Genomic DNA, 60,948 nt, shown 5'->3' on the forward strand with positions numbered 1-60,948 from the left:
TTGATTGATTGATTGATTGATTGATTGATTGATTGATTGATTGATTGATTGATTGATTGATTGATTGATTGATTGATTGATGTTTAAGAACATAAACGTAGCTGAAAACTCAAAGGTCTACATCAATATAATGAAAAACATTTCGGTAGTAATTTCGTTGTGGGTGGAAGATTGTGAAGTAAGAAATTGGACGCAACTCGCCAATGTCGCCACCAGGAGTTCAGGCGGCTGACATTTCCAATTTCAAAGGGCTAAGAAATTCATCACCCCCAAAACAGCAAACAAGAAGGCATGCCTTGTGCATTGGATGATAACGATACAGACAATGTTGCTTGAGGCTACTTCTTTTTGTAAACACGTTCATTATTTTTCAAAGATTGATTCTCAGACATCAATATTCGTGGATGTTTTTTCGACGTTTAATTGAGATATTTTTTCCTTCGAACGATGTTCATTACTGTTTTTTTTTTTTTTGGCCGAATTATAGTGCAATCGTACACATAGTACAGTTTTGAATGTGAAGAGCCCAAAACTCTTATCAAAAGAAGCAAACGCTTCCAAACGATGTCATTCCTTATTTGATTCCGAAGGGAGTCAAACTCTCCTTTTTAATGTTTACATAGAACAGGCAGTAAAGGAAATCAAAGAGAAATTTGGAAAGGGAATCACAGTCCAAGGAGAAAAAAATCAAAACCTTGAGATTTGCCGATGATATTGTTATTTTATCTGAGACTGCAGAAGATCTCGAGAAGTTGCTGAATGGTATGGATGAAGTCTTGGGTAAGGAGTACAAGATGAAAATAAATAAGTCCAAAACAAAAGTAATGGAGTGCAGTCGAACGAAGGCAGGTGATGTAGGAAATATTAGATTGGGAAATGAAGTCGTAAAGCAAGTAGATGAATATTGTTACTTGGGTAGTAAAATAACTAACGATGGCAGAAGTAAGGAGGACATAAAATGCAGACTAGCACAGGCCAGGAAGAGCTTTCTTAAGAAAAGAAATTTGCTCACTTCAAACATTGATATCGGAATTAGAAAGATGTTTTTGAAGACTTTCGTGTGGAGCGTGGCATTGTATGGAAGTGAAACATGGACGATAACTAGCTCAGAAAGAAAGAGAATAGAAGCTTTTGAAATGTGGTGTTACAGAAGAATGCTGAAGGTGAGATGGATAGATCGAATCACGAATGAAGATATACTGAATCGAATTGGTGAGAGGAGATCGATTTGGCTAAATTTGACGAGAAGAAGAGATAGAATGATAGGACACATCTTAAGACACCCAGGACTTGTTCAGTTGGTTTTTGAAGGAAGTGTAGGTGGTAAGAACGGTAGGGGTAGACCAAGGTATGATTATGTCAAGCAGATTAGAGCAGATGTAGGATGCAATAGTTACGTAGAAATGAAAAGGTTAGCACAGGATAGGGTGGCATGGAGGGCTGCATCAAACCAGTCTATGGACTGATGAATCAAACAACAACAACAACAACAACAACAGCAGCAGGCGTTTGTTAAACGGACTAACTCCATTCTTTGGCTGCAATACGAGCTTAATGCAAATTTCAAGTACAAATATTCAGCTAAAGTTGGACCACAGATTTCATTAATGAACCCGCTTATTTGCTAGCCATTCTTCAAAAGAAAATTTCAATTTTAGTTTAGATGTGCTAGTGGAAATAAGTTTTTCCTATTTTACCAACATTCTGTTGGCCCACTTTCCAAATGGGCAACTCATTTGAAACAAAAATACATTAGAGGACCGTTTCATTGGGAACTTTATTACCTGGTGAGTCCAAAGCAGGGTCTCAGTTATCATTCATAACAATTCCTAAGCAAGTCATCGAAGTTACGATTCTTTTTCTCAATTTGCTTTACGTCGCACCGACACAGATAGGTCTTATGGCGACGATGGGATAGGAAAGAGCAAGGAGTGGGAAGGAAGTGGCTGTGTATGAAAATGGGAAACCATGGAAAACCATCTTCAGAGCTGCCGACAGTGGGGTTCGAGCCCACTATCATCCGAATGCAACTCACAGCTGCACGCTCCTAACCGCACGGCCAACTATCTCGGTGAAGTTACGAAGTGTTTTATTGTTTAAAATAATGGCAGTATGTCACTTTGTTTGAGACAGGTTTTTGGTGATACCAATACTAGGCTGAGGTTGTTTTGGGGTTATTAGGAAAATGTTTTTCTCACACAGTCATCAAGACTTAGTAGGCCTGATTTCTTCCAATAATTGATGATGATAATTGTTACGGAGTTATCCGTGGAAGTCAGAGGTGAAAGAAGGTGCGGGCTGGAATGGGTCTAACTACAAGTCCGAAAGATGAATTGAAATTTCAGTGAAGGTTATATTTTCAAAGCTTAACAATGGTGACATAGAATTTTGAGCGTGCAACAAATAACAACAAGTTAAATCAGGTACACAATCAAGAAGTCCAAACTTAAACCAGTTTCCACTAGGGGAAATAACAAAATCAGGTACCAGAGTAGATTTACAAGTAAAGCCCCAGATTCGGGTTCTTACAAGTTCTGGGCTTCGTGCCCCAAGTTACAATTCCTGAGCCCTCAACTCATAACCACAAATTACCAAAGGGCAGAAAACCCCTAATTGCATGGAGCACTTGCTCCCAACTTTTAACCTCAAGCCTCCCAGAGGCACCTTTCACACACAAGAAAGAGCTGACCCGCTCTCAATTTTTCAGGCCTATTTAAGAGGCCATAAACTGACTTTACACTAACTGCCCTCAAGGCACACAAGGAAACAGGGGCATTTAATACCCAACCTACAGGGCCTTCGCATGAAGAAAACAAAATATCAGGTTAAGTTAATGGCCCAAAGTACAGAAAGGACTGGAGGCGTGAACTTGCACTCCTAAGTACACAATATTAAAACCTAAGTGGCTCTAGGCCGATACACAGGGGCTAATCCCAAGCTAGGGAGGTGACTCGTATGAAAAAACTTTAATACATTAAGGAAGAGAAGAAACGGTTACGAAAACGTAGTCACCTCAATTTCAAATGAAGGGGAGCTCGAGAGGGTAAAGCACTCTCTATCCCCGAATTAAAGTTCAAGAAAACTGAAGTTTACCAGGAAAAGGGTTTACATGTTTAATAGGTTTCGAACCCTCCCCGAGAGTTAGACTGCTGAGCTAGCAAGAAATAAAGATGTTAAAAGGCCATTACCTTGTTGAAGATCTGCTGTCTGAAGAACGAGGCGCTTCCCGCCCCCTGCTACATATTCACACACTGAGTTAGATGTTATACTAGTGGCCCCGAGACAAGAAAATCAGCAGTTTATATACCCTCGTGGAAAATTCGAGACCTTTCAAGAATGAGTAGACACACCCCCTCAATTTTTATTGGTAGACAAAGAATTACACATGGAAATTTGAAGAAGAAAGCTATGATTCAAGGAAAATTAATTACAGAAATTACTGATTGGATAAATTCAAAACAGGCGGAAAGAAAGGATTAATATGCCAACCCACAAACCACAGAACAAAATTTAGTAAAGACAGAACTTATGAATACAAAATTTCTTCAAGAGAGTTCATTCCATTGCGCCAGAGTGTATTACCATAGTTTTTGGTAGAGATATCTGTTAGAGAATGTCCACACTTCTTGATCAATGAAAAACAAAAGCAAATCAAAAACACTCAGTGACATCTTCTGATAACCAGAAGAGTTAGTTCGGTGGTTAAAGTTTCGGGTTTCTCCAGTAGAGAAGTTTCAATTGGCGCAAGATATGAACCTGCGTCGCGTAGAGGTGTACCGCCCGGTACAATAATAATACTAATAATGATTATGATGATGTCCGCCTCTGTAGTGTAGTGGTTTGCGTGATTAGCTGCCACCCCGGGAGAAGTGGGTTAGATTTCCGGCTCAGCCACGAGATTTAAAAAATGGTATGATGAACGGAACGGGGTTCGCTCAGACTCCGGAGGAGAGCTGAGTAGAGGTAGTTCGATTCCCACCTTAGCCATCCTCGAAGTGGTTTTCCATTTCTTCTCGAGGCAAATGCCGGGATGGTGCCTAATTTAAGGCCACGGCCGCTTATTTTTCTCTTCCTTATCTATCCCTTCCAATCCTCCCATACCCCCACAAGGCCCCTGTTCAGCACAACAGGTGAGGCCGCCTGGGAGTGGTACTGGTCCTCCTCGCCAGTTGTATCCCCGACTAAATCTCTCACGCTTCAGGACACTGCACTTGAGGCAACAGAGGTGGGATCCCTCGCTGAATCCGGGGAGAAACCCAACCTGGACGGTAATCAGACTAAATATATCAAAACAAATATCATTCTTCTTCTTCTTCTTCTTCTTCTTCTTCTTATTATTATTATTATTATTATTATTATTATTTCTTAATCTGTTTACCCTCCAGGCGTGGTTTCCCTCGGACTAAGCGAGGGATTCCACCTCTACCGCCTCAAGGGCAGTGTCCTGGAGCGTGAGACTTTGCATCAATGATAAAACTGGAGAGGAGAACCAGTACCTCGCCCAGGCGGCCTCACCTGCTACGCTGAACAGGGGCCTTGTGGGGGATACGAAGAATGGAAGGGATAGACAAGGATGAGGGAAGGAAGCGGCCGTGGACTTAAGTTAGGTACCAACCCAGCTTTGCCTGGTGGAGAAGTGGGAGACCATAGAAAACCACTTCGAGGATGGCTGAGGAGGGAATCGATCTCCCCTCTACTCAGTTGACTTTCCGAGGCTGAGTGGATCCCCTTCCAGCCCTCGTACCACCTTTCAAATTTCGTGGCAGAGCTGGGAATCGAACCCAGGCATCCGAGGGTGGCAGCTAATCACACTAACCACTACACCACAGAGGCGGACTATTATTATTATTATTATTATTATTATTATTATTATTATTATTATTATTATTATTATTATTATTATTATTATTATTATTATTATTATTATTATTATTTGTCATTTAGGCCTACTGAGGACCACGGGCCTCGTATCTACTCTTCGGTAAAGTTGTTCCTTTCTTCTTCTTCCAATACTCCTTCATTTGCTGACTATTATTATTATTATTATTATTATTATTATTATTATTATTATTATTATTATTATTATTATTATTATTATTATTACTATTATTATATTAGAGCTTATGGTTTCCACCCGTACGGCTGAGATTTGAATGCTGGTTGGAATGTTCACATGTAAAATCACGTAGCATTATGAAGGACAACCAATCTTAAAACTCAGGACGGAACTCCAAGAGGAGCAGTGACCGAAAAATACGTGGGATAAACGAAAGAAAGTTTGATAGTTACATGTTCAGTATGTAGCAACATTATCAGTTTCCATCAATCAAGATAATTCGGGCAGGAAAGGGCCCAGTACTGATCTCATTTTACAACAATGAAGCTGCAGTAAGAAACAGTAGATAATTTTAGAATGTTTGTTATGAGGGTTCAGTGTTCTTATGAACTTTTCCCGGAACTTTCTTTCAAGTACTGTGGCCTCCTTCAGTCGAGAGTAGGTCAATGGACGGAGAGTGGGAGGAAGTTCGCTGCCTGTTTTAATGGCTGCAAAATCCTTCGAGCAATTCAGTTTACGGAGCGCCATGGGTCTGATAACAACGTCCATCACCCGCGCCCTCACCGTCAGTCTCGGCGTCTTCTGGGCCTCCATCGTCTGCATCCGCTTCTTTTTCTACACCCTCTTCAACCCCTACGCGCAGAAGTTCTGGCACGTGAAACAACGGGATACTCCACCCTCTGCTCTGAATGACCCGACACTCGGCACACACAAATATATCCAGCTGAAGGTAAGCTCGTTGGAGACACACATTTTCGAGTGAATAAAGGAAAAGTTTAATAATGATAATAATAATAATAATAATAATAATAATAATAATAATAATAATAATAATAATAATAATAATAATAAATTGCAAAGCATCTACGTACAGGCCTTGAAGGCCCTTGGAGGTGTGGGAGCTAAATGTTTCCACTATCCGTAACCTCGACACTTCGTGGAACAGGAAATCTCGTTTCTTAAATCTTTCGACTATCCACTGGGAATCGAACTCATGTTTTTACGGGTGAACCAGCCAGTCCTTATTATTATTATTATTATTATTATTATTATTATTATTATTATTATTATTATTATTATTATTATTATTATTATTATTATTATTATTATTATTATTATACTCGATTACGACAATTTGAGACCACGTTAAGCAACAATCACACATTACCAGAAGCCGTCTTTGCAGCCCAAAATATTTGTATTCTTCCTCTGGCAGCCTGTCTCCTTTCCTCTGTCCATCCCCTACTCATTTTCTGTTCGTTATTGAAGCCTCCGAAGCTGTCGATCTCTCATCTACACTTTGTTCAGTCTAGGTTGTCTTCCCGATTTAATACAGACTGCTCAAAATCCTGGAACATTTGTCGGAAGTTTTAGGTCTACGGTCAAGTGTTTTAAAAATCTGTTTTGTTGGCCTCTTCCGTCAATTCTAAATGGATTTCCATAAAATGTGAGTTTTCTTTTCTCCATTGACTCAATCTTTCACTTTCCTGGTATATTTCTCCCCTTCCTCGCAACCTACACTCACCATACACGATTTTTGGACCCATTATTTTGCAGAGGATCTTCCTTTCAAATTTCTCGGCTTGTCTTAGTCCTGGCATTTCTGTGATTCGCAGGCATTCACTAGCATTCACTCTGTTTTGATTACTGTATTGCAATGTCTTATAGTTTCCCTAATAATAATAATAATAATAATAATAATAATAATAATAATAATATACTATTTATTATCCATCGAAAATAGCCTTATTTTTTGTAATAGTATGTTAGTGCTATCGTTTATAACAATATCACACTAAAGGTTATTAATAATTTAGCTGAACAAAATACCGCATAAGAATATTACAAAAGTTGAAAGCTGAAGTGATGGGCCTTACCACAAATATATCAGAAGCTGGCGGGAAAAGAATTGCATTGTACTAACTGACGAGTCCTAACAAACGTTTTTGATGGCGTGTAGTGGACAATAGAAAATTAAATGACCTACTGTTTGTTCTGACTGGCACTTACAAAGGTATCCTTCTGGTAATGGTATCTTAAACGGTTGAAAATAACTTTTAAATTGACCATGTCCAGTCAAAAACTGTGTAAGTATAAACGTTAGAATACTACTACTACTATACTACTACTACTACTACTACTACTAATAATAATAATAATAATAATAATAATAATCCGGGCGAGTTGACCGTTCCGTTAGGGGCGCGCAGTTGTGAGCTTGCATCCGGAAAATAGTAGGTTCGAAGCCTACTGTCGGCAGCCCTGAAGATGGTCTTCCGTGGTTTCCGATTTTCTCAGCAGGCAAATGTATCTTAATTAAGGCCATGGACGTTTCCTTCACATTCCTAGGCCTTTCCCATCCCATCGTCACCATAAGACCTCTCTGTGTCAATGCGACGTAAATCAAATTAATTGTAAAATAAAATAAAAAAGAACTTGGGAAAGCGATCGTAGCCTTAATTAAGACGCAGCGCCAGCACTTGCCTGGTATGAAAACCACGGGAAACCCTTTTCACGGTCATCGACAGTGGTGTTCGAACCTGCTCACAGCTATGTATCCCAAGCCGTGTAGCCAACTCTTTTGGTGACATTTTTTGTGAAACATATTTTGTGAGCTGTTTAGATATCAGGAGAGGTAAGCGGGTTTCTATTTTAGATTTTTTATTATGGTGAATTTAAAACATGCTTGGCTTTCTTTTTATTTCCAAGGAAGTGTCTGAAAAAAGTCTCAAAATTATGAAGTAATCTGATTTATATTTCGAAAACTCTAACACGAAATCATATGGAAACGCTGAAACGCTGAGCAGAAACAAGTTCACTCTCCAGTTAATCAGTGTATAGCCTATTTTTTTATAACAGCCCTAGATATATGATTCCATTACGAGATAGGAACACGTAATCGTCATACACTAAGGGCTGCAACCATTCTCCTCTCAATCATGTTGTTCTCTTCACTTACTTTACATTCCATCACGTTTCTCACATCCTCGAAGTATGTCTTCCTTGGTCATCATCTTCCTTTCTTCCCTAGTATTTTTCCTTCAAAGGCGTTTACTAGGAAGTCATTATGTCTCAGGACATTACTTACACGTTTATCTTCCTTCTTTCCATATCCTTTATCAGACTCCGTTCATCACTGATTTCCTTTAGAACATCTCGATTCATCTTTTCTTCATTCCAGCATGTCCTCGTCATTTTCCTCCATATGCACATTTCAGTTGCTTCGAATGAATACAATTTACTTTCTTTCTTTTCTTTTTTTTCGAATAGACTAGCTCTTACTGCAGACAAAGAATTTTTACGAAAGCCTTTCTTGTTTCTAAACTTATGTGAGTATTTATTCAAAGACTTATTTTGTTATGAAAAGCCTGTTTAGCAAGAGCTTTTCTTCTTTTGGGAGGACAGAAATTAAAATTAGAAACAGGCCCATTAATTATCTTACATGAAACAAAACTAAGTTTAGACGGACAATTTAATACAAATATATAAGATAAAGATTTTATGTCCGAAGAAAGAGTAATGTTACGAAAATGTTGCTAACGCTGGGTTGGGAAGATCTGGGAGTAAGCAGACGAGAAGCTCGACTACGCGTGATGTTACGACTTGTCAGTGGGGAAATAAACGGCTTGAAATGACATTAGTTAACGAATAAGCTTCAATGGAGTTTTTAGTAGGAAGAGCATAATAATGAAGATAAGAGAACGAATTGGGGCAAATACTCATGTAAAAGAAGAGGAATTACGGACTCAAATAATTTACCAAGGGAGATGGTTAATACATTTCCAACTTCTTTGAAATCATTTAAAAGAATAGATAAACGGCTAATAGGGAATCTGCAACTTGGGCGACGGCTCTAAATGCATTTCAGTGGTGATTGATTATCTGTCCCTTTATAAACCGTTTACCCCCCAGGGATGGTTTTTCCCTCGGACTAAGTGAGGGATTGCACCTCTACCGCTTCAAGGGCAGTGTTCTGGAGCGCGAGACTTTTCGTCGGGGATGAAACTGGAGAGGAGAACCAGTACCTCGCCCAGGCGGCCTCACCTGCTATGCTAAGTATGGACCTTGTGGGGGATGGGACGATTGGAAGGGATAGACAAGGAAGAGGGAAGGAAGCCCCCGTGGCCTTACTCCTCATCCTATATATGAATATTTGGCCCAATTTTTCCTCATGAATTCGAACTTTATCTTCATACTTCTTTCCTACTTTTAAAAGCTCTACTCAAGCGTATTCTTCTACTAATGTCAACTCACCACTGACAGCTCAAAACATACCACATAGCCAAGCATATCGTCTCCTTACTCCCAAGTCTTCCCAGCCCAAAGTTTGCAACATTTTAGTAACACTACTCCTTTGTCGTAAATCACCCAGATCAAATCGTGCTTCTTTTCTAGTTCTCGTATCAAGTAGTCCTGGTGAGAGTCCCATCCACTGGAGCCATCCTCTAACTGCGGTCTTGCCAGAGACTTATATGCCCTCTCCTTTACATCCATACTACAAACCCTAAATACTCTCATAACTATGTGAAGAGATCTGTAACCTTTCTTAACAGCCTCGTTAATATGATTACCCCAGTGAAGATCATTCCTTATATTAACACCTCGGTACTTACATTGTTAACCGTGAGGTACTATTAGCCCATCAATACAAAAATTAAAACTGAGAGAACTTTTCCTCTTGGTGAAACAACTTGACTTTTCATCACATTTACATTCATACTATTGTCTGCAGTCCATGGTCCCCTGCAGTCGCTCACAATCCCGCAACTCATTTACTACTCTATACAGTATAAGCAAGCAAAAAGCAAAGTCACCTCCGTACAGGCCATGAAGGCCCTCGGAGGAGTGGAAGGTAAAGGCTTCCACCATTGTTAACCTCGGCACGTAATGGGGTAGAGTGGTTAGCTCTACGCCTGGCCGCCTTTGCCCCCAGGAATTAACCTGGTACTCATTTTTGGTGTAGGCTGAGTGAACCTCAGGGCCATATGCACCTCCGGAAGTGGAAATCTCGTTTCGTAAATTTTACGTCTTCCTGACGGAGATTCGAACCCACGTCCTTCCGGGCAAACCGAGCACGCCTTTACCACCTCGGCCAGGCAGCCCCTCTATACAGTATAACATCATCCATAAATAGGTATCCTTATTTGTCATTCCAGATCTGTACCCACTGGAAGTTTGTGGAGAATGTAATAATCGCGATTATCTCCGTATTATTGCTCATATTATGGTCAAATCACATGGAAGCTTATAAAAGGTCAGAAATTATACTTCGCACAACATTTTGTTATGTGCAGTTCTTCGAGGCAGCTAATATTAACGATGAAATTTGCTGAACATGCACCTTCGGCATAGCTAAATTGGATAACATTCATCCAGACTGCATATGAACGAAAGTCGTAGTAAGCGTTTTCAATCCAACTTCCGGATAAATGTACAATTTGCCGCCTAAATTTAAACCGCGCATTTATTTGGTTGCGGTAGAACAGGCCCTTGATATTGCTACGACACTATACGGGGTATTGATGAAATAATATACAGCCTAATGCATGACCCAACTATCCGTGTACTTGGATACTGAGTTTCAAACAAAGAATGTTATGTCGTTTTCCCGTGATATCGTTACTACGGACAGGATTTTAAGGTGCAAATTATGGTCACAAATGGGGAAAAGAAGGTTCTGAAAAAACACACAAAAAGGTGCAAAAAATGTCTTGATGAAAGCACTTTATTGAGGTTTAAACCAATTAAATAAACTTTCTTCTTCCCGTTTATTGATTTCTAATAATTAATAGATTTGTTATACTGTATTACACACCACATTTCAATGTTTTTGACAGTAAGTCGCTGGCGCTTTGAACAAAGTAGATCCTTTAAACGATCCATACTGGAAGAACACCAGAGGATGCATAATATTTCACTGAGACTGGATATTAATACGTCGATGACTATGTTATTAATAATAATAATAATAATAATAATAATAATAATAATAATAATAATAATAATAATAATAATATAGGGAGCCTTTACGAGAATCTTGCCTTGCCTCCGCAAGATCCTCACTGAACTCGTGCAATGAACGCTGCTTTTTAGATCCTGAAGCGAAGGCGTGTGCTTAGGTTTCGACTTCGAATATTAATGTTCTCTGCTGTGTTTAATGTGCTGATTTATTGTTTATTTGATGCTTGTCATCGACTGCAATATTTATTTCGCAAATGGCACATCGATGAATGATGCCATCAGTTTCGATAAACTGCTTCTTGAATTCTTCTGAAAGTGCATACAACTTCTCCTCGTTAACCATCTGCATGATTTTGTGTTGTGAAGAATTCGTTCTTGTCCGGACTGGTAAAACACTAACACGGCCAACAACAGAGTACACAGTCGATAAGTGGAACCGTTTAATTCATGCCATACTAACTGAACTTAGTTTAAACTGTCGCACCATCATTGTTTAAGGTTGGCCATTGTTGCTGGAATATTAATTATTGGTGGGTTTTATAAATTACATTTGAATACGTATTTATTGACTACTGTTAACTTCTGATCAAACAAAATTTTAAAAATCTGTTCAATAAGAGAAAAAAAATCTAATTTTTAATAACACAGACAAAAATGAAGGAAAAGGTGCAGAAACATGAAATAAAAGGGAATAGGAGGCAAAATGTGGTAATTTCATTAAAAGGTGCAACAAATTGTGTTTATTTCGCTTCATTTCATGTCGCCAAATACAAATATTCACCTCTCTGTATGAAAATAGCTATAATTCTTTCACTACTTTTCATTACTAACAGGCAAAAATTTGCACATTCCTTCTTGCACAATAACAAATGCAGGGTCTAAAAAAATACAGGGGAACATTTTAAGAATGGATAGCAGAGAATAAATAGTTTCTGGAGAAATTGCTGAATGGTATGAACACGGTTTTGTAGAAGGATGAAAGTAAATCAATCCAAAACAAAAGTAATGGAGTGCAGTTCGGTGATGCAGGAAATATTAAATTAGGAAATGTAGTCTTAAAGGAAGTAGATGAATATCGTTACTTGGACAGTAAAATAACTAATCATGGCAGAAGTAAGGAAGACATAAAATGCAAACTAGCACAAGCGAGGAAGGCCTTTCTTACGAAAAGAAATTTGCTCACTTCGAGCGTTGATATAGAAATTCAAAAGATGTTTTTGAAAACTTTCGTCTGGATCGTGGCATTGCATGGAAGTGAAACATGGGAAGAAATAGAATAGAAGCTTTTGAAATATGAAGTTACAGAAGAATACTCATGGGTAGATCAAATCACGGGCGAAGACTGAATGGACTTGGCGAGAGGAGAAGGACTTGGCAAAATTTGACGAGAAAAAGAGATAGAATGATAGGACACATCTTAAAACACCAGGAACTTGTTCAGTTGGTTTTTCAGGGAAATGTATGCGCTAAGAACGATAGGGGTAGATCAAGACATGAATATGAGAAAGAGATTAGAGTCGATTTAGGACGTAGTAGTTACGCAGAATTGAAAAGGATACCACAGGATAGGGTGGCATGGCGTCTGCATCAAACCAGTCTATGGACTGATAACCCAAACAACGTAAACACGGTTTCTGAAATAATTCCCGAGATATCTTACTTTGTCCACCTCTGTGGTAGTGCTTGATTAGCTACCATCCCCGCAGGCCCGAGTTCGATTCCCGGCTCTGCCACGAAATTTGATAAGTGGTACGAGGGCTGAAACGGGGTCCACTCAGCCTCGGGAGGTCAACTGAGTGGAGAGGGCGGGGTTCAATTCCCACCTCAGCCATCCTCGAAGTGGTTTTCCGTGTTTTCCCACTTCTCCTCCAGGCGAATGCCGGGATGGTACCTAACTTAAGGCCACGGCCGCTTCCTTCCCTCTTCTTGGTGTATCCCTTCCAATCTTCCAATGCCCCCACAAGGCCCCTGTTCAGCATAGCAAGTGAGGCCGCTCGGGCGAGGTACTGGTCCTCCTTTCAAGTTTTATCCACTGACCCAAAGTCTCACGCTCCAGGACACTGCCCTCGAGGCAGTAGAGGTGGGATCCCTCGCTGAAGTCCGAGGGAAAAACCAACCCTGGAGGGTAATCAGATTAAGAAATAAAAGGTATCTTACTTTAAAAGCATATGGCCTTAATTCAGTTCAACACGGTAATTTTCTGCAATGAAGACATATTCCGTTGACATTCCTTAAATGTTTAAAATATCCACCCCTGGCTGAACATAGGTCCCAGTTTGTCGCTTCATAGAGTTCTGAACACGTTCCGACATTCCTAGCATAGTAGCCATAAGGTTCTGTGAATTCATTAAAGGAACATTGTTCAGATCAGAGAAGCATTATAGCATGATATCGTCTTTTATTTTGTCAACGCATTGGTGGACACAAAGATCGTACTTCACTGTTGGAGAGCTCAAAAATTAAGCGTTTCAGGACCAAGGTTTTTCTTTCACATTGCACTAGCACATCAAAGGTCATCCGTGACAGAAGGATGGGAAAGGGCTGGGATTGGGAAGATAACGGCCGTGGCCTTAATTGAAGGTAAAGCCCCAGCATTTGCCTCGTGTGAAAATGGGAAATCACGGCAAACCACATTCAGCGCTGCCGACGTTGGGATTCGAACCCACCATCTCCCGAACGCAAGCTCATAGCAGCGCGACCCTAATCGCACAGCCAACTCGCTCGGTTAATGTTAGTATAACCTGATTTTAATTTTTAAGAGAAGACTAGGTAAACAAACATATGATAGGGAATCTGACTTGTTTGCGACAGGCCTAAATACAGATCAGTGGCGATTGATTGATTGATTGATTGATTGATTGATTGATTGATTGATTGATTGATTGATTGATTGATTGATTGATTGATTGATTGATTGATTGATTGATTGATTGATTGATTGATTCTTCTCTACCTATGAGGAATACATTCTTAAAATGTCGCCCTATGTTTTAATGTTGAAAACATTTTTTAGCAGACAAAGTCGGGGTCCCCATTCTACGAAAAACGTAAAATCACTGCCTTCGTGATGTACAGGCTGTATTGTACCTCCGATGACGTCACACGAAGAGGCGAAATGTTACCTCCGTCCGACCCGTGTAATGCAAGGACATGATGCGTCTGTACCTTTTGTAATTAACTTATGAAATTTTTACAAATGTTGTATTAATATTACAGTGAGATCACTAAAACCTGTAATCGCATCATAAATTGTAAGTCAGGTCTATGTAATTTTAGGAGAAGTAGGCTTGAAGAGCGATCTACGCGGTCAAAGCTTCAGTGTTTTACTCATCAATGTACCCAACAAATAATTATTATGCATTAATACGAATATGGAGAAAAACGTGTAATAATAAACTTCACCTCCATACCTCTAGATGGCCATAAATACAGTAGCTTTCTGAGTTTTTTGGTTGTTGACACTTCTGGCACTATCCTTCGAAGACTTTCTTGAGACCCTTTCTTCTATACAAACATTTGTATCATTTTTTTGTTTAGGAGTAGCCGATGTTTTCCCAAATATCAATGCACTGATCAGCCAAATCTATTAGTTACTTCCCACATTGACGGAAACTGCCGAGGAATGGTTTTTACTCGCATTAATTTTGGGGAGAAAAGGCAGCGCGTACTCAACATTACGAACCCAAGAAATAGCCATATGTACGTGGTTACTGTCCAATTTTATACTTGTTTTGTATCAAGAATAAAACGCTCTGCTGTAAATCTGTGTAACAAGAAAGTCTAAAGCAGAACTCATCATCAGCTCTGGAAAATGAGTGAAACATACAACTTTATTCTTCGTAACAGGTAATTTTTCGTTTTGGATTTTCGTTTTTCATAAAGGTAACCTGTCCCCATACGAAGAAAATGGAAATATTAATGTCTATTTACTTGTATAGTTGTATTTTCGCCGTGGTATGCACAAGTTCTTAGCATTGTGGCAAATGCAAAATTTCACACACTGTATTTAAATTTGTAGCACATTATATTTCCACAAAAACGTGTTATACGATAACAATTAAATTAATAATTTACACGAGAAGTATTATGTCCCATGAATTTTCATTACTCACCACGTGAAGATACCATGCCTAACCTAAACTATGAGGTCTCATTATCTTAACAACAGCTCCTTACGTAAATCCTGATGTGATAAATTTGAAGAAAAAAACATGCAATATACTTAAATATAAATTTTTGTCCCTCAACGGTCACAATTATCCTAGCAATGCTCCCAATCCTTATGGATTACATTCACAAGTACAATCGATCAGCTGATTGGCTTGGTGCGCTTTCTACAATACGGCCTGTATATTACGAAGGCAGTGGTAAAATTAAACAATTTCCTCAATAGTTGAAGAGCTAAAGGGCCCGGAAAGATTTCAAATTGTGAATCTTGGACAGTTCTATCAAACTAAAGAACAAATTTCATAATCACTTCCGGCCTAAATGCAGTTCCAGAAAGCAACCTAACATCGCTTATTTCGTTAGACCCTACTCCTTTTCTTTTTTATTCATATCCTAGCATAATTCTTTCTGTTCCTTGATTGGATACCCTCAGACGCTTTTGATTGTTTGAAAAGTGTCCACCCCGAATGTATGTAGTTATAAGGGCTTAAGTGAAACTTTGCATTCTCTGCATTGTCTCTCATTAGTGCTCGTAGTGGTAGAAAAAGGCAAAGCGCTAATCTAATCGACAGGATAACGATGTTTAAGAAAAGGATTGAAAATTTTAGGAATAAATAAAGAATATCTTCTCATACTTCATTATATTTTATTGATCTAAATTCGTACCTCATAACCCTAGGATATTTTCAACGCTGAGTTGCTTCCCTGAAGGGATAGAACCTTTATACCTGTATGATGACCGAAAACCTATAACAAAATATTTAACTGCTCTGTTTGATATAGGAATAGTAAAATACAGTGTTCGTTCCCTTTAAAACGGGATGAAATGCATATTTCATTGGAAAAAAGACAGTTTCTGAGTTTTTCTTACGTTTAGTACTATCGAAAGGAATATTCTTAATGTTAACATGATTCTCTTCGGGGGATCTGAAATATTTTCTAACTTTTACATTGAGTCCTCATAAGTTGTCGGATTTCCTGTCATGAAATTTCCTGTGGATCTCTTTACAATGACCCACATTATAGCAGGAATGCTGTGCCTACTATCGAGGTCAGCCGTTCTTAATACCCGTACAGTTTTAGCTTCGCTGAGCTCGGTAATAAGTACTCCAGATATAGCGATACGATTGAGGAAATACTCTATTACAGAGGCTTTCAGCTGTTTTCTATAAGACTTGTTTCAGTCACTGTGCCATTAATTTCTATCTATTAGTCATATGAAATCACGTCATCATTTCAAATGTAACTGGCACAGAATGCACATTGTAAATCTCCGGCATATTAAAAGGTGTTTGGCCACTTCCCCATACCTGAATTCCCAAGAATATCACGCCAGTCCTTTGTAGATAAGTGGCAGTAGTAGTGTCGGCCTCCGGATCAAGCGATTGTAGATTCGAGCCTGGCAGAGGTAGTCGGGTTTAGGAGGGCGGGAAAAAACGTACATTCGAAACTACGTCGCTCGATGCCGGCAAGTAAAAGATCTCTGATCACATATTCCACATAAGAGAATCATATGAATCTATGGAGTGATACTGTATACAGTGTTATTTGAATATGTACATACAAACTAGAAATATTTAATCACATTTTATGATTTTAATTGCAACACTTATAGTAGCAATTCACTGATGACAGTGGATGAACATGAATCAAAAACCAAAGCAAACCCAATGGTGCAACAGCTCCGATGGGCCTTGGCCTTCTAAGCTGCCGCTGTTCAGCCCGAAGGCCTGCAGATGATGAAGTTTCGTAGTGTCGTGTGGTCAGCACGACGAATCCTCTCGGCCGTTATTCTTGGCATTGTAGACCGGTGCCGCCATCTCGCCGTCAGACAGCTCCTCACCTGTTATCACGGAGGCTGAGTGGATCTCGAACCAGCCCTCAGATCCAGGTAAAAAGTTCCCTGACTTAGCCGGGAACTGAACCCGGAACCTACGGCTGGCATACCTCCATTAACTTTCTTTCTTTCTTTCTTTCTTTCTTTCTTTCTTTCTTTCTCTGTTTACCATCCAGGGTTGGCTTTTCCCTTGGACTCAGCGAGGGATTCCACCTCTACCGCCTCAAGGCCAGTGTCCTGGAGCGTGAGACTTTGTGTCGGAGGATAAAACTGGGAAGGAGGACCAGTACCTTGCCAGGCGGCCTCACCTGCTGTTCTGAACAGGGGCCTTGTAGGGGGACGGGAAGTTTGGAAGCAATAGACAAGATAGAGGGAAGGAAGCAGCTGTGGCCTTAAGTTAGGTACCAACCCGGCATTTGCCTGGAGGAGAAGTGGGAAACCACGGAAAACCACTTTGAGGATGGAATCGATCCATGTTATTAGAGGTGGGATCCCTCGCTGAATCCGAGGGAAAAACCAACCGTGGACGATAAACTGATTTAATAATAATAATAATAACACCAAATGTGTCACAGGGAGCTTTCACACGCCGACGTTGTAGAACATGAAGTGTCGAATGGAATTTTCTGAACCCTTCAAAAATTCTGCTACCTCTATCGGGTTTGAACTCGCAATTTTCGGATCTGGTGACCGACTATACAGAGGGACTGAGAAGTGTGTCGCGGGAGGAGAAGAGTTTAGTGCTCCGTTCCCGCTATGTTGATTCTCAACGGGACGCCTGAGTGGCTCATACACCAGAACACCGATTTTCTGAGCGCTGGTTGGAAGGTTACATTTTGTTTGAATCTGATGGTGTTTGGAGGTGCTCAAATACGCCAACCTCGACTCAGTAGATTTACTGGCACAGTGACTCTACAGAGGAAACATTCCAGTCTTTAGGCGTCTCCGAAAACCGTACAAATAGTTAACGGGATGCTAAAACCGATATAATTACTGCATTATTATTTTTTGATTCGTTATGCCCAACTAAGAAGTGCATGTGAACTTATTTAGCACAACGTTTCTTCTTGTCTTCTCAAAATCCCTTCATCCTTTCGCTGTGCTCCTTTTTGCGTTCTTGCGTTCTTCCGTCCACCCTGTAGCTTGTCGTTTAGGTTGATCAGCAAATTTGTGTTTGTTTATGAGATTTCTGAATTTTTCCTGTCTTGCAAGATTTGTTCATTTATACCAATTTCCTGAAGATCTTTGTTTATTTCTGTAAGCCAGTTGTGATTTTTTTAGAGATACTGCGAGATTTAGTATTTTCTTTGTTAGCCTATTGTTATCCATCCTGATCAGGTAACCGTGGAATTTTAATCTCCTTTTTCTAATGGCGTCTGTGATTTCTTCTGTTACTTGATAGATTTTTTGTGATTTCCTTTTCATCCAAATACCATTTTCGCATTTAGGTCCTAGAATTTTCCTATCTTGTTTTTCGATGTTTTTTATTTGTGATCTGCCACCAATTATCAGAGTTTCTGATGCATAAAGTGCTTTTGGTTTGACAACTGTATTATAGTGTCGTAATTTTGCGTTTTGGGATATAGATTTTTTTGTATCTGCTCAGACAATTGTGTATGCTTTTTATAATTTTGTAATTCTTTCTTTGTTTGCTTGCTGATTTATCCCGTTTGGTTGTATAATTTCACCTAGGTATTTGAATTTATCTAGTTGAGAGATTTTCCCATATCTAGTGATTAGAGGATGGTTGTTAAATCATGATTTTGTATCTTCCATACACTTCGTCTTTCAATATGAAATTTGCAGACCTGTTATTGCCACTATTTCATGAAGTTTTTCTATGGATTGGAGTGCTTCTTGTTTGTTTTTGAAGAAGATCGCCAAGCCATCTCAAAGGCGAGACAATCAAGGTGTTTTTTTGAGAAGTCTACCATTATTGGTCCATTTAGTCTCATTTTTCCATTTTCGAACCACTTTTTCAGAAGTAGATTGAATAGTAGTGGTGATAATCCACCGCCTTGTCTGACAGCTGTTTTAACTTCAAATGGCTCTGAAATTTCTCCTAAAAATTTAACTTTTGCTGTTGTGCCTGTTAGCGTTTCATCATCATCATCATCACTGGCGCGACAGCCCTTTGCGGGCCTTGGCCTTCTGAAGAAGTTTTCCCCATTCCTCCAGTTCTTGACTCATCCCTTCTTCCCACCTTAACTTTGGTCTGCCAACTTTCCTGATTCCTTCTGGTACTGCATTAAATACCTTCTTTATCATTCTGTCATTAGCACGCAGCACTTGTCCTGCCCACTCCAACCTTCTGATCTTTATACAGTTAACAATGTTTTGTTCGTTATATAAATTATACAATTCATGATTATATCTTCTTCTCCAGACACCATTTTCTTCCACTGGCCCAAAAATTCGCCTCAAAATCCTTCTTTAAAATATACCGAGCTGTCTTTCATCAGATTTTGAGAGTGTCCAGGTCTCAGCACCATATGTTAATACAGGCTTTACTAAAACTTTATACATCAGGACTTTAGTTTTCCTGAACAGCAGCTTAGACTTCAGATGTTTTCTGAGGCCACGATAGTACTGGTTAGCAGACAGTATACGTTTTTGGATTTCAGAAGTAACATTGTTGTTGGAATTAACTTCTGATCCAAGGTAGGTAAATCTACGCACAACATCACACTTATACGAGCCAATTTCTATGAATGTAGACTCACTAGGGTAGTCTTTCTTGGTTACGGGCATGTACTTAGTTTTTCCTTCATTAATCCGTAAATTCATCTTTCGTCTGTTAGAGTTTGCTTGATCAATTCCCTTGTTTTTCTGTCGACTTGAAATTCCTCAAGTATGTTGAATAGAGTCTGTCGGTCTATTGAATTATTATTATTATTATTATTATTATTATTATTATTATTATTATTATTATTATTATTATTATTATTATTACAGAGCCTCCGTGGCTCAGTCGGCAGCGCGCCGGCCTCTCACCGCTGGGTTCCGTGGTTCAAATCCCGGTCACTCCATGTGAGATTTGTGCTGGACAAAGCGGAGGCGGGACAGGTTTTTCTCCGGGTACTCCGGTTTACCCCTGTCATATTTCATTCCAGCAACACTCTCCAACATCATTTCATTTCATCTGTCATTCATTAATTATTGCCCAAGACGAGTAGGAGAGGCTTCGGCAACCGGCACAATTCCTATCCTCACCGCCAGATGGGGGCTTCATTCATTCCATTTCTGACCCGGTCGAATGACTGGAAACAAGCTGTGGATTTTCATTTTCATTATTATTACAGTTTGCTCTACGTCGCACCGACACAGATAGGTCTTACGGCGACGATGGGATAGGAAAGGCCTAGGAGTTGAAAGGAAGCGGCCGAGGCCTTAATTAAGGTCGGTGCGACGTAAAGCAAATAGCAAACCCAAAATGTTAAGGTACAGCCTCAGCATTTGCCTGGTTTGAAAATGGGAAGCCACGGAAAACCATCTTCAGTGCTGCCGACAGTGGGGTTCGAACCCACTACCTCCCAGATACAAGCTCACAGCTGCGCGACCCTAACCGCACGGCTAACTCGCTCGGTAAAATGCATTTTTATTATTATTATCATTATAATTATTATCATTCATATTTCCCCCAAGGAAAAGTCGTATCTACGCCACTGGAGGGGAATCAAGATTGAGATTCAAGTTCTCAAATATTTTCTCCCAACACTGATTGACCAATGTTATTAGCAGAACTTTCTAATGTGACCGCCAATAAAACGCATAACCCTACTTTCATCATGATTACTGTGCGTCATCTGTCTCTAGGCTAACACGAATGTGTACCTTCTCCAGCTACTTAACTAAGATTTAGGTTACGTGCTGTGCAAATGTCAATGAACTATAAAAATAAGCTAGTCATTCAGTAAATAGAGTCTTGGTTGTTTTCTTTTCCTTGTTACACTTTCGGTGTTTGGAGACGTTGGTAGAAACGGGGATAAAAATAATATAACAGTCGTACGTAAGCGTTTTAATTTGACGCCATCTGGCTGCTTGCTCGTCTGTTTTACTCCAGGCCTACTCGATGGCAGAATAAATCGAATCACATGCTGACAACAACGTACAACATCGTTCAGCTTCATGTTGGTCTTTGGTTCAAGTGGTACCGAGTTCGATTCCCGGTCGGATCGGGAATTTAACTTTCATTATTCAATTCCTATGGCTCGGGGGCTGCGTGTTTGTGACGTTTTCAGCATTAGATTTTATCTTAGATAGGGCCTCATCCTCAAAGACGTGCATGGCCCCAGGGATTCTGATCTTTGGAGCGTAGGTTGGCGACCACGGGTCCCCCAGCTGAGTCCTGGCATTGCTTCCACTTACTTGTGCCAGGCTCCTCACGTTCATCTATCCTATCAGACCTCCCTTGGTAAACTCTTGTTCTTTTCCGACCCCGACGCTATTAGGTTTGCGAGGGCTAGGGAGTCTTTCATTTTCACGCCTTTCGTGGCCCTTGTCTTCCTATGGCCGATATCTTCATTTTTCGAAATGTCGGTCCCTTCCATTTTTTCCCTCTGATTAGTGTGAGAAAGAGGATGGTTGACTAGTTGTAATTCCTCTTAAAACAATAATCACCACCACTCACAGACGTGCATTTCGCCTATACGAATCGAGAGACCTGCATCATGCCTCTCCGGAGTGTCGAATGGATTTGTTTCTGCCGGACTTGAACCCTCCAGAGGCCGACACTCTACCACTGACTCACTGAGGGAACTAGAAAACGGGGTTAAGATAATTCCGTCGGCGGATTCAGGGCGGGTCTGGGGCCACAAGTGGCCATGGCTGGTCCGTGGTCTGACAATTCTGCAGTACGACCCACCAACCGAGCAGAGGAGTTGCCACGGCTCTACCGTGGCTCTACGCCTCTGCATTCGGGAAACGGAGAGGGGCTGGTCCCCACCGTCGACTGTCCTGACAATGGTTTTCTGTGCTTTTCCATTCTCCTGCACTAAGGCGTATGCCGGGACAGTTCCTAGTACAGGCCACGGCCGCCAACACTCTCACCTTCTCCGCACACCCCCTCCGATACAAATCTCCTGGCCTGAGGGACGACGTCACCGTCTAGGAGGCCCGCCTCCCCCTTCAGGGGAGAAACGAAAACATTTAGTTCTAGTATAGATAATTCTCTTGGTTGGGATGGGGGTGATCACTCCTTTCAACGTATCAGTTGTTTTTAACTGAATGAAATGCCAATAATTCTTTTTTCAAACTGTAGCCATTATAATTAACATTAAATACTAAACCTTAACTTTCTTACTTTCTTTCTTTCTCAAACCGTTTAATGTCCAGGGTTGGTTTTTCCTTCGGACTCAGTGAGGGATCCCACGTCTACCGCCTCAAGGTCAGTGTCCTGGAGCGTGAGACATTTGGTCCGCGGGATAGAGCTGGGAAAGGACCAGTACCTCGCTCAGACGGCCTCACCTGCTATGCTAAACAGGGGCCTTGTGGGGGAATAAGAAGATTGGAAGGGACAGGCAAAGAAGAGGGGAGGAAGCGGCCGTGGTCTTAAGTTAGGTACCATCCTGGCATTTGCCTGGAGAAGAAGTTGGAAAGCACGGAAAACCACTTCGAGGATGGCTGAGGTTGGAATCGAACCCCCTCTACTCAGTTGATCTCCCGAAGCTGAGTGAACCTCGTTCCAGTCCTCGTACCACTTTTCAAATTTCGTGGCATAGCATGGAATCGATCTCGGGCCTCCGGGGGTGGCAGCTAATCACACTTACCACTACATACATCACAGAGGCGGACATGGACTCACTTGCGACCATAAAACTGGGCCAAGTCCACACGAAGTGCCGACCTTATTATTATTATTATTATTATTATTTTCGAATGGGTTTACTATGGACCACGTTAAGCATCATTCATTTACGGTTCTTCCTCTTTCGATCGGCCCAGTACTTCTTCATCCATTCGGAGTGGGCTTCTTTACGTTCTCGTGACCAGTTGTTGCCGGTCCGTTTTTTGCTACTTTGATCTTGGAATCCCTTAATTTTGTTGATGTTTTTTCTGTATTCCTGTCTGTTGTATACTGCCTGCTGTGATATATTATTTTCCTCCATATCCTCCTTGACCCCTTTAAGCCAGCTAGTTTGTGTCTTCCTGTTCTCCATGTATTCCAGAATTCGCTTGGCTGTTCTCTCTGGTGGCATTCTTTTAATGTGTCCGTAGAAGCAGAGTCTTCCCTTCTTGAAGGATGTTGTGATTTTTTCGGTCCTTTTGTATAGTTCCTCATTTGGTCGCAGTCTAAATTCTTGACCCACTTTCCTGGGCCCTAGTATCTTCCTCAAGATCTTCCTTTCTGTCTTTTCAATGTTTTCTAGTAAGCCCTTCCTATTCAGTGGAATACATTCGATCGCATATAGACTTTCTGGTTTGATGACAGTGTTGTAATGTCTGATTTTTGCAGTGAATGAAACTGATTTTTTATTGTAGACATTTTGACATAACTGGTATGCTGCTTCCATCTTTTTTCTTCTTCTTCTTCTTCTTATTATTATTATAAGGGACTCATATTTCTCTTCTCGGCAGGGACCCAAGAAAGTGCTGGGTCGGCAACTGGCCTTAAGTTTTCCTCTATGCTGTTTTCGTTTCAGTCTTCAAGTCATCCAGGAGATAGTGGGTTCGAACCCCACTGTCGGCAGCCCTAAAGATGGTTTTCTGTGGTTTCCCATTTTCACACCAGGCAAATGCTGGACTGTACCTTAATTTAGGCCACGGCCGCTTCCTTCCCATTCCTAAGCCTTTCCTCTCCCATCGTCGTCGTAAGACCTATCTGTGTCAGTGCGACGTAAAGCAAATAGCAAAAGTCTTCAAGTCCGTTCAGAGAAGTGGACCTCTGGAACATGCACCTTTCTCTCTGTAAGAGGTCGCCGAGCTGTGTCATTACAACTGAATGCTTCACTGCCTGTACCTAGAGTAGGTGTATTTACAGAGGCGGTCAGTGAACCGCACAATATCTAGGTCAAGGGGACGACAACCATGAGTTGAGGATTATTCTTTTGTTGGTGAATTGTAGAGGAAGAAGTAATTGCTGACAGCGGGTACGTTGAAGTCCATTCTATATAGTCATATGCATTAATGTATGTCATCATGAATGGCTCTTGCGTGCCAGCGACACAGTTCACGGCATAAATCGAGAAAGTGAAGGAATAGGAGATCGAGGTTAAAAGAAATCGAGAAATTGGTGCTTCCTTGTGGCAGAGAACATATTTTGTAAATAATACACGCAGGAGAGTCGAGTCCATGGCGGAAAGGATCTCACCTCCACCGCCTCAAAGAGAGAGTAAGACTTTGGGTCGGTGATACAACTGGGGATCAGGACCAGTACTTCGCCCAGGCGGCCTCACGTGCTATTCTGAAAAGGGGCCTTATGGGGAGATGAGAAGACCGAAAGGGATAGACAAGGAAGAGGGAAGAAAGCGGCCGTGTTCTTAAGTTAGCTACCATCCCGGCATTTTCCTGTAGGAGAAGTGGGAAACCACGTAAAACCACTTCGAGGATGGGTGAGGTGGGAATCGGACCCCCATCTACTCGGTTTAACTCCCGAAGCTGAGTGGATCTCGTCCTAGTCCTCGTACCACTTTTCATATTTCCTGGCAGAGCCGGGAATCGAACTCGGGCCTCCAGGGGTGGCGGCTAATTACACTAACTTCTACACCAACCTTTCGTCAATGAGTGCTGGAGGTGCAGCCGCGCGTAGGGAAAATGCTAAAAGAAGAAAATACGCTATTTGTTGGACAAATTGTTCTTCGTGTCAGTAGCCAGTGGCCTGAAGGCAATGATGGCCTCAATTTTGTGAAAGAGGTTGGCCAAAGGAATGATTGCTCGGATCTCCGGCGATACCCGATCAACTACTTTTCTTATTCAGCGCATCACCGTAGCTCTAGGGCCGAAGACCTTCGATGTTAGGCTCCTTAAAACAACAAGCAAGCCGTAGCTCTAAAGCGTGAGAATGTCACATCCATTCTCGGGACACTGCCAACGGGTAAAGATCTAGTTGAAATTTTTCTCCTTTAAGACATGACTTTGGTCCGCCTCCGTGGGGTAGTGGTTAGTGTGATCAGTTGCCACCCCCGGTAGCCCGGGTTCGATTCCCAGCTCTGTCACGAAATATGAAAAGTGGTAGAGGACTGGGTCCAGATCGACCGAGCCTTGGGAGGTCAACTGAGCAAAGGTTTGATAACCCCCTCAGCCATCCTCGACCGTGGTTTCCCGCTTCCCCTCCAGGCAAATGCCGGGATGGTGTCTAACTTAAGGCCACGGTCGCTTCCTCCCCTCTTCCTTGTCTGTCCCTTTCGGTCTTTCCATCCCCTTCAAGGCCCCTGTTCAGCATAGCAGGTGAGGCCACCTGCGCGAGGTACTGGTCATCCACCTCAGTTGTATCCTCCCGACCCAGAGTTTCACGCTCCAAGATTCTCTGCCCTTGAGGCCGTAGAGGTGGGATCCCTCGCTGAGTCCGAGGGGAAAACCAACCCTGGACGGCAAAACAGATTAAGGAAGGAAGAAAGAAAGAAAGAAAGAAAGAAAGAAAGAAGAAAGAAGAATAAATAATAAATACATACGTTAACCGTAATGCTGACCTGTGATTGTCAGTTCTATTGATGAATTCGGGAAAGGCGAGAGTTCACAAAACGTACAATATAAAACAGTCTTGTTGAAACCATATAGGCCTACGTAATTTAATTTACAAGTTTTTAAGATGATTTCTTAAGAATTTATGTAGGCCTACATGAAAACATACCGCGCTCCGGCTATGGACCTAAGCTCTGCAGTCGGGAGACGAGTGTGTTCGGACCCCACCGTCCGCTGTCATGAAAATGGATTTTTGTAGTTTCTCATTTCCACTGCAGGGTCAGTTCCTATCCATAAGCTAGAGCCGATTCTTTCCACCTCATTACCCAATTTCATTGACCATCATTCACTTCATTAGCTCCTCATTTGTCCGCCTCGGTAGCTTAACGGTTAGCACTATTAGCTGCCGTCCTCGGTGGCCCGGGTTCGATTCACTGTACTGTCTGAAATTTAAGACTAGCAAGAGGGCTGGTATGTTGTTTAAACTGTGCATGCAGCTCACCTCCAGGTGTTCCTGAAAAGAGCTGCACCACCTCAAGATGAGGACACAAGTTTATTTTAGCTCTTCAGTTCAAGTTGGCGTCAGTAAGGGAAACCGGCCGTAAAACCACGAGGTATAATTTCATCTCACCTCATGCCCAATCCCATATCAGGAAACGGGTAAACATACAGACATACAAGGTACATGAAAATATGTCAATGACATACACAACACAACGGTCAATATTGATATTAAAAAAGAAAAAAGAAGCTGCCTCTGTTGTGTAGTGGTTAACCACCTGCCACCCCCGCAGGCCCGGGTTCGATTCCCGGCTCTGCCACGAAATTTGAAAAGTGGTACGAGGGCTGAAACGGGGTCCACTCAGCCTCGGGAGGTCAACTGAGTAGAGGGGGGTTCAATTCCCTCCTCAGCCATCCTCAAAGTGGTTTTCCGTGGTTTCCCACTTCTCCTCCAAACAAATGCCGGGATGGTACCTAACTTAAGGCCACGGCCGCTTCCTTCCCTCTTCCTTGTCTATCTCTTCCATTCTTCCATCGCCCTCAAGGCCCCTGTTCAGCATAGCAGGTGAGGCCGCCTGGGCAATGTACTGGTCCTCCTCCCCAGTTGTATCCCATGACCCAGAGTCTGAAGCTCCAGGACACTGCCCTTCAGGCGGTAGAGGTGGGATCCCTCGCTGAGTCCGAGGGAAAAACCTACCCTGGAGAGCAAACAGATGAAGAAGAAAAAGAAGAAGAAAAATTAGCAAAAATGAATGTTTATGATGTTGAGTCCTACAGTGTCAGGCTCCATGGCTAAATGGTTAGCAAGGGGTCCTGGGTTTGATTCCCGGCCGGGTCAGGGATTTTTCTTACAATGTGCTTTACGTCGCACCGACACAGATAGATCTTGTGGCGACGATGGAATAGTAAAGGGGGAAGGAAGCGTCCATAGTCTCAATTAAGGTATAGCCCCAGCAATTTTCCCGGTGTGAAAATAGGAAACCAGGGAAAACAGTCTTCAGGGATTCGAATCCACTATCTCCCGAATTCGGAGATTTTAACCTTCAATGGTTAATTCCGATGACTCGGAAGCTGGGTATGTGTGTGTGTCTTCACCATTAGAATTCATCAGAAATAGGGTCTCATCCTCAAAGAAGCGTAGTTCGGCTTTACGGTATCAACTTTCACCACGCGTCTCCGGAGGCTACGCACCATTTAAAACATGTTCTGCATCGTGATTAAGTGAATGATGAGAATTTAGGACGCAGAGAAGAGCAAGAAACCGAGTGAGTGATGGAGCGGTTTTGGTCACGTAGCTGTTAGCTTGCATTCGGGAGATAATGGGGTCAAACCCAACTGACCGCAGCCCTTAAGGTGCTTTTCCGTGGTCCCCCATTTTCACAATGCCTGAATGAAGGCCACGGTCGCTTTCGTCGCAGTCCTAGCCCTTTCCTATCCTATCGTAGTCATAAGACGTGACGTTAAACAAATTGTAAAAGAATAAAAAATAAAGAAATCTGATGAAGAAATGACCGGTCGTAACCATGGGGACATCAGCTCAAGTCTTCTAGAAAACAGGCCTGGTGTTCGAAATAGACACGTGCGAGGCCAAGCAGAGATTCTGTCTAAACATTTCATCTCATAGCTAGGGGCATGATTTTAATTTATGTTCGATTTCGCGAAAAGGAAGCATTTCCTAAAACTATTCATAAAAAGTTTAATTCGTGAGATTTTTAAATTATTTATGAGACAGTTAGATAAATAAAGAGAAACAATATTGATAATAATTCATTATTCCTTATGTAATCTTGATTAGAACTATAATTTATCCCTAATCAAGATTACATAACAAATTACCCTTGCATCGTACATGGCCATACCTTTCATCCGGTATGGCCGTACTATAAAGGGAATTTATACAATATAAATACGAAGAATACACATGATATTGGAATACAATTTCAAGATCGTTATTTTCCCTTAATTTCGTTGCATTTTCGAACTTATCCCAAAATAAGTTAATTTCTGGTCTTGTCACTTTAATTCGCTGTAATTCGTGAAAACAAAATCACTAATTTCATAACCGGAATCATATGATTGGTTAAGATATCTCAAAATCGCCGCAAAATATTCTTGTATCGTTAATGTGAAAAAAAAAAAATCATGCCTCTGCTGACAGCTAACGTTAATCAGCGAGATAGTTATGGTTACTGGATCCATATTTTCATAGTTTTATCAACATAATCGTAGTGATTTTTAAATTTTAAAGCTCACAGACGGCGTTAATCTGGATCTACATTTTCTTGCTCTTATTCAGCTATACGTATAAATAAGAGTTTTTTTTTTTTTTCTGTGCATTATTCAGAATTTAAAAAGAATGGTATTTCCGTATCGGTCGTGTTCACAGTAACAAGGAAATCACGAGAAAACGGCTGAAGATAATTTAATGAAAATCGCTATGTAAAGTTAGGGAATAAGTCGCTACAATCTAGGCCATAAATCATTTTATTCACGCCGAGTGAAATGGTAGTTTAGGGGAAGGCCTAACATTTAATTCTCAAATATTTATGTTATTAGTGCTCCTGTCTATAAATACTACATAACTAAATTAATGAACCATTTCAACGTCTTTGCACCAATATTCTTGATTTGTTCACTGTAGGAATGTTAAGAATGTACGGTAATAATAAAGCAGGGCAAATTTTCAGGACGCATTCCTCACACATAGAAGAAGAAAATATGTTAAATGAACATGAGTCCGGAAACGCTTTATTTCCATGTTAGAACTCAATTACTACAGCTCTACATAGTACATTAATCATGGGACACACAGAGGAACAGAATGTACCAGCATAACACATGAAAGGTTCAACACGCCCTCCGTTAGCACTGACACATGCATCAACCCGCCGTCACACTGCATTCCGGAGGTGTTGATGTATCCCTGCTTATTTATACTTACAGCTTCATCCATTGAGATTATTTCCTAACTTAGGCTTTGTCCTCATTCCGATTACCATCCAGTCAAATAGGACATGGAGCATGTGCATACAACCAACATAAATGGGGGTAAGCAGTGAAGCCCAACCTGTGATTGTGGAGTACCCTGCCAGACCAGCTGGCACATCATTGACAAGTGCAGTTTGAGAGCCTACATGGGTGATCCGAGAGACTCTTTCAGTGCTTCTCCATCGAGCCTTGAGTGAAGAGCTAGACTGGACATTAGGCTCTAACATTCTTTTATTCTGTCATTCCGTTTATATGTATTTCATTTCTTGTACATGTAGTTGTTCTATAGTTATAAGCACTTTCTCTTCCTTGTACTATGTCATAAATAAATAAATAAATAAATAAATAAATAAATAAATAAATAAATAAATAAATAAATAAATAAATAAATAAATAAATAAATAAATAAATCCTGCTGCCATTGTTCCCAACTGTCTGTACCATCAATCATTCTCACTGCCCTCATATCCATTTCTTCAAACTTATGATTAAGATGCCTTATGTGACTTTGTTCCATAAAGTCACTACAGTATGTGATGATGAACCACACTGCCTTAAATTATGAGAGAGTCAAATGAAAACCGAACATCTGCTACAATGTGACCATGGAATGGTTTTATTCAAAAGTAATTACCAAAAGCGTTAATATATTTATCCCACTGGGAGATGAGACAAGATCAATTCCAGTTTTCTAGAAAGAGGTAGGTCGCTGACAGATCCACAACTGCATCCAGTCTTGCACACTCTTGTCCGAATGAAACCGACCTCCATGAATGTCTTTCTCTACGGTGCCATGGAGCCATGGCAAATGTCGACCTGAATACAAATTTCTTCCTTCGTGATTCGTCGGTTTTCCCTGATAAGGCCATCATTCCACCCTATCACATCAGGAGCAATGGCTCGACGGGTCTGTCCTGAATGCGCATCATCTTGCAGTGATGTGCACCCTTCTTGGAATCTCCTATGCTATTCATGCACACCCATCATGGACATACAGAGTTCGCCATACACAGCGAGACATACGACAATGAGTTTCGTGTACTACAGTACCCTCAGCCATTTCTACAGCTGAACGAACTCGCTAGACCAGTCCGCGCAGCAACAAAGACATAACCCTGGAACTGCATGCACCTGTGAGTTGTCACTATGCAGTTCTCCTACCACAGCGATGGCAGTATCGGTACGTAACAACGGTGTTGCCACCTTTCGTGCGGAATGCGAGTTATGGCGGGTGTTCAGATTTTATTTGACTGCCCCTAATATATTATGACGTTTTCTAACCACTTGGCTGAGCCTCCCCACCCCCTTCCCCCATAATTAATAATATAACTGTACAATTGTTTTTATCAGTAATTTCAATCATATGTATGTTCCTCACTTGCCATGTTTCTGTTGTACAGGAAGTCAAGATCCATTATGTTGAGAAAGGCGACAACACGAAACCGCTCATGCTTTTCGTACATGGATTTCCAGAGATCTGGTATTCATGGCGCCATCAAATGGAAGAGTTCTCCAAAGATTATTGGTGAGTACTGATCTTGACTTTCTTCTCCATACCGCATGTAGTTTGTTTAACTCTCCTGAAACTAGCCCATATTTAGTAGACATAGCTCTCGAGACAGGACCAGATTTAAGGGTAGGCTGCAGCCTAGGGTCCCAACCATAAACCAATTTCAAACATTAATTTTCTTAAAAAAGCAAAGTCACCTCAGTACTGGCCATGAAGGCCCTTGGAGGAGTGGAAGGTAAAGGCTTCCACCATTGTTAACCTCGGCACGTGAAGGGGTAGAGTGGTTAGCTCTACGCCCGGCCGCCTTTGCCCCCAGGAATTAACCTGGTACTCATTTTTGGTGTAGGCTGAGTGAACCTCAGGGCCATATGCACCTCCGGAAGTGGAAATCTCATTTCTTAAATTTTACGACTTCCTGACGGGGATTCGAACCCACGTCCTTCCGGGCGAACCGAGCACGCCTTTACCGCCTCGGCCAGGCAGCCACTAATTTTCTTAAAGAATTGCAGTTATTGTATTCATTAATCTTGAAACCTACATTTCAGTAATGTTTATGTTTGTATTTAGTTCATTTTCATTTTCCAAACCTAATACATAGTTCAAAATATACAAAATGCATTTCATGTACACTAGCATCCTTAAGAAAATCCCAGTTCTTATTCCTTAGGAAACAGATTACTGATATTTCCAATGCTATGTATTTTAATATTTTTAATATCTACTCAAAGGCTGTGTTCAGAAAATCTGTTGAGGATGTTAACCTAGGCATCAGGATAAATGGCAATGCCATTAATAACATCTGTTTTGCTGATGATATCATTGTGTTAACAAAGCAAAGCCATCTCCATACAGGCCATGAAGGCCCTTAGAGGGGTGGAAGATAAAGGCCATAACCTCGGCACTTGGTGGGGTAGAGCACTTAGCTCTATGCCGGGCGGCCTCCCCCCCCCACCCCCAACCTACGGGGAATTAACCTGGTATTCGCTTCTGGTATAGGCTGAGTGAACCTCAGGACAATGTGCATCTCCAGAAGTGGAAATCTTATTTCTTAAATTTTTCGGCTTCCTGACTGGAAATCAAACCCACGTCCTTCCGGATGAATTGAGCACCCCTTTACTGCCTCACCCAGGCAGCCCCTGTTTGTCTGTTGAAGCTGAATAATTGTGTTGATATGCAGGAAGGTCTGATAGATGTTCTTGAAAATATGTGTTGTATAGTTAGTTTTTTAAATATCTATATGTAAAGTTGGTACTTCTGACATGAATAAAGAAAGACCTCTTATCAAGTGCCCAATGTATCTAAGCTTTCTTTCCCTGATGGCTGTTAGAAGCTCTTTTTTCCTATTTAACAACTTCCTCATTGGTCTTCTTTTCTGCCCAGGGAATTCGAAGCATTCTTCTGTACATTTTGAAAGATTCTAAGCTTCTCCAAACTCGGAGCTGTTGAACAAATTTCTGGATTACCCAATCCTGGATAAGATTTCATTCTTGGGATGTCAATGCTCAGTCACTATAGTCTCAAAATATTTGAAGGATGACACCTGCTGGGTCCATTCTCCAGTAGAGTTCTCAACCTTCAGCTCCAAGTTCGGATGTTGTGATGCTGTTTTCCCTGTCCTGGATGGTTTTGAAAGCTGGACACTCAGCCACTTGCTGGAGCAGCCTCCTTTCTGAGTCTGAAAATTTTACGCCGCACATTATTTTATTATAATATTATTTCATTGTGGTTTATATGTCACATACAATAAACAAATACAAACCATACGATATGTCCTTGTTTGAGTAAACCTGTGACATTACATTCTGTTTAACATGATATCACATACAAAATGTTATTGTATCTTATCAACACTTTGTCGCTAATTTCAGCACTATATTGTAACTAACTCTTAATGCCAGTGTGTTGAGATCATTTTCCTGAAAGTAGGAGAGGACACTATTGAACATACTGCAGTTGTGAGCCATAGAAGATAGGATCTTAAAACTTTTCAAATGTTTTAACTTACGTTGGAATCTGCCTGCTGACTGTGATAACGTGTTTTCAGATCCCTAAGCCTTGCTTCACGTTTTTTGCCTACTATTGTGTCATATTCTTCTTTGTGGACAGCATTATAGTGACGCTCGACAGTAAATTTCCAGTGTCTGCCGATAGTCTGATGGCATAATAAGCATTTAGAATTATTTCTGTTGATTGTGAAAAAAGAACAGCAATTCCTAGTCCGCTTTAAAGGATTTCGGCATTACTTCTTATTTTTTATGTGCTTTCCATAACGCAATGCGTTTGCAACAGTATCTCCAACAAACTGTTGTCCTCAACCATGTATGCTATGTTCCCTAGCAGTCAAACTCATATCATACAACACACCTGGCCAACTCTACGGCCAGTCTCTCTCTCCCCGAGAGTGGGCACGCCTAGCAAGCTATTCACGCGTGTGAAGTCAGTGCGCGGTAACTGTGCACAATGTGACTGTACAGTGTTTGGGCACCGCTGAGTTACCACAATCAATTGAATGTACCTTAATTAAGGCCATAGTCGTTTCCTTCCCACTCTTAGCTCTTGAAAGACCTATTTGTGTTGGTGAGACGTAAAGCAACTTGTAAAAAAAAAAAAAAAATAAGCCACCCTATCACACCTCCAGCTAGAGCAATTTCTATCAATGGCATTTTTTATGAATATTTTTGTTCATCTATCATTTGCAGCCCCGTAAAAATGATAATGCAGCTGAAACTTTGGATGTTTTTTTCAATTTTGGACTAAAAATAAAATTAATATTTTAATGATTATCACAATAATATAGAGAATTACCCACATAATATACACTCTATTAAAATATCTGTCATATATAAGTGAATATAAGAAAATAAAACCTCCATCTCTCGGAATAAATTAAATATGGGCCTCAGAAGTTACAGAAAGTAATAATATAAAATGATTTAAATGACTTTTTCACTGAATGCTATTACAGTTGGGGAATTAATGTTTACATAACCTTAATTTTGACGTTTTTCTACATTTTTAAAGTTTTAAAATTTTTAAAGGCTTGGGCTCATATTTTTGCAGTTTCTTTTCCATCTTGACATGGAGTGTTCCATATGCCATTCACTTTGATAGTGCCCACCTAATGGCTATGGTCATTGAGGAGTCAAGTCTATATGATCTGACACCTTGGTTAGCCAGATCGAGTCCCTTTGCTGGAAGAAATGTTTACTATAAAAATGTTGGCTACCGAGCTCGATAGCTGCAGTTGCTTAAGTGCGGCCAGTATCCAGTATTTGAAAGATAGAGGGTTCGAGCCCCACTGTCGGCAGCCCTGAAGATGGTTTTCCGTGGTTTCCCGTTTTCACACCAGGCAAATGCTGGGGCTGTACCTTAAATACGGCCACGGTCGCTTCCTTCCCACTTCTATCCCTTTCCTTTCCCATCGTCGCCATGAGACCTATCTGTATCAGCGCGACGTAAAGTAACTTGCAGTAGTAAAATGTTGGCTGGCAGGGTAGGACGTGTAGTGCTGTACAGTTCTTAATCACTAGATTGCATGCTGAAAACCTGGATTCAATTCCAAACCTCTTCACTGTGTTACTTGGAGAGAGGGTTTATGGTATTATACCATTGATGGTGATTTGTACATTGGACAGAGACTTTAAACCTTGTGCAGACCACTTGGTGTTATCAACATGAGTAGGCTGTGTGCCAACACTAGGTTTCACCCTCTCGCTCTCACACCCAGATGCAGGTCACCTGTGGGCATTGAACACAAACACCTGCGCTAGGCGAGCTGAAGACATCCTCAGACACTCCCAGTACTAAAAGTCATATGCTAAATAAAATAATAATACTCTGGTGCTACCACTAGATAGTAGTCTAAATCTGTTCTTATATCATTCGTTATTATAATCACGCAGTGCTTTTATGATTCATCTGACTGGTCTTTCATATGGCTCTCTTCCTTTCTTCTGTCCACTTGGTTCCTGGTCTCCTTGGAACTTCATTGTCTAGCTGTACAACTCATCTGTTTACATTTCTATGGCACAGATTTCTGTCTAATATTTCTGATATATCTATCTGGGCTTTCCCCAGGTCCTTTTGACGTTTTCTTCTTTGCGGTACGTCAGATCAATCACTTCTTAGATCCTTGTGCTCTTTTCTTCTCCCAATAGCTCTTCATTCTTACTGATCTCCTCCTTCTTTCCTCCTCTGATATCTGAATTGGTTTTCTGGTGTTGTTCTTAACTTGAAACCTGTTAGTTTTGTCGTTGATCACGGTTTTGGCTGTACCATTCTTTAACATGAGTTCGGTAATCTTAAGATCTCTCAGATCCTTTTCAACTTCCTTAAACCAATTGGGTTTAGCCTTTTTTTTTTTGTAAAAGAAGTCAAAAATCTGTTTAGTCAATCTGTCAGGATTCATTCGGAATATGTGTCCATAGAAATCAATCCTCCTTTTCCTCATGGTATCCAAGAGTCTCTCTGATTTTACTTAGAGGGATTCGTTTCTATAAAATACATGTTTGTTATTTTGGAATTTGGGACCCATGATCTTCCTCAATATTTTCCTCTCCTTATTTCCAATTTCTCCATTTGCCCTTTCCTCCCCATGACTAGTGTCTCTGCTGCATAGAGTGCATATTATTATTATAAATAAAATTCATTTTGGAATGTGAATTACCAATCTATGTAACTGTGATATAATCTCTCATTTGATATATTTTTATAGGACAGTGGCATTGGACATGAGGGGTTACGGAGACTCAGACAAGCCATCTGGAGTCACCAGCTACCGAATGGAAAACCTGGTGAATGATATAAAGGAATTTATTGAAGCTATGGGTAGGTTTAAGATTCCGTCTGAGTTTCAGATCAGTAATAACTGAACAGGGAGGGAATCTGAGTAAAGTGTAATCAAATTATACAATGTGTGAATATGGTATCCAAAATGCATGGCTTAAACGTTCACTGGAGTATACAGATTTCAACATTGTACTGCAATTTTAAGAAGCCTCAGTAGTGTAGAGCCTAGATTTCCATGCACTATGCATGCATTCATGCATTATCATATGGAAAACAAGCACAATAAACTGGAAAATATGCACAATCAAAATTCAGTTCCCTTTGAAACATTGTACAACTAATTTCTCCACATTGTCTTGATTTAAACTCATCCCTTTATCTGTCACCACATTCTTAAGTACAGAAAATGATCTTTCTATGTCACAAAAAGTGACAAGTGCATACTTAAATGAAGATATTTGGGACAAAGTGAGGTCAAATTGTATGTCTTTGCATTTTCACCACAATACGTCTTTTATATGGTACGAATTCAAAATCAAGATTTAAATGGATCACTTTGTTCAACCTATCTCTAGCGTGTAGACATATTTGAATGTCCTCAATAACTGGTAACATTTGCCTGCTGCGATAAAAAAGACGTGTGATGAGTGAGAGTTCTAGGTAGGAAATTCAGTGCAAAACCAAGGTTTGTAAGCTGCTACCTCAGTAATGCAGTGTCACAGAAGTGCGATACAACTTTTGTTTTGTTCATTTAACATAGACGAAAAAATAAGCCATCAATGCGTAATGCACAATTTTCAGTTCAATTTATAGCAATGTATAACTGGGACACCTTTTCCTAATAATTACAGGGGTAGACGTGGGGCCCTCCAGCTTGCATCAATATTTATTCAAGCAATGGATAAGAAACTGCTTGGTTAATTGGATATAGAACCTCTACCACATGTACTAACTTTAGTTGTCACACAGGATGCCAGGAATACATTCTCCCTGTCTCTAAGTAATACATACTGTATAACGTGAAAAAATGGTCCCAAATTATGCAAGCCAACATTCATAAAAGGTACTATCATGCATGTTAATATTACTTATGTGCCAAAGTCAGAAGAAAAGTCATATTATGCAAAATTAAACATCCAAATATTCACTATCAAATCCAAAATCTTCATAATATGCATTTTCTCCTAAAACGACCAATACAAGCAAACATGCAGGGATAAAGAACAGTTATTTGGAATTGTTAAGCCATAAAACGAATATCTACAAAGTTTGAGAATTGTAACTAGCCTATTTAAAAGCATGCATTTGCGTGGAAGTCTGGGCTCTAGTCATAAGTTTAGTGATATTATGAATAATTTAGTCAGGAGTTCCAGTATTCATGTCATCTCTTCAGACACATTGTTGAAAACAAGTGTTAACTAATAGTTCTGATGCTGTATTCACTTGCCCTATTCTTTGGGTCATCAGTCCATAGACTGGTTTGATGCAGCTCTCCATGCCACCCTATCCTGCACTAACATTTTAATTTCTATGTAACTATTACATCCTACTTCTACTCTAATCTGTTTGTGATAGTCATACCTTGGTATAACCCTGCTGTTTTTAATGCCTTCACTTCTGTCAAAAAAAAAAATAAAAAAATAAAAAATGACCAAACAAGTCCTGTGTGTTTTAAGATGTATCCTATCTTTCTATCTCTTCTTCTGGTCAAATTTCACCAAAGCATTCTCCTCTCACCAATTTGATTCAGCATCTCTTTGTGATTCGATCTACCCAACTCACCTTCAGCATTCTTCTGTAACACCACATTTTGAAACCTTCTCTTTCTTTTTGAGCTGGTTTATATTTCCCTTCCATGATTTTGCCCATCAACAAATTATATTGTTACCACTGATGCTTTCATGGCCTGTACTTATAGACATGATGTAGGCTTTTTGCGCTTATACCGTGTCAAGGAAATAAGGTGAAATCCTTTACGTTTCACAGAGAACTTTGCTCTGCGTCTACATAAAAAAATCTCGACTGTTCATGAGGAATACTTCTCCAAGAATGAAAGTTAGAATTAAGACGTTAGTCATAGAAGTGTAAGTGGCACATTCATTCATCACTGTATGCAGTACGACGCTAGCGGAACCTGACGGCACCATCAGAATCAGTCTGGTGTACACACATTATGAAAGTACGACACTGATGCAAGCGTTTGCTGTGCTTTTACCATATTAGAATAGTTATTACATATTTTCAGGAAATCACCTGCTAACCCTATGACTGTGAGTTGTTCAATAACCCATCAGTGACAGGTAGTAGAGGTAGTTATTAATAAATAAACTAACTAATAATGGACCTACAGTAACACTGTGCCTTGAGGGACACCCTTATTATCTATTTAAAATGGTACACGGTTGTCAGGTAACCTCCCAAGTAACTAAGTGACCACTGGAAAATGTTGCAGCAGGTCTAAAAGGTGAAAGAATTACAGAGGAGTCTCCTCATTTAAATAAGGGTATTGAAAAAAAATACAAATAATAATACAAATAGAACATAAATATGTGAACATACAAAATAACTGTTCTTCAAATCTGGATAAAGGCAAAAACACAAAACAAAAACATCAAATAATGTAAAAATAGGTGTATTTGTACTTTGGTTCTCTCTGTTGGATCTCCTCAATCCTTCAAAATCCAGAGAGTTTCAGATGTTCAGGTTTCTGGCTGCCTTCCAACACCTCATAATACAGATGTGGATTCAGCTTCCACTATTCTGCCCGAGAATAGTCTTCAAAGGTCAATGAGACCAAGACATCTTCCAGTTAGATTTTCTGATTTCATTGAGTACCAGTGGTAATTACTGAAGTGTGAATTTGCAAACAGTTTTGTGTGTGTTATCAGGGCAATGGTACCCTCCAACACCATATAGCCTACTGTAATCTATTAATAAGTTCAGATAGTCCAGGGTTGAATTTTTAAATCAATAGCATCATATCCATGATTATTCCGATGATGGAAGTTCTGGAAGTAATGATTAACTTAAGATGCTGCTTTAAATGCAGGTATTTCCCTGAATTTTTGAAATGCAAGCCTACAGCTACACTACATTCACCCAATTCACTTGCTCCACACATTTAACGGTGTAACATACCCAACATAAACTAAAAAAATATCTCTTTGCAGCACTAAACTCTGTGACTCAGAAGTCTTATATATCTATATGCATTCATTCTCAAATAACAATCCTGACAAAGTTGAGTGTGCATATTTCTTGCAGTATAAGTGCTTCAAATTTTTAGGGTCACATCAGAACTTATCAGCGTGAAACATCCACAACTGGATCTGCTCAGCTCATTTCTTTGTGCTGGTGCAAAAGAGTTGTGTAATTATTCATTCAGTGTTTTAAATGTTGAATCCATAGGAAAACATCATATTGCACAAATTCACAAATATAATGATTCCTAATCTTACATTATTTATAAACATGTAATTGCATTTCTTTTCACAGGACGGGACAAATGCATTCTTGTTGCTCATGACTGGGGAGGTGTGGTTGCTTGGCAGTTTGTCCGAAAATATCCTGAAATGTTGGAGAAATACATCATCATGGATGCACCTCATCCCAAAGGCTTCAGGAGACATGTTCTTACCAGCAGGAGTCTCTTCCTGAAATTCTGGTATGTACTCTACATACTACATCAAATAAAAATGTCTTAACATGGGTTTGAATACACATCAAGCAATTCAGTAACTAATTTCTTAAGTTAAATTAGTTTTTAATATCACTAGGATAAGTTTAATCATTATTGTGATAAATAAATAAATAAATAAATAAACACTTTTCATGCTGCACATTTTAGTTGTGCTGGGAATGGGAATTCTGGACATTTTTGGCCATAGTCATGTTTCTACTGAAATAGTTTGAAATTATTCTCTACCATGTGCTTCATTTGTGTTGTTTTATCATGTTTCCTCTTTCAAATGAGGTATTTTATCTTTATATACAGTATAATATTAGGAAACCACCTCTGTGCTGTAATGGTTAGTGTGATTAGCTGGCATGTCCGTGTTCGATTCCCACCTCAGCCATCCTCGAGGTGGTTTTCCATGGTTTCCTTACTTCTCCTCCAGGCAAATACCGGGATGGTACCTACCTTGCTTGTTGATGAAATGAAATGGCATATGGCTTTTAGTGCCAGGAGTGTCCGAGGACATGTTCGGCTTGCCAGGTGCAGGTCTCTTGAATTGACACCTGTAGGAGACTTGCGCGTCGTGATGAGAATGAAATGATGATGAAGATGACACATACACCCAGGCCCCATGCCAGCAAAATTAACCAATGCTGGTTAAAATTCCCGACCCTGCCGGGAATCGAACCCGGGACCCCTCTGACCAAAGGCTAGCACGCTAACCATTTAGTCATGGAGCCGGACTGTTTGTTGTTTAAAGGGGCCTAACATCTAAGGTCATCGGCCCCGTACTTAACTTAAGGCCACGGCTGTTTCCTTCCCTCTTTATTGTTTATCCCTTCCAATCTTCCCAACCCCCACAAGGCCCTTGTTCAGCACAGCAGGTGGGGCTGCCTGGGTGAGGTACTGGTCTTCCTCCCTAGTTGTATCTCCCAACCCAAAGTCTCACGCTCCAGGACACTGACCTTGAGGTGGTAGAGGTGGGATCCCTCAATGAGTCCAAGGGAAAAACCAATGCTGGACGGTAAACGGATCAAGATTAGGAATCTTCTCAAAAATCTTTTGAAACATGTACTTTTCGAAAATAAACATTTTAAAATTATTGCTTGCATAGTAAAACTGATAACATAAATGAAAGGATAGGATAAATTATATTACATTGTTACAATAGATTATAGGCATCAACAGGGTCAGAAAAAATCAAATACAGTGCCATTCCTTGCTTTTATTTCAAATAATCCTGCCTGGAATGGAGTTTTCAGAAGTACTTGGGAAGACCCAAGTGAACATCACACAGGTCACAGACCTTACAGACTCAAATTGGCCTTTTCTTTTTCTCTGTGCTGGGTATGTTGGATGAGAAGCGCTTCATTGTCACCCTTGTGCCAAAGGATGGTTGCACTAAAGTATTTACTCTCTTGTTCTGCTGCACCACTGTCAGTAGAGAAACTGACATCTCCTTTATGAAGTCTGCACATACCCGTATTCCATTTTAACATGTTGGCTGCTGGAGCAGTGAATTGTACCGCTGAGTGAGTTTCTCATGAGGCCACGGGGGTTCAAAGTTTTGCTGAGCTGTTGACTTTGCTATGCTAGCATACTACTATGGCCTCACAGCAAATCCTGGTATGCTTGGTTTCCAAATTATAATTTTTATTCTTTATATATTCTAAATTCAATTTGGTAAAGCAATTTTAGTTTTGCAAAACGAAATTGATCAGCTTGAAATGGACACTACTTACTAGAATTTTCAGACATCCAAGTTCGTGAAGAAACCGGCTTCATTTTCGATAACTAAAACTCTCTGATAACTAGGGATGGGCTGCGAACAGAGTCGCGAAGAGTCGAGACTGCTACCTCTGGAACAGACACTCTCGACTCCACTGATGCAGTAACGCCATCTATCAACTATTGTCGGAACTGCTTGGAATTATAGTTCCACGTTCCTCCCTTGGTAACTCGCGATACGATGAATACAAGATGATTATTAGCCAGCAAACATTAAATATTGTTTCGGGATTTTATCATCGTTAGTGTTAATGATGTAGGTCTATTTTAGCGACGATGATGATAATGATGACGATAATTGTAGTGGTAATAATAATCTGACAGTGTACTTTTACATAATCGCCAATATTGACTTTAATGAGTTCAGCTCTGCGGTGTAGGGGGCAACGTGTGCGCCTGTCACCCGGCGGTCCCGGGTTTGATTCTCTGCCGGGTTAGGTTTTTTAATTGTAAATGATTAATATCCCTGGCCTGGGGCATAAAATTGAAAAAAAGAAGCGAGTGCTTAGAGTATGATTTTACAACAAATATTTTACCAAACATTGTGCGTCATAATAGCCGCCTCCACAGTCTAGGGAGGTCCCGGGATCGATTCCGGCCAGGTCAGGGATTTTTACCTGTATCTCAGGTTTCGTGATCACGTTGAGGTAGAGACCGGGTCTAGAAAGCCAAGAATAACGGTCGAGAGGATTCGTCGTGCTGAACACACGTCACCTCGTAATCTACTGGCATTCGAGCTGGGCAGAGGTCACTTGGCAGGCCAAGGCCTACCAGGACTGTCGCGAAAAGGGGCTTTTGTGTATACTACTACTACTACTACTACTACTAATAATAATGATGATGATGATGCAACAAGACTTAACGTGGTTCTTGAATTAAATTGATAACCTACAACCTGTTTTCCAGTCAGTGACTGGGTCAGGAATGGAATGAATGAAGCCCCCATCCTGCGGCGAGGATTGGAATTGTACCGGTTGTCGAGGCCTGTCACACTCCTCTGGGGCAATGATGAATGACTGACAGATAAAATGAAATGATGTTGGAGAGTGTTGCTAGAATGGATGGTGACAGGGAAATCCGGAGTACCCGGAGAAAAACAAATCTCACCTGGAGTGACCGTGATTTGAACCACGGAATCCAGCAGTGAGAGGCCAACAGGCCAACGCGCTGCCGCGAGCCACGGAGGCTTTTAATGGTGTAATCTATGTTCGAATTATGTTAGAGGATTTACCCATATTAGATTTGTTTTCATCGTTCATGTGCAATTCATAATGATTGACCATCGATATCTGTTTAACAGTTTCCTGATCATGACAAATAAAGACGTGAAATTAAATGTCTGTGGTCTGCTATGCTGATACTTTCTGACATGACACGTTTAATTTTATTTCAACTACACCATTATGCTCGTCATCTTCGTTAACGATATCGTACTTCACTCTACAATACTCTTAAAAAACCAAATGGGCAAATGAGCAGCAACATGTATGGTATTTCATGTTATTTCCCGCGCCTCGACACGCAAGCGGCCCCGCAATGAGAGTCAAGTTCGCTTGGAGTCGCGAGGCTTCATGCGAAGCGACCGTGCGGCCCCGCAATGCGCATCAAGTTAACTTGGAGTCGAGAGGCTTCATGCGAACCGAGACCGGTGTTTGGAGTCGATGGAGTCGACACTCTCGATTCCAGGCTTCAGTCACGCCCATCCCTACCGATAACTGGTATAATAACATAGAAATATCTCGTAAGTATTTTGCACACAACCTACTGTAGAACTACGAGTGCTTTGGGACTGTAGTGTTAAGCACTAGTAAACAAGCTGTGGCACAGCCTGTTGGTTACAATGAGTACTAGCAAGCAATGCAAGCTTCTAGTACCGCTCTGGCCATATAGCCAAAACCGTACAGTAAACTTTTCTGTGGGGACATGGCAGTACCTTGGGGTGCTAGGAATTTTTGTTGTATTTAGTACGTATTTTGAACACTTAAGAGAAATATCACCTGGAATATTGTTTTACTTCTGATTTACTATGTGCACAGTAGAAAGAAAGTTTCAGCCACTGGCTCATTTCTTGCTGTGTCTTAAAAGTCAGTGTGTTCAATTATAATTTTCTGCTTCTGAAGCACTATCTTCCATTTCTGATCCAGAATTGATTAAAATCTCCACCATGTTTTCGCTGGAAAACTTGCTGGTAGCCATTTTACTTGCCTAACAGTGGGTACGGGTGACACAAGTAGTTTCTAACTGGTGCTGCGACCTAGTGTATTTTTCGTAAGTACTGTATTTGAAACATGATGAATGCGTGGCGTTCGTTAGCAAAAACATGCCATAGTACAAACACTTAAATGTGAAAATGAACGGAACTCAGACTTCGTATACACGGGAGTATTAGCTGACCCGACTGGTGTTCGGACATAGAGAGGAAAGTGTTATTAAATTTGAATGCAAATAAGCATTCTGAATCCCACAGAAGATCAAATGAATGTCTTCTTCTTCTTTACCCACATCTTGGTGGGGTTGGTGCAAACTGTGTCACATATGTTGACTCGGCCCTAGTTTATTACCAGATGACCATCCTGATGACAATCCTATGTGTAGGGATATGAAATGAACAACTAAATAATTATTATATAGAGAGACAGGAGCATGAAAGGGATTCAAACTGAAATGCTACCTTCAGCACAGTTATGCACATCTTAACTGTATGTCTATATGGCAAATTAAATCCAGAATTATCGAACACTAGCTATAAACTTTTTGGAGGGAATAGGATTGGACGTAAGGGTTACACGTTGGATAAAAACATTTCTAAATTCAAGGGTTCAGAAAGTCAAAGTAGGAAATAATGTATCACAGGAAGAGAAAGTTTGGAAGGGAATTGCACAGGGTAGTATAATCGGTCCGTTACTTTTCTTAATATATGCAAATGGTTTAGGGAACAATATAACATCAAAAATAAGATTGTATGCAGATGACATAATTGTTTATAGAAAAATAAACAACATTGAGGATTGTTCAGAATTACAAAGAGACCTTGAAAGAATCCAACAATGGGTTGAAGAAAATAATATGAAGGTTAATGGAGGCAAATCAACTGTTACAACTTTTACAAACAGGAGCTTTAAAACTGAATTTGAATATACTTTGGATGAGGTAGTTATCCCAAAAGATGGCAAGTGCAAATACTTAGGTGTGAGATCTGAAAGTAATTTGCACTGGAAGCGTCATGTTGATGACATTGTTGGGAAAGCATACAGATCGTTACATGTTATAATGAGGCTACTTAAAGGATTCAACAAAGAATTAAAAGAAAAAAGTTACTTGAGTATGGTTCGTCCATTATTGGAATATGCAAACAGTGTTTGGGATCCTCACCAAGAATACCTAATAAAAGAAATAGATAGTGTGCAGAGGAAAGCAGCAAGATTTGTAACAGGGGATTTCAGGAGATAGAGTAGTGTATCAGAAATGTTAAAGGAACTTGGGTGGGAAACTTTAAGTAAGAGAAGGGAGAAAACTAGACTTATAGGATTATATAGAGCCTATACAAGAGAAGAAGCATGGGGAGATATCCATGAGAGGCTTCAGTTGGAAAATAATTATATCGGCAGGACTGACCACAAATATAAAATTAGAAGGAATTTTAGCAGAAGCGATTGAGGTAAATTTTCATTCATTGGGAAGGGTGTGAAGGAGTGGAACAGTTTACTAGGGGTAGTGTTTGATCCTTTTCCAAAATCTGTACAGATATTCAAGAAGAGAATAAACAGCAACAGAGAAAATAAAGGAAGTGTTAGAGGGCATTCGACCAGTGCAGGTTATTGTAAATAAAAAAATGTGTGTGAATAAATTAATTCCATCCCCTGGTCTAAGGAGTTTGGACAGCCAAAGTAGGGGACTGCCTGTAGGGGTGAAGTAAAGTGGGGACTTCGAGGGCCCTGGGACCGCTACGGTAGCTGTGAAGGCCCTTCAGGAACTCTGAGAAGTGGTGGCAAAAGGGGCTCTGGTTAAGACGCAGCAGGTCGTTATGCTACTTAGGTTCCAAAATGGGTAAAAAAAACAAAGTAAATAAATGCAATGTAAATTTTAATCTTATACCAGTTGTATAGTATCCTTTTGAAGTAATTCCACATACTGTATATCAGTTGACTATATTTGTAAGTAGTACAAAAGATATTATAAGTAGAATTTTGTAAACAATATAAATTTATTAAGGATAAGCTGTGTGTTTAATAGAAAAAATTGTTAGCATAAATTGTATAATATTGTATTATAGGAAAATTTTCTTCTCTTGTTAATTTAATATTTAGTGTTTGACAAGAATGTATTTTAGTCTACCATTTGCCACCGAGGTAGACACCTCATTTGCAAATAAAGAGATTTTGATTTGATTTAAACTTGCATATGTATGTAATTAATTACTCACCTTGAATATTGGAAGTACTCCGTTGCAGAAGTCCACTGGATATTACAACAATGTTTTGCGGCAGCATGTTAGCGCAAAAAGGCGTAAGAGTCATTCCAGAAATAAGTTATTACACCAATCAAAGCAGAAGTTCGAGCTAAACTAGATCTTTGGGAAGAAGAATTTGAAAGAATTGGAATGATCATCAGCCGAACTAAAACCGTCCGTTTAGAGATGAGCCGAAATCCTGAAGCAGTTCAACTGCGAGTGCAAAATGAAGAAGAAGACATTATCAAGAACTGCAAATACTTAGGGAGCTTCATTTCTTCTGACAATACCATAAACCAAGAAATAGGCAATATAATACAAGTTGCATCAAAATTCTACCACTCCGTTCGTCAATTACTTTGGGACGACTCATTTCCCCAAGCTTGCAAGCTCACGCTGTACAAAACGTATCTTGTACAGTACCAATTCTAACATACGGACTGGAAGCAGCAACGTTGACTAGATCCGCACAAAGTCGCCTACAGGCCAGTTAAATTAAGTTCCTTCAGTCATGTCTCCAAAAGAAAAGGAGAGACAAAATAAGGAATGAAAGTATTCAGCAGCAACTTGGATTGGACAGGAGCCTGTTAGAAACCTTAGAATTAAGCAGATTACGTGGTATGGACATATGAGAAGGATGGCTCTAATTAGGACCTCAATAGCATACTATGAAATGAATGTTGTTGGCAAGAGGCCCAGAGGGAGGCCTCGTGATAGTTCAGAAAAGCAAATTTTCACAGACCTTGCCAAACGTGATGTAAATTGGCAGCAAAAGGTAGAAAATCAGCTGTGGATGGACAGGACAAACTGGAAGAGGCTCGTAAACACCCACACCAAGCTTGCTGGAGCGGAAAATCGATGATGATAACCAGTCTTTGATTCTACATGATCTAGTGGAGGTATCATCTGTTGTTTCCATTTGTCTTGAAAAGTACTCTTAGTCTCGGCTGCCATATCAAAATGCGAATGTAAAATTGGTCCTTGATTAATATTATATATATCGAAATGGTACTTGCAGGTCCTGGGTCCAAGTTACTCATGTAAATCCTTTTGTCAGCTGTTTCGTTCTCCAGGGTACTTGAGTCGTTCTTGCACTGAGAAGACTCACTACTTTAATTTCCGTCTTCGTACTCTTCAAATGAAAAATCACTTTCATCTACATCCGTAGTCGTAAATTGTAGCAATCTATTGCTCTCTGACTCTTTTCTCACAAACCATGTCACAAAATAGCTATATAAATCTCAAAAAGCCAGTCTCAAAACTCACGACACACACTCGACTGAACACGATAGCCTCTCACAGCTTGTAAAAGGCTAGCAGGGAGATAACACAACTCTATTCAAGGATTTCCCTTTCAGCCAAACCTATAGGTGTTCTTTATTGCCATCTGTTGAGATTTTTTTATTACCACATCCGCTGTGACCATTTAATACATAAAATTCCGCTTGCGGGCAACCTGTTACGGGATTTAATGTATTAAATTCTGCCTTCTAAGAGTTAACAGGTTTTGTATAAACTAAATTTCTATAAATGCCAGTAGTTTAAGAGGGTGAATAATTGCAAAATGAAGAGTAATTGAATCAGAGATATCTGTGAAATGGTAGAGAATGCTTAGTAGTCCCATGATGTGTGTTGGATGCCAAATATCCTTCCCTCAAATAAAGAATATTTCAAATTGTACCATACCCTACTGGCATTCATGTCATACTCTCTTTGTTCACAGGTATGTGTTCTTCTTCCAACTGCCATATCTCCCAGAGATATTCATGAGGTCTTACGACATGAAGCACTTCGCTAACATGATAAACAATAGAGATTCCAAGTCAAAAAAGTACATAACGGATGAGGACATTGAAATCTACAAACATATCTTTGGTAAACCAGGTAGGTTGTACTTTTGACTACAAATTTCAAACTGAACATTATTAGTTAAAAGTGTGGTGTTCTGAGGTAATGCAGGTAGGTTAGTGAGCCATTGTTTATCTGGCCCAAAGAGAGGCAATGGTAGACATGGCTGTATTCATATGCCCTGAGGTTCAGGGGGCCTGGAAAAACTGTTGTAGATTGTATATATATGTGTAGACTAGCAAGATACCCGTGCTTCGCTACGGTATTATACTGAAATTTATAATTGAATGCTTATTGTTTTAGATATATAATCCGCCGAAATTCGCGATCTGACTCGTTTTCTGCGAGAATCCACCAAAATTCCCGATCTGTCTGGTTTTCTATTATTTTACGTCACGTTTCCTCCCATTCTTAAATCTTCCTTTCCAGCAATCGATTTCGTACTTCCCGGGCTAGGCTCAGGTATTCCTCCTGGTCAGTTGGGCCCGTAAATCTTTGCCATCCTTTCCTATAATATTTTTAATATGGATAAAATCCTTCAGGAGATCCGGCGTGCTGTCATATTGGGTGCCTTGGCGGCACTGAACCCGCGGCCGGACTGCATTCTTAGTCATTACCCGTCCAGGAGCCGATTCCAGCGCGGTCCGCACATTTGACGACGGTCCGGAATATTATTATTATTATTATTGTTATTATTATTACTATTATGTGTTGCTGGAATGGCTGATGACAGGGAAAACCGGAGTATCCGGAGAAAAACCTGTCCCGCATCCGTTTTGTCCAGCACGAATGCCACATGGAGGGGCCGGGATTTGAACCACGGAACCCAGCTGTGAGAGGCCGGCGCGCTGCCGCCTGAGCAACGGAGGATCCTTATAAGTACATTATTAACAGTAAAATCAATTGGTCTCACCTCCTTCTAAACCCCACCGCCGTTAAGTTTATTTACCGCTACCCCCCCCCCCCCCCAAAAAAAAATTATTAGAATGTTTCTTTATGTTTAAGGGAGATTCCGAACACCAATGTTCACGTCTATTACCTTCAGTTTTGAGATATAAGTATCCCCATAAAAATAATTTACTTTTTTTCCACTTCATTTCACAATAATCCCCCGCCCCCCAAGTGAACTTTCCCGCAAAAAATACTTGTTTCTTTAATAGTAAAGGATCTTCTAAATACCAATTATCACGACTCTAACTTCTTCAGTTTTTGATTTATGTGTCCTCATGAAAGGAATTCAACTCCTTTACACTCCCGCCCTCCAAGATGGTTTCCCCACCAAAACGCGTTTTTCTTTGTTTTTAAAGGAGATCCAAATACGAATTTTCACGTCTGTAACAACTTTAGTTTTTATTAGATGTATGTATTCTCATACAATTAAGTCAATTAGTTTTTCATTTCTTTCACCCCCACCCCTTCATTGGATTTTCCGAGAATACGTGTTTCGTTACTTTTAAAGCAGATTGCAAATATCAAATTTCACGTCTGTAACGTGAGATATCAGTAGCCTAATTAAAAGAATTCATCACCATTTTCAGTCACTCTTACCCCCCTCCACCCAAGTGGTATTTCCGAAAACTAAAAACACACTTTTCTTTATGTTTAATAGAGATAAAAAATACCATTTTTCACTTCTGTAACATGTTAATATTTTTTTAGATATACTGCAAAATTTCTCATTTTAAAATTTCACCCCTTTTGAGTTCCCCTTTAGTGGAGTTTCCAAAAACAAATCACCTATATTTCTTTACTTTTACAGGAGATTTACACCCACTTTTTACGGCTGTAACATTTTACGTTTCCAAGATATTCTGTAGATATAGTCTTTCAAAAAATTCACCCCAAATTGTCACTCCTGTTTAACCGCCATTAATTGGCTTTTCCAAAAACTAAAAAATACGTGTTTCTTTATTTTTAAAGGAGATCCCATATGCGAATTATCAGTTATGTAATATCTTTCGTTTCTGAGATAGGCCTATGTGTATCCTCATTAAAGGCATTTAACCCATTTTTCACCCTTTTACACCCCTCCTATTAGGATTTACTGGAAACAAAAAAATACGTGTTCCTTTATTTTTAGAGAAGATTCTAACTACCAATTTTTACATCTGTAAATTTTAAAGATGTAGACACACTCATTTTAAAAACACCCCCCAATTATTGGATTTTCTAAAAACGAAACAATACGTGTTTCTTTACTTTTAAATTAGATCCAAAATACCAATTTTCAGGTCTGTAATGTCTTCAGGTTCTGAAATATAAGTAGACTCATGAAAGGCATTCAACCCATTATTCACCCTTTTACACCCTTCCTATTGGGATTTTTCGAAATCAAAAGAATACGTGTTTCTTTATTTTTAAAGGAGATTCTAAATACCAATTTTTACATCTATAAACTTAAAAAGTTTTGAGATATAGATACACTCATTTTAAAAATTCACCCCCTTTTCACCCCCTCCATTAATTGTATTTTCCACAAACAAAAAATACGTGTTTCTCTATTATTAAAGGAGATCCCAAACACCAATTTTCAGGTCTGTAATATCTTCAGGTTCTGAAATATAAGTAGACTCATGAAATGCATTCGACCCCTTTTTCAACCTTTTCCACCCTTCCTATTAGGATTTTCTGAAAACAAAATATACGTGTTTCTTTATTTTTAATGGAGATTCTAAATACCAATTTTTACATCTATAACCTTTAAAAGTTTTGAGATATAGATACACTCATTTTAAAATATTATCCCCTTTTCAACCCCCCCCCCCTTTATTGGGTTTTCCAGAAACAAAAAAAATACATGTTTCTTTATTTTTAGAGGAGATCCCAAACACCAATTTTCAGGTCTATAATATCTTCAGTTTCTGAGATATAAGTAGCCTCATTAAAGGCATTCAACCCCTTTTTCACCCCTTTTCACTCCTCCTATTGCGATTTTCCAAAAACAAAAAATACGTGTTTCTTTATTTTTAATGAAGATTCTAAATACCAATTTTTACATTTGCAAACTTTAAAAGTTTGGAGATATAGATTCACTCATTTTAAAAATTCACCCCCTTTCCACCCTCCCATTAATTGGATTTTCGAAAAACAAAAAAATACGTGTTTCTTTATTTTTAAAAGAGATCAAAAGTACCAATTTTCAGGTCTGCAATATCTTCAGTTTCTGAGATATAAGTACCGGTATCCTGATTAAAGGCATTCAACCCATTTACCCCATTTTTACCCTTTTTCATCCCTCCTATTGAGATTTTCTGAAAACAAAAAAATACGTGTTTCCTTATTTTTAAAGAAGATTCTAAATACCAATTTTTACATCTGTAAACTTTTAAAGTTTTGAGATATAGATACACTCATTTTAAAATTTCACCCCACTTTTCTACGGAATATCCAAAAATCCTCTCTTAGCGAGCACCTACATCTTAATATGAATATATCCCTAAAATTTTATTTCTTTATGTCCAGTAGTTTTGGCTCGGCGATGATGAATCAGTCAGTCAGTCAGTCAGTCAGTCAGTCAGTCAGTCAGTCAGTCAGTCAGTCAGTCAGGACAAGTTATTTTATATATATAGATTGTAAAATTTACATATATAAAATAAGAGTTTTGTCCATACATTGGTCAGAATTTAAAAAGAATAGTATTTCTATATCGGTCATGTCCACAGTAACAAAGAAAGGCACTTTTTAATTTTCTGTCATATCTGTCTGTCTGTCTGTATGTATGTATGTATGTATGTATGTATGCGCATCATTAGAAAATAGCTGAAGAGAATTCAATAAAAATTGGTATGTAATTCAGAAAATGAGTCACTACAATCTAGGCTATAAATAATTTTGTTCACGCTGAGTGAAATGGTAGTTTAGGGGAATATCTATGTTATTAGGGGTCCTTCAATATTATGTTAAATACTATTAAAATAAGAAATGTACCTTTATATTCCTATTTAATTAAAATTGGTACCGGTTTCGACCAGTATTCATGGTCATCATCAGCCAATTACAATAAGTGTCAAAGAATGCATAGAAAAATAAAATGCGAAGTTTAAATAATTCTGTTTGGTTTCTGCTAATGAAGCACTAAAATCTCTAAGGAGCACTGTGTGTTGAAATATAGCCAAAGAACACAAATAAGATGCACAGGTAAAAATGAAGTTTAGATGATGCTGTCAGATGCAGTTTGTGGAGCACTATAACACATAAGGGAGCATTGTGCGTTGAAATTTCAAAGAAGTCTAAAGTCAAATACGTATTTTTAGTTGTAGTTTATGAGGCACTGTATAATTTTAAGTATCAGTAATGCGTGTCTATGAAGAAGTCGTAGATCAAATACGTTATTAAGACATATATGTTAGAGAGCACTGTGTGTGTGAAGAAGAATCAAATACGCACTTAAATGTAGTATGGAGTAAGTACTTGAAAAGTTCAGTTGCAGTTTATGAGGCACTGTAGAATTTTAGAGATTAGCAATGCGTATCAATAGATCCAAATATAATGAAGAAGTCGTAGATCAAATACGTCAAATACGTATTTAAAAGGACAGAGTAAGTTCAATCCGGTTCAATCCTGCCTCAGTCCGATGGTACCTGAAACTGCTCAAATATGTCAGTCTCAGGTAGATTTACTGGAACATGAAAAAACTCCTGCGGGACCACATTTTGGCACCTCGACATGTCCGAAAACCGTTAAAGTGGTTGGTGGAACATAAAATCAATAACATTATTATTATTTCCGCAGTATGTTTTGAACGTTACCTTGAAAAATGAAGTTTATGAGGCAATGTATAATTTTAGAAATTAGCACTGCGTGTTAATAGATCCAAAAATTATGTATAAGGTGTAGATCAAATTTGTACTTGAAGTTCGGAGCAAGTTCTTGAAGAATAGATCGGCACTGTGCTTCCAAAAGTTACCTAAGTTAGATTAATGAAGTTACTGAAACATATGACATAGAAAAACAATTGTGAAGAGAAAAAATATTTAGTACATTTTCTCTTTGAAACTGGTACCAATTTTAATTAAATAGGAATGTAAAGTTACATTTCTTATTTTAATAGTACTGAAAGGTGGAACCATTATATACTTCCTTTTAACTTATAATTGAACTCACTTCAGTACGGAACAATATGAAATTCTTATCTCTTAATTAGGGGCCCTATCAATAAATACTTCATAATTAAAGTTACATAGAATAAATTTCCAATCATTTATGTCTTATACAATTTTACCGTACAGACTATGATAACAGAATTAATGAATTTAGACTTTTGTTGTTTAGTCCATAACAATGCTAAGCATTGCTAACATGGAAATATTGCTCAATTGTTTAACTGGTGATGATTTTTTAATTTTAATTTTATAGCCAACATAGAATTTTAATTTTATAGCCAACATAGGAGTACTTTATTCAGGTTTATGGAGGTTTTTCTTCTTTTTGTCGGCCCAATACTGTTTCATCCTTTCTTAACGTAATTTTCTTTCTGCTTGTGGAATCACTCTTCCTATTCTCTACTTGTTGATTTTCGTCTGTAGTCTGGTGTGTTAATCTTTCAATATCTTGAGTGTATTTGTTAATTGTGAAGATTATTATAGAAAATGAGAAAAAAAGTAAAGTTCCGATTGCTTGAAGAATAAGAGGGAGTCATGAAAGGAGAAATGATGCCCTAATATCACAGAGTCGGAAGAGAACTAAATGTGAAGGTCTACAATATTAAAACCTCATAAAACATCACACTGGCCAATGTTGTGATGTGATTTGTCTCTTCTGCTGCCACTCATCCGATAGATGTGATGGGATTACTGCTATGTGCTGAGTAAATCATTATGCCTGAATCATCATCATCATCATTTCCTATTATCCAGCTGTAGCCAGGTAGGGGCAAATATGGTTCCTCTCCACTTTCTTTGGTCTTTCCACCACTCCTCCTCCAACACTGTGTCCAAGTCTAGGTTTCTTCCTATAATGCTCTGTTGGATTGTGTCCTTCCATCTCAATCGTGGTTGTCCACGGCCTCTCCTTCCTTGAGTTTGCATTTCCATCACCTTTATTGGCATTCTTTCGTCACTCATTCGCTTTATGTGCCCAAACCATCTTAATCAGCTCTTCTCTATTCTATCATTCATTTTTTCCACTCCAATTTCTTCCTGGATTTTCTCATTCCTTATTTTGTCTCTTCTACTCTTCTGTATCATACTCCTTAAGAACTTCATTTCGGCTGCCTGTATTCGACTCTCATCCTTCTTTGTCATTGTCCAAGTTTCTTCTCCGTAAGTTGTTATAGGTACTTAATACAGTACATCTTATACATAGTATCCTTTGCTTCCACTGGCACATCTTTGTCCCATAATATGTTTCTTACACTATAATAGAAACAAATTCCAGCTTGAATCCTCTTGCTAATCTCAGCATCCAGTCGAGCATTCTCCATTAATTCACTCCCCAGGTATTTAAACGTTTCCACTACTTCCAAGGGCTTGTCTGCAAGTCTAATCTGACCTTTCCCTTCTTTCTCCCCTCTAGTCATAACAAGAGTTTTACTCTTTTCTACACTTACTTTCAATCCACATTCTTCAATTTTCCCATTCTTGAACCTTCCTGTCGTCTTCTCCCCAAATCATTGGCGGAAAGTAGTTGAGGAGTTAGATAACTTTCTACATGTGTATGATTGTCCCATCAACGAAGGGCACTGCACCTAGTTTAAAATATAGATGATATTTACATTCATAACAGACTGCCAGTAGCTTGCTGTGTTTTGTATGACCTTGAGCGAGAAAACAGAACAATACTACAATGGACAGTATCTGTTAGTTTCATGAATCTGTAATCTGTTGTTGGCAACAGCCAACAATGTATGAATAACACTTTGATGATGATGATGATGATGATGATGATGCTTGTTGTTAAAGGGGCCCAGCATCCAGGTCATCGGCCCCTAATGGTACAAAATGAGACGAAATGGAATGACAAATTAAAACTCCAAAATCCTCAACTGACCAGAATTCAAAACGTGAGGATGAAGAATGAATGGCTGGATATGAATTTAAAACAATCAATGGATCTGATAGGCAATGTCTCGCATTCACAGAAACTGACGTGAAATAATAGTATTACTGACCAAGGGACTGCGTTTATAGCATAACACTGAATCGATGATGCTTTTAGTCTAAAGGGGTCCAAAATCCAAGTCATCGGACCCTCATAATGGTACTTATCGCTATGAAAGTAGAACCATGATATTTGTCATGTTACAGTACTAATCAAAAGTAGCGTAGACTTGCAGCATTCCACACAGTATGGTACTACTCACAGGTAATGAAATTTGCACATGTAATACAGACCTATGTTGTTTCGCACATTGCGGCACCATTTACAGGCAACGCAAACCTATGGTGCTCATCACATAAGTGTACTAACCACAGGGACTTGAGCTATCTCGTGGTGTTCCTCATATAGTGGGTACTAATCATAGACGAGCCAGAACCATGGTGTCGCTCATATAGTGATACATATCAAAGGTACTGTAAAAGCCAGCACCGTACTCTTTTACTACTAATCACAAACCTATTTGGTACCTAACATAGTGGTACTACACACAAGTAAAAGCGACCCATGGTGTTACCCACGTAGTGGTACTAATCACAAGTAGTTTCATGGTTCTAATTCAATCATCCCTTGGTCGCCCCTTTTAGTCGCCTCCTACGACAGACAGGGGGTACCGTGGGTGTATTCTTCGTCTGCGTCCTCCACCCACAGCGGGTAAAAATAACATTTTCTTGGCTCGTTCAGGAACTAATCTAGTCAGCATGAATCTGCATGCTAACGTTAAACGTTACTTGCTAGTTGTGTAAAGTGTTTGTTGATTACCTGTACCTGATTATAATCATGAGTTATTCTAAATCTGGTGCACTGAAAAGAAAGGAGACAACAAGAGACACATCATCTAAGAAATGACAGAGTAAATCTGACAGCTTTGGTTTTGTGTTAAAGAAAATGAGAATGTGTGAACAGTAGTGGAAGGTGAATCTTTGGATCAGAGAAGCGAAGATCGCAATGAAGATGAAGTACGTTCCAGTGCAAATAATAATAATGTTATTGGCTTTATGACCCACTAACTACTTCTATGGTTTTGGAGACACCGAGGAGCCGGAATTTAGTTCCATAGGAGTTCTTTTAGGTGCCATTAAATCTATCGACATGAGGCTGACGTATCTGAGCACCTTCAAATACCACCGGACTGAGCCAGGATCGAACCTGCCAAGTTGAGGTCAGAAGGCCAACACCTCAACTGTCTGAGCCACTCAGCCCGGCATAAATAATACACTAGATCAAGACTCTAATCTCAATGACGACGTGGAATTGCAGTCAGTATCAAATGAACATTTCGAGTTAAGAATTAATAGAACACAAATGAATCCTCCATGCTCTAGAAGCAGGCCTTCAGCTATAATGTTATGTGCAGCACCTAATACAACTTTTGATTTTGAGGTGTGGACACTAGAAACATTGCATGTTTCTTCTGGACTGATTGAGGAGATAGTTCTTTGTCGGACTGAACCACTCGCCAGAGAGTTCTAGTTTCCATGTGATCTGGAGGGTAATTTATTTCTCAGCTGCCATGATGAATAGCTCAACTTGGCTGGTTCAATCCTGCCTTAGTCTGATGGTACCTGAAACTGCTCAAATATGTCAGCCTCAAGTAGATTTACTGGAACATGAAAAAACTCCTGCGGGACCACATTTTGGCACCTCGACATGTCCGAAAACCGTTCAAGTGGTTGGTGGAACATAATATCAATAACATTATTATTATTTCCATGGTATGTTTTGAAGGGCACCTTGAAAAATGAATGCCAAGGGATTGGTTAGTTTGGAGTCTCAAGGCAAAAGCGTAAAAAATATACTGTACATTCAGAAGAGACTGTATAATAAATTGCTTCCACATGAAAATAGTGCTAATCATAAAGCAAGTCATCTGGAGTGGTGAGGCCTGGAGAAACATTTAAGTAGAGATTCTGCAGTTGATATTTTGCTTTCTGAAGTTTGACAAGTGAAGGAAGATATTAATCCTCATTTTCAATGTGGTTATAATTTTAAGGGAAAGAGGATTGTCACTGAGGGGGCAATGGGGTGCCATTCTTATAGGTGTTCCCAGAAATGGTAACTTTCTAGGGATCTTAAGAATTAGTCACATTATGATCTGTTCCTCAGTAATCAAAGTAACCGAATCACAGTCAGAAAGCAGACATCTTTGTTGTTCCTTTAATTGTTCTCTGCTTGGAAACAGGGATAGCCTGCCACCCATCCTCGCAATAAGACGCTAGAAAATATTTAAGGGCTAATCAATTTTTGTCCTGAAATGTATTGCAAGTTCTTATTTGTACTTATCACAGGGCCTTCATTATACTTTCCCCTTGTCCAGAACTTCACATCCCTTGGATCAAATGAAAGACATAAATAAACACTGCTTTTCTGCTTTGCTTTTCAGGGGCCTATACAGCACCTATCAACTACTACAGAGCTAATCTGAACAGAAGGAATCTTATTAATTTAAGCACTGACCATAAAGATCTACCTGGACTTCTCATCAGTGGAGAGAAAAGTGGCATTCTTTCTTCAGAAATGATGGACTTGGCTAAAATAAGTGAACCTTGCCTGAAGGTGGAAATAGTCAAGGGAGCTAACCATTTTCTTCAACAAGATGATCCTAATGCTGTAAATGAAATGATTAGGAACTTCCTCAAAGACTAAGGATGTTGTATTTAGTTCAATACAAAAGCTTGCCTTTAAATGTATATGAAACTTACCCTTCATTCATTCCATATTACTGGTACTTGGAGATTATAAAATTAAAATAAATAAAAAAAGGTAAATTACTAGCACGGTACTTCAAGTACCTAGTTTCAGGGATATTTACATTGAAGACTACAAACTTCTTTCATTTCTTGCAACAGGTATAGAATCTAGCAATCTACTCATGTTACAATCCAGAAGGACAAGATGCTGATGTATGTTAGTAAACAATATACCAATCACCAAACAGACCAGATCTGCAAAATGTATACATTAAAAGAGTAAAAACTGTTTGGAAGGAATGTAGATGGGATTGGAGAGTTAAAATGAGTTTGGTGTTCATTGTCAATTGCTCTCATAAAAATTTAACATTCTAATCTCAGTTCTAAAAGAACTTTACCAAGTGTGTTTTACACGTATGTTGAAATATAAATAGAACATATGACATTCAAGGGAGCTGAAAATTCTGTCGTTAGAAATGAGTGTTGTCTTAACACAGATTTATAACAATGATAAAGACAAATTTAAGGTGTCCACCTTTTCAATACAAAATAGTGTTTTATGTTCTAGTTAAAACACAACACTTTTATTTTGGGACTGGTTTTGACACTGGGCAAGTGTCATCATCAGCCAATCTTGCAAATACACTAGGGTCAAAGAACATGTGATACAAAAAATTGTTACATATGTATAGATTATTAAACCTTAATACTATTGACCGAGAAAATAAAACAAAATGATAAGAGTTAGAAACATGAGTCTACTGTTGCTGACTAGATGAAATCTTGAGAGTCTTATGCGATCTTAAATGAGAATAAAAACACGTATATTGTTAAAACATTGTTGATCCACTTTGTTTCTGATAATGAAAACCTTGAAAGACTTGTTAATAGCGACAAGCACAAAATACATAGTGTTTTCATTCTCAATTAAGATCGCATAAAACTCTCAAGATTTCATCTAGTCAGCAACAGGAGACTCATGTTTCTAACTCTATCATTTTGCTTTATTTTCTCGGTCAATAGCATTAAGGTTTTATAATCTATACGTATGTAACAATTTTTTGTATCACATGTTCTTTGATCCTATTTGGAAGATTGGCTGATGATGACACTCACCCAGTGTCAAAACCAGTCCCAAAATTAAAGTGTTGTGTTTTAACTAGAACACAAAACACTGTTTTGTATTGCTATTCTCAGTTCAATACGGACCATTATGAAGTTTTTTTACTTTAAACAGAGATTTATGCTCTGAGTTGAGTGAGGTAGAAAATGATATAGGTACTGTAGATCAAAACTGAATGATGATTACTTTAGATTTATGTAGTTACTTTTAAGCCTGATATTAAAGTGTAAAGGTGAACTATGCACAACATAAAATACAGTATCAAATTTCATAAATAGGGGGTTTTCTGCAGCAAAAGCAATTTTCAAAGGTCAATCACAGATGGAGAATTAGGAATTTTCCTGGACATCAACCACAAATTTATGAATATTTAAGTGACAATAGAAATCTTAAGCGACTTTGGTTCTTAGAAAATTCAAATCCAAAGTGAGACATATACCAGGCAGATGCATGTCTGTTTGTTGTATTAAGCAAGGCTGAAAAATACTATCCTTATGAGGAATATGCTGGTACCACACAATATCTGATGCTATCTAAGGAGTCATTCAAAATGAGGTAAATATAACAATGTTTTAAACAAGCCAAATGTCTACAATTCTATTTTTGAATTAAGATCTTCCTAATATTTTCAATGCACCATTTGTATTTGCAATGGAGTGAAATAGGCTTAAGTCAGCAGAATTTTACTAACAAATGTTCGTAATTAATAACAAATATCAACATTAGCATCATTGTTAACTTTGTTGATTAACCCTTATTTGGATATAACTTTCTAGTTGCCACTTTTGACAGATTTTAAAGCAATCTTTTGATCAACTATGAACGTTAAGATTCTGTTGAAGTTTAGATTTCATTCAATAAGAAATAAGCAAACAGTGTAATAATAATACAGACTGCAAACGCTCAGGTGATAGCGAAGTACATTTGGGATCAAGGAGTACACTGCACAACACACAGGATGACTGAAAAGAATATGACAGACACTAGATGGTCCTGGAATAGTCATAATAAAAAGAGAGAAAATAATCAGAATACCGGTAATATGATGAGGTGAATATGGTAATACATTCTGATTATCAAGTTACATTCCAAGATGTGATATTTCAAACAAACATTTCTATAGCAGACCCTATACAGTCAGTAATACTAACAGTATGCATCAGTAATCTAGTGACCTTACACTTTCAATATTGAGGTGTTCCTTGGTCCATTCTGCACAATTAAAATACGTTTAGTCAAAAGCATGTGTAGCTATAGTTATAGGTAACTTAATTTCTCAGCCCAACTTGGCAGGTTTGATCCTCGCTCAGTCCAGTGGTATTTGAAGGTGCTCCAATACATCAGCCTCATGTTGGTAGATTTACTGGAATGTAAAAGAACTCCTGCGGGCAAAAATTCTGGCACCATGGTTTCTCCGAAAACCATAAAAAATCCAGCAGAGTTGCATGTACTTCTTGATATTAATTTTATTATAGACATTTACAAATCTCATCTTATTTCTGAAGTTGATGGTTCATTTCAAGAACAAAATATTTCTAGTTTTGTATACCTATCAAGTTCTCCTCAGGGAGTACAATTTTATTTCAGCATATGATCAGTTAGGTATACATATAATAGAATTACAATCATTCATAATATTAACTTGACATATGTTTTTATATATTATTGTTATTTTTGTACTTAGACAATCATTTGTTGTTGTTGTTGGTATTCTAGGCTTAAGCGTTTTCTATTGATCAATTGTTACAGAAGAATGTTTATGTTGTATTTTGTTTGAATAAATGCACTTTTACAGAATAATGCTTCATCATTCCTGAAATCTATACATTAAAAGAGTTTACTAAAAATAGCTTTGGCAAATCTGTCCATCCGTTCTACTGGACTGATTTGCTTAATTTTTGATTTATTCTTTCAGGAATTACCTGCTGGTGAATCATGAGACACTGATAGGTCTCTAAGTTCAGCCAACTTTGAATAATCCTAAAATATCATTAAATGATCACTCCAATAATTGCAGGCAAAGGCTTATCCCAACCATTCTGTACTTAGCGAGTTGCTAAATGATGAACACTTTCATCAATATTCTGATTTTCATCCTTAGTAATGTCATTGCATGCAGCCATGTTTGATTACTACCTGTCAAGCTGAGAGTATACACTTCCTCTGATCACAGAATAATACCATTTCTTGCTAGATACTCTTTTATTCTTTAATCCTTCCCCAGCTTCCAAATATATTCAACAGAATGCAGAGCGTTCCTCATAACATACATGCTACTAAGAGGTACAAACAGACTCCATCATGATATACGCCTTAGACATTGTCTGGGAACACCTATCGAAGGATAACCTAGCTACTCTAGAAAGAGTGAAGGTCATGTATCTTAAAAAAGTTCTCTGCCTGGCAAAAAACTCTCTTCGAGACTAACCTATGAATACACAAGACAACCATTCTATATAGAAGAACTGCGATTAAAAATACCATTGCCTTCTACGACACAATACCAAGCTTTACATCAAGAACTGCAGGATAAGAAAAGCAAATATATGCATAGATTTTTCCTAATCAGACCTATTTATAATGAATGCTGTGGAGCAGCACGGGTCCTCTATTTATTGTTATAAGTATTTTGATGTTGAAATACATTTGAAGGAAAAAACAAAACTTTACCTTCCTGTGCATACTTCCTTGTAGGCTAATAAAGAAAAAGATATCATGGTGAAAATGGTGTGTGGCAAATGAGGAACTGGAAGGCCAAAAGCATGCTGGTTAGATGGCATCACAAGAGATACATAATCCATTACCAAGAGTCGTACTCTACTCAATGAATGAAGGAGAGCCAAACATGAAA

At 39.2% G+C, this 60,948-nt stretch overlaps 1 protein-coding gene across 1 annotated transcript; it reads left to right on the plus strand.

Annotated features, from left to right (window-relative positions):
- The first annotated feature begins 5,582 nt into the window (after positions 1–5,582).
- On the plus strand, positions 5,583–60,380 carry LOC136866883 (epoxide hydrolase 4). The gene is made up of 6 exons (XM_067143977.2): positions 5,583–5,786; positions 30,530–30,654; positions 35,354–35,466; positions 38,923–39,091; positions 47,065–47,225; positions 56,668–60,380. Exons 1-6 carry the CDS (start codon positions 5,583–5,585, stop codon positions 56,928–56,930), a joined length of 1,035 nt encoding a protein of 344 aa, XP_067000078.1. The 3' UTR covers positions 56,931–60,380.
- The last annotated feature ends 568 nt before the right edge of the window (positions 60,381–60,948 follow it).

Source organism: Anabrus simplex, chromosome 3 (genome assembly GCF_040414725.1).
Source record: "Anabrus simplex isolate iqAnaSimp1 chromosome 3, ASM4041472v1, whole genome shotgun sequence".
Taxonomy (NCBI): Eukaryota; Metazoa; Arthropoda; class Insecta; order Orthoptera; family Tettigoniidae; genus Anabrus; species Anabrus simplex.

Coding starts and splice junctions, on each gene's coding strand:
- LOC136866883 (XM_067143977.2), top strand. CDS start 5,583: ATGGGTCTGATAACAACGTCCATCACCCGCGCCCTCACCGTCAGTCTC. Junction 35,467..38,922: donor GGAATTTATTGAAGCTATGG/GTAGGTTTAAGA, acceptor TTCTTTTCACAG/GACGGGACAAATGCATTCTT. Junction 47,226..56,667: donor ACATATCTTTGGTAAACCAG/GTAGGTTGTACT, acceptor TTTGCTTTTCAG/GGGCCTATACAGCACCTATC.